Genomic DNA, 72089 nt, shown 5'->3' with positions numbered 1-72089 from the left:
TTAGAATAGTATGGTAGAATAGTAGATTAGTTAATAATAAGACTAATCCTTATCTTCCTAACCTATCAGATAAGGGGGTCTATATATATCTTTATTAATGATATATTATGTTTGCAGTAGTCTTTTGCAAGCATCTTAAGGTATAAAAATAGATAATTAAAAATAGTATGCTTAATATAGCTATCTATAAGCATAATATAAATTAAGGAAAAAGGATATAGAAGCTATACTTAATCTATTATAAATTATACCTCTTCTTACTATAATAACTATCTATAGTTATATATAGCTTCAAGATTTCTTAAAATAGTAATAACTATTAGTATAGTATATTAAGGGTATAGTAATAATATGGAATTACTATTAATATAATATTATTATATTAGTATAAAGCCTTTATTATAGTATGCTCTTTATTATATAGTTAATAATATTAATATAAATAATATAGTTATTATAAATAACTAAAGTATATTACTCTTTTATTTTATATAGTAGTCTAGTTCTTTATTTTCTTTCTTTACTCTTTTTCTTCTATACTTAGTACTTTATTTATCTTATATCTTTATTCTAGCCTTATTTCTTAAGATTTTTATCTTTATTTTATTAGATTTTATTACTCTTATAGTTATTTTATTAAGGCTACTTATTAATATTATACTACTATATATTCTAGTATATACTATATATATAATGTCTATAAAGCTACTATTTATATAGTGCCTAAAGTATTTATATACTATAGTAAATAATTTTAATATTAATAATAGAGAACTATTTAAGATTCCTTACACCCTTAATACTATTAAGTTAGTACTATATAARTAGTATTCTAAATATTATATAACTTACTTAATTATATATATCCCTTCCTTATATTTTATAAGTATACTAACTAGCTAGACTTTAGAGGGTATACTAGGAAATATATATAATCTTACTATAATCCTAGAGTAGTACTCTAGATTCTTTAATCCTAATAAGGATTAGATAGATATAATATAAAGTAATCTCTTCTATACTATTATTACTCTTATCTCTATATTTAACTATGTTAAGCTATACTATTACTATTATTATAGTTTAACTAGTAATAAGTAGATTATTATAGTAGGTTCTTTATTACCTTAGTATTAATATTATAGTATATTACTAATAATAACCTAGGGTAATATACCTACTTATTAGAGTAAGCTTAGTTCACTACAGGCCCCTAGTCTTAATACTAGTAAGATAGAGTAGAAATACTATTATAGTTAGTAGTTACTATATTTAATCCTAGGTAATAATAGTTATATAATCTAGATTACTATCTAATATTATTTTTTTAATATAGTTTACTATATTATTACTTACTATTATAGTAATAATAATCCTAATAGAATTTCTTATCTAGTAGATATTAAGAACACTTTTCCCCTTATCCTTAAAGAAATTTAAGAAGATTATTAGGTATTAGTAATATCCTTATACTTTAATAATAATCTTTTATTATACCTAGCTTTTCCTAATATAGCTATATTAGATAGAATAGATAATTTTACTTTATATCTTTTATACTTCTGAATAACTCCCTGGGTATTTATTATATTATTAGTATATATCTATTAGTTATACTTTAATAGCTAATCTTTCTACTTTACTAAATAATAGAGTTTATTATTAATAATTAATTATTTTTAACCTCTTTAACCTTCTACTTATTATTATCTTTAAGCTCTAGCATTAGTAGTATTTTATTATTCTTTAAATAATTCTATAGTTCTAAATATAATATATAAAAGATATTATAGATTTAGTTATATTAGGTAGGTAAAGTAATTTAATATACTTATATATCTATAGTATTAAGTACCTAGAATAATCTAATAAATATAGATATTAATTTCTAATTTAGTACTTTTAACTTTAAGTTCTTTATTAATAGAGCTACTAAATCTYYYTTTTTAAAGATTATTTCTTTATAATATTTATTATAGTACTTTACTTAAGCCTTACTAGCTTTTTATTATTATTTCCTTAATCTTTCTTAAAGATCTAAGAGCTTTTATACTTATATTACTATAGCTAGGATCTCTTCTTTCTTAGTACTGTCCTTAGTATATATATAGAAGTTAGGATTATAATTTAATAGTATTTTAAAGTAGCTTTTATTTAAAGTAGTATTAACTCTCTTATTAATAGTAAATTTAGCTTATTTTAAGAGAATTATCTAATTATTTTATTCTTTATTAATAAAATATTAGAGATATTATTTAAGGATTTAGTTTATTTATTCTATCTATCTATTAGTCTATRGGTGAAATACTATTAATAATTATTATTTAATTTTTATTAGATAATATAATTTACCCTAGAATTTACTTATAAAGATAGATCCTTAGTCTAAAATAATTCTATTTAGTAGTCTAAACTATAATTCTACTTCTTAATAAAATAGTTTAACTAGTTCTAGTACTATAATTATAGTAGAGATAGGAAAGAATAAAGACTACTTTAAAAATTAATTAATAATAACTAGTATACTATTAACTATAGTTATCTTATATAGTACTAGAGGTAGACCTATAATAAAGTCTATTAATAATTTATTAAATAAATAGGAGGGTAATAGTAGTAATTTAAGCTTTCTATATAGTCTATATCTTAGAATTATAGTTCCTTAATATATTATATATTTCTTAATATAAGATTTAACATCTTTTTATATATTAGTCTAATAAAATTTCTATTTTAATAGTGCTTTAGTTTTATTTTAACTAAAATATCCTATAAAGGGCTTATTATAGTATAAGCTAATTAAATACTATTTTAATTACTTAGTATTAGGTATAAATAGCTTATCTTTAAAGTATAATAAGTTTTCTTAGTTAATAGCTTAATACTTTTATCTAGAGAGACTTTTATATATAATAATAGTTTAGTTAAGTATCTTAGGGTCCTTACTCTAGACTTAGCTAATTAACTCTTTTAGATTTTCTATAATATTAATTAAATAGATATTCTTATTATAAGTAGCTACTTTAATAAGAGTATAAGAGGTTAATTAATTATTTATTAACCTCTTTAGATTATCCTAGTATATAATATCTTACTTAGATATATAATTTCTATAATTATAGAGCTCTAATAGTATATTACTTAACTCTAGTTTATAGTCTACTTAATATAATATCCTTAGGGACTATACACTAACTATTTACTAATAGATTAATATAATAATATTAGTATCCTTTAGCTATACTACTAGCTAACTATTATATTATCTTATAGATATATCTATAGGGTTAGCCTTTCCCTTTTAATACTTAATAATAAAATTATATAATATTAATAAGATAAGCTAACAGGCTTATCTACTATTTAATTTTAGTTATTTTATAAATATTTATAAATTTATATAATTTAAAAGTACTTCTACTTAGTGCACTACCCCTTTAATATACTAATACTAATATTTAAAGAAGTAAATAATAATAAAGAGTTTCTTATCTAGTATAGTCTAATTAAGCTTAGCTTCTATAGACTTTCTTAACTAAAAGATAACTAAATACTATCTTCTTTATTTATCTAGCTAGGAGAGTATACTAGCCATACCCTTCTTAGAGATATTAGTTTTAATTTAAATAGGTAAAGCTAGGTTAAAGTATTATAATAATAAAGCTATCTAAAATATATTAATAAGATATTAAAAAGCTAACTTCTTAATAAGTATAAATTTAACTAGGCCTAACTTCTTCTCTTCTTTTATACCCTTAAGTAAGCTAGTTAAGGGTAAGACTATTAGAGAGTAATTTCTAATAAATCTTTAATAGAAGTTATAAAATCCTAGAAAAACTTAAATATTATAGTAACTATAGGGTTCCTCCTAGTTAATAATAACTTTAATATAAGTTATATTTATTAAAGTACTATTAATAGATATAATATAACTAAGAAATTTAATATAATCTTAGTAAAAGATATATTTAGAAGCTTTAGTATATAGCTTTACTTTTTATAACTTTTATAGAATCTATTAAATATAGTAGGTATATTCCTTTCTAGTTACTAAGAAGATAAGGATATTATCTAGATATATAATATAGAAGATATTTAAGATATTATATAGAGCTATATTTATATAGTTTTAAAAGATAGTAGGAGTATTAGTAAGTCTAAAAGATATAATTATATACTTATAGTAACTATAATAGCTCTAAAATATAGTCTTCTATTTATTACCTTCCTTAATATAGATATAATAATAGGTATCTTAGATATTAATCTTACTAAAATATTTAGCTCTAGATAGCCTATTAAGAATTTCTAATATAAGGGGTAAGGGATACTAATTCTTATATATTATCTTATTAAGATCTTAGTAATTTATATATAGTCTAAGCCTACTATTTTTCTTTAGAATAAATAAGATAGGAGCTCTTACTAAACTTTTAGATAGCTAGATTCTTCTATAAATAAGGTTCTTATTAATATAACCTCTTAATTCTTATAACTCTAACTAAGAGAGTGGGTATATAGGGCTAAATAATAGTATTTTACTAGATTTAAGTTTAATAATATAATTCTAAGAGGAATAAGAGGGTATAATCTTAGAATTCTCTAGAGAAAAAATATTAAGATACTTATATAGTTTAGAAGGTAATTCTTTAATTTTTAAACTAGAAAATCTCTATTCTTCTTCTTTTAGGAGCTATACTTACTTAGATAACTTTATAAGAGTAAATACTATTATATAATTCTAGTATATCTTTATAAACTTATATAGGATTAGGATTAAGTAAGTAAGAGTCTTAAACTACTACTAATAATTTTATAGTAAAAGATAGATATAAAGATTATATAATATAGTTATAAAAAGGAGAATAGGGCTTCCTTCTAGTTATAGATTATAATTAATTATAATATATACTTATTTAAAGCTTCTTTTTATCTCTCTAAAATTATAGATAATAATAGGGACTTTCTAGACCCTATAAATAAGAGTAATAAAGTTATTAATAACTCTAATAATAGAAGCTATAAGTTTTATTTATTATAGTTTCTAAAATTTTATAAAAGTAATATTAATAATATTAATCTTAGTATAACTATCTAGATCTATATATATTTTAAGACTATTTATTAGACTTATTAAAATATAAAAATAGTAAGTTATCCCTACTTCTAGATAGAAGATTAAAGATATAGATTTTACTCTAATCTCTTATTATTTTCTACTATAAGTAGTTAAACTTTAGTAGTCTTTTTAATATATTAATTTACTAAGTATTCTTTATTCTTATACTTATAGCACTTTAAAGGTTTACTATCTTTATTAAGTTAATTTTATTAAGGTTTTAATCTATTATTATTATTAGGATAAAAATATTTAGATAGATTATCTTCTTAGGGCTTTTCTTCTTAGGGTTTCTCTAATTTTTTCTTCTTTTATTTCTATCCTAATTAGAGTAAGGTCTAGTATTTAGATACTTATAATACTATTTTATCTCTAGTATTAGGTAGTGTATCTAGGTGCTCTTATATATAGATATATAACTCTATTATAAGATAACTAAAGAAGTTTAGTGCCTGTTACTTTTTAGATTATTAAGAAAAATACTATTCTAATATATCTAAATAGATATAAAATTCTTATAGGTCTTTATTAGAGTATTAATTAGTATTATATAATTATATAATTATTTTTAACTTAATAGTTATAGAATCCTACATTAAGTTAATTATCTATTCTTAGAAGAACTACTAGGAATACTTAGTATTTTAGTAGTTCTTTATTAATAGTTCCCTAACTTTACTATACCATCTCTGCCTGTAGGTTAATTCTATTTATAAGATTATAGTAATAATTTTAAATTTATTAGGTTTATATTTCTTTAGAGCTCTCTAAAATATATATTCTATATTTTAGATCTATTCTTTCCTCTTTTAGAAGGAATACTTTAAGGTAAAAGTAAGGAGATTCTTAAACTTAACCTCTTATTTATCTTTAAAGGGGATATAGGTATTATTTTAGTAAATAATTAGTTTATATTTAGGTTTATTAGTAGACTTCCACATCTACTAGTTCTTTTTAAGTATAGTAATATATTAGAATAGTTATTAGATTTCCTTATTAGATATCTAGTAAGGCCTTATAGCTATAGAAGAGGATTTACTTCTCTTAGGAGGTATATTATCTATATTCTCCTATTATTTAGTTAGTATATTATTAAGGGGTTCCTATAGTTAAGGTAGAGATATAGGAATAACCTCCCCTAATATATTAATATTAGTAGGTATTATGACTAATGCTTAGGTAGTTAAAGAAGAAGGATTAGAAATTATAAGAATAATCTATTAGATAGGATAGATAAGCCTGTTAACTAGGTAAGCCTCTTAGAAATAATAAAGGATAGGGTACTTAGTTAGAATAGTATAGTAGAATAGTAGATTAGTTAATAATAAGACTAATCCTTATCTTCCTAACCTGTCAGATAAGGGGGTCTATATAGATCTTTATTAATAATATATTATGTTTATGGTAGTCTTTTGCAAGCATCTCAAGGCATAAAAATAGGTAATTAAAAATAGTATGCTTAATGCAGCCATCTGCAAGCATAATATAAATTAAGGGAAAAGGACATAGAAGCTATACTTAATCTGTTATATTGCTGGTCATGTTATTAGTATTAAGTAAAGAATTTGTTTGGTGGCTTGTGCCATGTAACATGCCATAGTACAGATATTTATTTGCTGGTGTAGTAGGCTTTTCCCAGACTATTATGCAAATGCATAATTTAATTAATACACTACCAATAACTAATTTTTGCTCCAGATTAATGCCACTTAAGGTGATACATGTGTTATAAGGGAGTCTAGTAGAGGGTATTTGCAACCAACATCACAGCTCAGGTTGCACCTTAGGTTTCAATAAGTAGCTGCTTATCTTATTAATACTATGCTATTTGATAGAGCTTAAAGAGACTAGTCTAATAAAGATACTACTAATAAAAAATACTATGGATTACTAGAGTTATTTGCTAAGAAAAAAAAATATAATAGAAATTTAAATGTAGTTAGAACTAAACTGCTGTAGTTTTCAAGTCTAAATTTTAGAAATTAGACCCAAACCTGATCTATTTGAATTTAGTGTGTGTTTACTATAATAAACTACTACTAGGTTTGGATAGGCCTTGCTAGGCCCCTACTAACTAACTGTGGTAAGATTAGGTTTTAGTTTAAATTCAGATTAGTTTTAGCCTTTGTCCTTCTGAATTCCGATGTTCCCTTGTGGCAAGAGTCTCTATTTAGTTGTTTAAGTGACAGTACTGTATGATTGGATATAAAGCTCAAGCTATTTAGTGGAGTTATACATTCCTGTATAGTTTACTCGCCCAGAAAGAAAGAACTAAATTAAATTGAAAGGATGTGCTTGTGGCCCGGAGGACACCTCATGTACATGTAGGTGTATGGCAGACTCTATATTTCCTGAGATATTTAATCCTATTTAAGATCCATGTTACTAGGAATTTTTCTGGTCACTTGTTGTGCAGATAAGTAAGTATATTAGCTGTCTGTACCTAGTTTCTTTAGCAATTGCACTGCATTCCATTGTGGCCTACTAGAATGGCTGGGGTAAAACTCCGGACTGGGATATTCTAGCCCTTGATAATATGCCCATATAGTTCTGCTGGTCACGTACGTCCAATGCCAAGTAGATCCTTTACAGAGTGGTCCCCTACATAAGGGACCACAGGCTGATCCTAAAACCAATCCCCTGCATTAGAGAGCCTTAATTAAATTAAACAAGATATCTCTAGACTTAAGAGATCCCGGGTGTTACGGGACGAACATATTATACTAAACCAAATATGCCTAATCAACAGGAAGGAATAACTGGAGAACAGGATTTTATCCTGTTTGTACAAAGCTATAACTTGTGTGCGCTGAGATAGTGCCTGTTGGGTTAGTGCGCAGCCTCAGGCAGAGGGATGGTGAGGCCTGATCAGGGATCTATATTCGATAACACTAATGAACATCATTTATTGGGTTTACGTTCTTGGCATAGCGAGAAACTTCCTGTATGGTTATTGTTCTGCACATTTATTGCCTAGTGAGCTTGTAGGAGATCTACTTGGCAGGGTAGATATGCCTGTTGACAGGTAAAATTTGGTAACGATTCGCAGGACAATAAGCGATATAGCTGATCACCATTTAATGAGACTAATCCTTGTGTTTATCAACTTGAACAAGAAGAACACGCCCTGAATGATACCCTTATAGACCTTGAGATAAGGCCCTAGCTATGACGAGGATATCATAAGAGTGATATTTACATTAAAATAATGCAAGATAATGATATAATCGTCCACCTCTGCTTTGTTACACCTCTATTGGTGGGAAGTACATGCTTAATTACAACTATTTCTCAAATAAAGAATTATTTTGCGATATGTTGCCCTAGCAGTTGAGCCAAATTAACTCTTTACATTAATTCAAAAGACTTTACAGAGTAGGGCGGATGCACAGTTGGCTACTGACTGTACTTTAGAGACCCATAAGCCATCCTGGTCTTCCCAGAGTATAAAACAAGGATGCAGATATACATGTATAAATCTTCTGATCAATTTTACTATCCTTTGTATCTCCTACCATGGCTACCACTAGTGGGCGAAGTGACCCCATGTAAGCTCAAGTATTGTGCACATTGTAATTCACTGCATGTTCTTCTGAAAACAGCCGACAACCAATTAGAATAGAGCCCTTTCGAAAACAGGTGTGAAATATATATTTCAAATGCTTTAATGGGACAGAACAAGTATTCCTATGATACCTATGGACCTAATTAACTTGGCTATTCAAAGAAACTTTGTAGGAAGCTCCGGAGCGGTTGCAGTCTCCTTGAAAGTAAATAACATGAGTTGCACTGAATGACAGTTTTGGAAAGCATGGCACCTCAAAAATAATTTCACTAAATAAACTTCTTTCTTTTTCTAGTAACCAAGAACACCACCCACTTTGAGTCTGACGGATGCAGTTTGGCCCCATGTTTGGGTGCCCTCCGTCGCAATAGTGGAGCCTGGCTTGTACTGGTACCATTAGCGGAACTCTTGAGGCTGGGCTCGCTCGACGCTTCTTAGGTCAGTAGACTTTTCCTTTGATTAAGCTTTATGGAGCTTGGTTTTTTACGTCAATGATTTTTTTTAGTAATATAGCTCCGCACTGCTTTCATCTTAAGACAGATCCGAGCCTGAACTTGGAACAGTCTAGACTTTGCTGTTGTCATCATAAAAGTATGATTGCTGGTAGATACAAAAACTGGGCTTTGTCAATTTTGCCTAGACCCATTCATCATCCCCCTACCCAGATATGACCAAAGTTTCCCCTCCGTTTTAGGTGTGACCTCTGAAAACACGGGCATGTGAAGTCAGATAATTTCAACTGGAGGTATCATGTTGACGTAGCCTGGGCTGCCACTCATGTGACAATTATTCAGTATATCAACTTCCTTCTGGCAAAGCTATAGCATGTTTTGTGAATTTCCATTTCTAATACACTTCCTTCTCCCAATTGTAAGCTGGAGATCATAAGTACACAATGTTTCTCTTTACTGTATTAGCTATGCTTCTTATCTCTGTCCTACTAGGGCACGCACAGCACAGCAACCAAGCTATCTTTGAAGTTACAGAGGCCAACCCGGTCGCCACCATCCCGTGCAAGGCTAGTCAGATTCAAAATATTAACGTGCCACCGCCGAACACTTGCACTTGCTGGCCTGGTTTATCAGTTGGTCCTAGCGCAGTCACCTATACATGCCCCCCTGGCCCTAGTGGTACACAAATGACAGCACATTTCTCTTTAAAGGGCAAAGACACCTGCTCCGACGACAACAATATCGGATATGGCGTCTGCTATCTCTGGTTTCACAGCCTGTGTTGGTGCATACAGATGCTGCTACACGACCCGCAAAACACCAATTGCAAGTACAGAGGTTCTCTATCCTCCAAGGTTTGGATGCTTCTTGAAGGGCAAGATAAGATTACAACAACAGAACCCTTGCAAGGTATTCTGGAATTACAGAATTCTTTCGATCCAGATGGCGGCTGGATACTGGGTCAAGAAAATAAGAATTCTTCACAGGCACTGGCCATGAACTCATTTAAGACAAGGTCCGAAGAACAGATCCACATCCATATCTGCAATGTTGTCACAGGTAACCTTAGCGGTGACCTCCGCTCCATTTTGACATGTCTGGACCGCTCTAAATACAAAGAACTGACTGACGTGCCCAACGTGCCTGATCATGCAAATGCAACGGTACTCTGCAAAGTGTCAACAAAATTTGGAAAGATTGGAATAGCAAAGGATATACAAAACTTTATTGCATCAAGTAGAGGCAAACAATGCAAAGAACATATTGGAGCGGGAATTATAACAGACAGTTGGGGTTTCACCTGGGGTTGTGTGAGTCATGGCAAGGGAGTTCCAGAATACATATTCTGTAATTAATGCAGAGGATGGGTTGGGTATAATAAGGGCCCAATGGAATAATATAGTGAAGAAGTTTGGATTGATTTGTCATTTAAAAGTCAGCCGGATGAAAATATGATTATGCAGCTTGGCTAAAGTATGTACCATGTAAATTAATGAGCATACATTCATTATTATTGTGAATCAAGGCTTGGATAAGTAGACATTAGAGCTTCGTATACATTCATTCTATATAGGGAGTCATGGGTTCGGTTATCACCACAACCACAGCTAATCTTAATGAAACCTACTGGCAGCGAGCAGGGTTCTAGGCAACTACTATCTACAATGCTAAAAAGGTCACAATGATGATTCCCCTTGGAATCATCAGCCTAGAACTTGCTTATATACTATTACCTCTCTGGGCTGGCTGAACTCCTACTGTCTAAGGTTGCCGCGGACTGGGCCCCATTCCTAGACCTAGGCAAAACCCAACCTGGAACACCCCCCTGTCACACCCTGGGATCCGTCTCTGCTGTTCTCTGCTAGTCAACTGCTTTGGAATGGGGTGATATAGTCCCTAGACTATATCCAATACTTGCCTAAGGCCTACTGACCAAGTAGCCTATAGATGCAATGATATAATAACCTATCTAAGGTTAAGGATAATCTAAAGTAATATAAGAATAATAATAGTAGAGATAGAAGCAAGGCCTATTAAGTATATATACTTAATAATAAGAGAGTAGCTAATAAATTAGACTAGTAACTTTATACTTAAGTAAGATATTTATAATTAATATTAAATATAAGGAACTAAACTAAGATCTCTAGATATAATAATAATAAGTATCCTTATATATCCATAGTCCCTCTTAATAGTAGTTATAGTAGGTGGTAGGGTGGTATATTAGTAGATATCTATAGTATTAATATACTAACTATATTATATATCCTTCTACTAAGTTATATATTAGGCATAATTCCCTTCCTAGTAAGTCTAGTGCCTTAGAGCACTATAGAGTAATTCTAGATAATAATAGAAAGGCTATAGTTATATATAGTTCCTGTATTAGAAACTATAGTCTTCCTATAGTTTAGTTTTTAGTTAGTTATTATTACTTTATAATTCTACCTATCACATCTACCTAGTATTAGTATAGCTATATTAGTATTATAACATCACCTCCCTCTCTCTTAGTATTTCATCCTTAAAACTTGATTTAAAAGACAGTGCTTCCCCAGGTGGGTAATTTCTTTTATTAACTATATTTATTTATTATACTAAAGTATTATACTAATACTATCCCTAAAGATGCTCCCACTCTAAAACTTCCCTATAACTATAATTAAGTCACTAGTTATATTTATTAAGCAGAGTATATTATTAAGAATAGCTTTATTACTTCTTTTCCTTATAATTACTATACTTTATCTAGTAAAGCTTATATAATAGATTAGTCCTGTAAATATTTAAAGTATGTGTTATATACTTACTAAGGTTATTTATATAAAAAGGACTTTTATACTATAAAAGAATAGGATATTCTAAAAGAGGCTAAGAAGAAGATTACTTCTAAGCTTTCCTTAACTAATAATAAGTTAGAACTCTTATATCCTAAGCTTTATTAACTACAGGATTATTTAGAGAAGATTTAAAAAGAATTAATAGAAAAATAATAAAAGATTACTAAGTTATTAGCTTACTACTTATAGCTTTAAAAATAATAAAAGTTTCTTAAGGAATATAGTTTTAAGATATCTGAATATAATACTAAGTTATTATAGATCTTAGATAAGAAGAAGTCTTCTAAGCAGTCTAATCCTATAGTTAAGATTAAATAGCTAGCTATAACTTCTGAGAATCCTAATTTTAGTTAGATAATAGTAGAGATTAATTAGATGCCTCCTACCTTCTAGGAGAACTTTAATTTCTCTTTAAATAGTACTATTAGATAAGTTAGTAACAGCCTATTAGGTTCTTAATAGGTTTCTATATATTTTCTAAGGTATTATATCCTTTCTACTTTATAAGATAGTATAGTTTTTTATTAACTTATCTATAGTTTAGAATTTCCTTAACTTTATATTCATTTAGTATTATTATTAATTTCTATATTTTTAGCAATTTTTGCATTTTTTAGTGCTGGTTCTAATAATAAAATATAAAATATTAGATAAATTTATAATATACTTTTTAGTAGTTATAACTTATAATTAACTAGCCCTTTTCTTTCCTTAATAATAAAGGGTCTAATTTTCTAATAATCTAATTTCTAACTTAGTTATTTTATTTTAATATTTCTATAGAGTAGGTAAACTTTCCCCTTCTTTTTAAGTTTTAAAGTACTAGGAGTACTTCTTATTATAATAAATCACTATTTTAAGGTTTATAAATTTAATGTCCCTTAAAAGCTAAGTCCTTAAATATTTAATAATATCTACTAGTTCTGCAGCTTCATCTACTATAGGTACTTTATTTTATAGTTCTCTAATTAATATAGGATTATACCTATAGTTAGTAAAGAATAGTATTTCTCCTATTATTAAGTAAATAGTATTATTATATATAAACTATGCTATTAGTAGGTAGACTACCTAATTATCTTATTAATAATTTATATAGTATTATAAATATTACTTAACTATCTAGTTTATTTATTCTATTTATTTATTAGCTTATAGATAATATATAGTTATAAGTCTTTGCTTAATTCCTATTAAATCTATTAATAATTACTAAAATTTTAATATGAATAGTTTATCTCTATCTAATATAATATATTATAGCATTCTATAATTAATAATTATATATCCCATAAGTAAGCTTGCAAGTTGTGATACTATTATTATTATTATAGTTAGGATAAAATAGATAAATTTTATAAGTCTATTAATTACTATTATTAGGTAATTATACCCCTTTAACTCTAGTAGTAGTCTAATAAAATTAATAGTAATCTATTCCTATAGTTTCTTTAGTATCTCTGGTAATTATATCTTTCTATATAGCTAGTGTCTAGCTAGCTTATCTCTAATATAAGTTTTATATTAGTGAATATAGCCTTATATCTATCTTTTTATATTTAGAAAATAGTAGTTCCTTAAGATAGCTTTAGCTATTTTCTTAGTTCCTATATAACTATATATTAGATTATTATAATACCTAGTAATAATCTTACTTCTTATATACTTAGGTATGTAGATAAGTCCTTATAGATATATTAATCTTTATTTATTAGTAGTTATATACTTATTATCTACTAAGTTTTTAAGTATTTCTTAAATAATTTTATCTCTTTTTATTACTTTAATAATCTTTTAAATAAGTGGGTCCCCTTGCAGTTTAATTATAGCTATAAGAGTATAGTAGTTATATATTAATAAACTATCTTTCTATTACTTTAATATTACTAGTATAACTATTTTCCCTTAAAGTTTATAATCTAGTTATTAACTAAGTATATTAGCTTATCTATTTTCTATTTCCTTATAGTGCATAATCTTAAAGTTATACTATAAGAGTATTTTAGCCTATCTAGCTTATCTTCTTATTAATTCTTTTATTATTATAAAGAATATAAGATTCTTATAATCTATTTTTATAATAATTATCTATCTTACTTCTTCTAGGTAGACTCTCTAAACTTTAAATACTATTACTATAGCTAGTAGTTTCTTATTATAGATATTATAGTTAAGTTCTGCTTAAATTAACTTTTATAAATAGAATATAACTAGTTATAGTTTTCTATTATTCCTTAATTAAGTTATCCTTATTTTAACTATATAATCTAATGTATTAGTCTTAATTATTATCTTTTTTTCTAGGTTATATTATACTAAAATTAGTGCTTCTAAAATTCTTTTCTTAACTTTATTAAATACTTTATTATAGTCTTTATTCTATTTAAACTCTTTTGCTTTTTTAAGTAATGCAAAGAGTGAATATATAATATTTATATATCTTATAATAAATTATTAATAATAGTTAATAAATCTAATAAACTATTAAACTTCTTTAATATTTCTTAGTTAAGGCTAATCCCTAATTACTTATACTTTATTCTAATCTATATATATTCTACTTATGGATATCCAGTGTCCTAAGAACTTAATCTCTTAGATATAGAATTTATATTTCTTTAACTTTAGCTTAATATCTACTTTTTATAATTTCTATAGCACTTTACTAATATATTCCACATATTACTTTTCTTTATTAGAGAAGATTAAAATATCATCTAAATAGACTATTATAAAGAGGTATAGATACTTATATAGTTCTTCTTTAATAAATCTCTTAAATAATACTAGTATATTAGTGAGTCTAAATAGCATTACTAAGTATTTATAGTATCTAAATTTTATTCTAAAAGCTATTTTCTATTTATTACCTTTAGCTATCTATAGATAGTTATAAGTATTAGTAATATCTAACTTTATAAACTATTTTACTCCTTAAATTTAATCTTAGATTTCATAGATTAATAGAAGTGGGTATCTATTTTTAATTATAATTATATTTAGTAGTCTATAATTAATATAAAGTTATAGATTTCTATCTTTCTTTAGTATAAAGAGTATATTATATCCTGCTAGTAAGTTTAATAATTATATCTTCCTAAGTTATAATTATTTATTAATATATTCTTTAAGTGTCTGCAGCTCTTTTTCTAATATCTAGTATATTTTCTTATATACTAGTAATTTTTCTTCCTATAAAGGAATTTAATAGTTATACTTATTATATTTTAGTAAGATATACTATTTTAGTTACTTAAATAAAGTTCTATATCTATAGTATTCCTAAGGTAATATATCTAAGTCTAAATTAGTCTTAGCTCCTAAATCCTATATCTAGGTAGCTACTAGGGCTATATAGGTCCTAGATCTATAGTCCTAAGATCTTCTTATCTCTAGGTCTATATATTTAAAAACTTCATCCTATAAGGTTTTACTTATCTTATTAAGTATTAGGATATTTATATAATTACTATCTTACTCTAGTACCTATCCTAGTAGCTCTATTATTACTATTCTCTATAATAGTTTTATTACTACTAATACTATTATTATTCCTTAGCTAGTTATTACTTCTTTCTTTAGTTTATCCTTTAACTACTTAGCATCATTATTCTTCTCTTTTAATCTAATATACTGTAAGGCCCCGATTTCCCCTTAACTCTAGTCCTATTATAGGTATCTATAGTTAAACTAGATTTAATTTATATTCTAGTTAATTACTAGGTTATAATTCTTAAGCTATAGAATCCCTAATACTATATTATACTATCCTATTAGTATAATATTAAAGTTTAGTTATTTAAAGTAGCCTAATATAACTATTAGAACTAGTCCTAATTTAATTATAATTATAAGAGTTCCTAAATTCTCTCTATTTAGATCTATAATTAGTTTAGATACTATCTTTATTTTTCTTAGAAGCCCTAGCTTCTTTATAAATTCTAGGTATATATAATTACCTATTACCCCTAAGTTAACTATTACTCCTATAAGCTAGCTAAATATATATATATCTAGCTTTAGATACTTACTATATTATACCTCTATTACTATAAGGTATTACATTTCCCATTGTGATGCCCTAGTATTTTATAGTAGTATAGGAAAATATCCTTTCTCTAGCTTTCTATTATAATGTATAATATATTACTCCTTAAAGCATGCTATCTAGTATATAATATTATATCCTAGATATTTCCTATATCCTTTATATAAGTATTTAAGCTTCTAATAAGGATAAGTATCATTCTGCTTTATAATTTCTAATATTTCTGGCCAAAACTTTGCTATATATATATTATCATGGTAGATACTATAATTATTACTATAGTAAGTAATCTATATTACCTTACTATATTCTAGGTAATTTTAGAAGTATTTATATAGGTACTAGTTATAGCTATATAAGCTATAAATTAGTCCTAATAGTTTCCTTTATAAAACTTTATAAAGTTCTTAATAAAGATTATTATTCTACTTCCTGCATCTCTAACAGTACACCTAGTATTAAGTATAATAAGTTATATATTATTTCTAAGATTTAACCTAAGTCTAATATTCTAGATTCTAATATATGCATTCTTTTACTCCTTATTTTATCTTTTTAAGGATTTATTTATTTAGTTAGTGTGCTTCTAATTTAACTAACTATTATCTATCTAGCTATTATAGCTATGCAGTATACTAGTCCACCTTATTATTATTTTATAGGGATTATTTATAGGATATCTTAGGAATCTTATAGAACTACTTCTTATTAGGATTAAGGCTTACCTACTAAGTTCTATACTCTTTATTAAGTAAATTAATAGGTTAGTTAATTATAGCCTAATCTATTATAGGAAAATCCTCTTAAACTAGCTCTTTATAGTTAGTCTTTTCTTTATTAAAACTAATATTCTAATTATTTCTTCTATTAAGTATTATCTATTAGTAAATAAGTCCTTCTAGTATAATATTCTCCTAATTAATAAGACTACCTTTATTACTATCTAATAATTTCTAATTAGTAGCTATAAGTATATTTAAGTCCTTAGTAGGCTAATTATTACTTATACTTTTATAGTTAGTAGAGTCTTCTTTTCTAAGCTCTATTTTAATTTCTTTATTACTTAAACTTATATATTCCTAGTATAGTTTCTTAAGTCATCTATTAACCTTTCTTAGTTTAATAATTCTAGTGGTATTATAAATATTTCTACTAATTATAGTACTAAGCTTTTTTATTACTTATAGCTATTTCTTTCTACTCTACTTACCCTTCTAGGGTTATTACTTATAGGTATTTAATATATATCCTAGTTTCCTATACTAGAAATATAGGTTCTCTTTTCTTTACTATTCTCTCTCCTTACTAGAGAGTACTATCTATTAAGTTATATCTAACTCTATTAGTTATAGCCTATAAGGATCTGTATATCCTTAGCTCTGTAGTTAAGCTAGCCTTCTATTATTTAGTTAATAGTTTATAGTATATCTATTACTAAAGCTATTCTAGTTACTTTAGTTCTTTCTATATATATAGAAGTCTTATAGTTTATTATTAATTTTAACTACTTATTTAATCATTCCACTAAGCTTATCTAGTTATTCTATCTAGATTAACTTTTCTTAGATATCTGGTTTTAAGCCTTCTTCAAAGCATGTAATATTCATATCTTTATCCTAATTTAAATAGGATATAATCTATTGGAATTATGATATATATTCCCCTATAGATCCTATCTATTTAAGTTACTATAGCTATCTCTTAGCATTACACTCTTTATTAATATTACTAAAAGTATTCTCTAATCATCTTTTAAATATATTATAACTAGTAAATATTTTATCTATTTTATTAGCTTAGTTATTATTAGCGTGCTCCTGATAATCCCTAATAAAAGGTTTAAACTAATTAAATACTAGTCCTATTAGATAAGTTATGGTGAATAAGACTTTATTAACTTTATTAATAAGTTTCTCTTAATTTATCTAAATATATATATCTAACTATATAAGAAACACCCATAACTTAGATTAACTCCTATTAAATAGTTCTAGTAGTCTGATCTTAATAGATTTAACTATTAGTCAGCCATTCAGAGTCTTATTCTATTATTCTAACTAAAGGATATACTCTTAGAGCTATTTAATTCTGTCTATTAGACCTTCTGCTATAATCTAAGGCTATACAGCTATGTGCTACTATAGAGTTCCTACCTAACTAATATTTAAGCTAGCTAGGGTACATGGCATGTTATTTACTATAATATTTAATATTAAGAGTTAATTAAACTTCTAAAGTAATTCATACTATATAGTATTTAATTTATTACACCCTGGGATCCATCTCTGCTGTTCTCTACTAATTAACTACTTTAGAATAGGGTGATATAGTCCCTAAACTATATCTAATACTTACCTAAGGCCTACCAACCAAGTAGCCTATAGATGTAATAATATAATAATCTATCTAAGGTTAAGGATAATCTAAAGTAATATAAGAATAATAATAGTAGAGATAGAAGTAAGGCCTATTAAGTATATATACTTAATAGTAAGAGAGTAGCTAATAAATTAGACTAGTAACTTTATACTTAAGTAAGGTATTTATAATTAATATTAAATATAAGGAACTAAACTAAGATCTCTAGATATAATAATAATAAGTATCCTTATATATTTATAGTCCCTCTTAATAATAGTTATAGTAGGTGGTAGGATGGTATATTAGTAGATATCTATAGTATTAATATACTAACTATATTACATACCCTTCTACTAAGTTATATATTAGATATAATTCCCTTCCTAGTAAGCCTAGTGCCTTAGAGCACTACAGAGTAATTCTAGGTAATAATAGAAAGACTATAATTATATATAGTTCCTATATCAGAAACTATGGTCTTCCTGTAGTTCAGTTTTTAGTTAGTTATTATTACTCTATAATTCTGCCTATCACATCCACCTAGCATTAGCGCGGCTGTGTTGGTGTCGTAACACCCCCTTGAGCCCAAAACCCAGCCCAGGTAAAACCCAGAACACCCCCCCCTGAACCTAAGCCCAGCCCAGAACCTAACTAGGCTACCCAGTTAGGCTATCTAGGTTGTTTTATTTTAGTATAATTTTCCTAATTAAGCTATACTAAGACGCATAATTCTACTAACTAACTTAAATAAAATACTGTTATTTATACCCGTTCTAGTTACCTCTATGGTTTTAATTAATATATAGTCCTTAAATATATAAAATCTAAAGTAATTTAGCTATCTCTTAATAAATTAATACTAGTAATTATCTATTATCTAAGTCTTAAGATAATATTATTATATTATAGTAGTTAATAAGCTATATATATAAAGGTACTCTTAATAACTATAGAAATATATTTAAACTATAGAGTATAGTTAGTGGTTATATAGCAAGAGTATATTATTATATTAATTAGTATATTAGCTATTTATACCTAGTTTCTTCCTTCTTTAGTAATCCTACTTCCTTCCTTCATGGCCTATTAGGATGGTTAGAGTATAGCCCTAGCTGGGATATTCTTATTATAGGTAAGAAAAGCTTAAACTTTAAAGAATATTAGAGGAAACTAGGTTTTCTGGATATTATAGGCCTATTCCAGAACATGCTCTGGGTGATCTATTAGGTAGCCTAGAAAACCTAGTATATCTAGATTAGACTTCCGCATAACCCAACTTGGGTCTGTAACGGATTCAGTATAGTTTCCACACTGCTGTTCCTTGATTTTACTATACTTACAGATGTCTGCGTTTAGTATACTGCTTTTAGTTATCTATTTTCATACCTTGTGATGCTTACAGAGTACTACCACAAGCATATTATATCATTAATAAAGATATATATAGACCCCCTTATCTGATAGGTTAGAAAGATAAGCATTAGTCTTATTATTAACTAATTTACTAGTTTTATTATACTATTTTTGTCACGGGCTAGAAGCCTTGTAAATCTATGAATCTATGACCTAGATTTAGACAGTAAGAAATTGCTAAGGAGTTCTAACTAGGGCCGCAGTGGCCAAACATAAAAAGGAGTATGTGAGTGGTATATAAGATCATATAACTACTATTATCCTGAGTAGATAGGAGTTTGCTGGTGCCTAAAGCAGATTGTGAGGGCTTAGTAAGTATAAGTATTTAGTAGGCCCTGCCTGCTATACTACCCCCCCCCTTTCTTAGATTAAGGCTAGCATGCCTCCTAAGCATTAAGTACTACTATATTAATAAAGTTAATAGCTAGCTCCTATATAGACTGTTTATAACCTATCTATTTAATAAAATACGCCTTCTAATAACCCTATCTAACCTATTTCTTATATTCCTATAATATCTCTTTGACTATATACTTAGCTTTGCTGTTAACTAGCTTAGCTAGCAGCTAGTAATTACTATTTAACTAACTTAGGAATGGGTTGCTTGTAGTAGGGTGTAAAAGGCTAATATAAAATATATTATATACCCCTAGGGGAGTATCTAACTAATATATATATAAACTAATAGCCTTAAGCACTATGAACTTTACATACTATATATCTAACTTATAGCTAGGATAGTCTATTTAGATGTTTTATAGATCTAGCTATACTTTTAATTTAACTATATAATATAGGCTTAATAGTTAGAAGTAGTTTAAGTACTCCTTCTAGTGCTGCTAAGTAGTAGCTAGCTCTAACTAGGCTATATTAGTAGCCTCTCTTATCTTTACTATAATTACCTCAGCCCTAGCTTTTAGTAAATAGGCTATATTAATAGTAGTAGCCTTATACTCTAGTTCTTCCACCTCTAATAGCTTAATATTATAGCTATAGTCTAAGAAGAATAGACTAACTCCTATACTTATAGTATCCTAACTATTATTATCCTCTACCTTCTTCTTAATTTAGGGAGTTCCCTGTAGTATATATATATAGTTATTAATATAATAGTAATATCTACCTATCTATCTTAGGTAAATAGTATGGGTCATAATAGCTAGGATTAATCTATATATAAAATAATAGATAATATAAATAGAGGAAGTATAAATATCTTATAATAATAATAGTTTATAAAAACCTTAGCCTCTATAACCTCTGTAATAAAATTAATTATAGTAGTCTTACTAAATAAATTATTAGATCTTACTCTATAGGAGTAAAAGTACTAGAGTAGGATTATTAGAAGTAGATAAAAAATAACTCTAAGAGAGGAGAAAGGGAGTAGATATAGACTCTAGAAAATAGAGTAGATATAGACTCTATTATTATTAGGAGTAGATATAGACTCTAACTATAGACTCTAGAAGTAGACTATAGACTCTAACTATAAACTCTAACTATAGTCTCTAGGAGTAGACTATAGACTCTAGGAGTAGACTATAGACTCTAGGAGTAGACTATAGACTCTAGGAGTAGACTATAGACTCTAATTATAGACTCTAACTATAGACTCTAGGAGTAGACTATAGACTCTAGAAGTAGACTATAGATTCTATACTCTGGAGACCTTATAGTTACCCCTAATTAATATAGTAACTATAAACTCTATATATAATACTATTACTAGGTATTTATATCCTTATTCTACTTAGGCTATCTTATACCTAGAGATGCCTACTACATCCTTCTAGTTATTATATATATAATCTATCTCTAAAGAGATATAGAGGACCCCCTAGATAGGGCTAAAAATAAGAATTAGCTAATTAGAGATAATATTTCCCTAATATATATTATAAGTATTAATCTACAGCATCTAGTATAGGTCTATTAATAATATAATAAGTATTTTATTTAGCTGCTTACAGAGATAAAGAAGCTAACTAGTAGAAATAATAAGAAGGTATATTAGGCTAGTACCCCTAGTAGTAATAACTAGGGGCATCTTAACTAATATATAATATATCTTCTCTACTATCTTTTATTTAGCCCCCTACTTATTAATTACTATAGTATAGTAGATAATAAGGCTAATATAATAGCTACTATAATTATAAAGAGTATAGAGTAAGGAGACTAAGATTTTAGTAATTTATAGTAGTAGATATTAGAGAGGTCCTATAATATAATACTACTAATATAGCTATAATAGGTATACTATTTAATAGCTAACTATATAAAACTATAGTACCTACTTTAAATTTTTATATAAGAGGGACTCTAGTAGTAATAGGCTAAGGCTAGTATATATTATCTATATTTTCTAATCTTTATCTATTAGCTAATAGTTATATAGGTAATAGAAATATTCCTCTAATCTATTAGTATATAGTATATAATAATTAGGGTAGGCATAGGTAAGTATACTTAGTAGGAGGCTATAGTAGAGTTTACTAATACTAAATTAAATATTAATATCCTTCTTACCTCCTATATATATAGGGCCCACAGGCTAAACCTCTATAATAAATATAGCTATATTATTCTTCTTAAGCTACTACTAAATATAAATACTCTCTTTTAAGTTATTAGGTATATCTACTAGCTAGGGTAGCAGAGCCTATAGAAGATATAGTTAATTTTTTAAGAATATATAATCTCTTATTAGATTAAATATAATAATATATTAAAGATACTCCTAGAATTAATAATATAGTTATATAATCTCCTTTAGCCTATAATAATAGAAGTATATTCTATATAACTTAATAATAGGACTAATAAAGATACTACTAATCTAGCAGAGGCTAAGATTATCTACTAAGTAGTAGAGTATTATCTCTACTATATACTTAGCTAGCTAGCTAGTTAGCTAGGGATATAGGCCCTAGATAACCTTAGCCTACTATAGTAGGATATAGACTAGATAAAAGTAAGGATAACCCCCTAGGGCTATAAGCAGGAGTAAGTCTACTAGGGTTTACTAACTAAGAGATATAAGAGATAAAAGTATACTATCTAGGCTATAGTTACTAGGAAGGTAAAGCATTATCTATCTAATCTTATCTTTCTATCTTTTAGCTAGGGCTGATATTAATTAGTGCTTTAGCTCTAGCTAAAAAGACTAGCTAATATTACTATTATAAGCTTAGCTAACTAATATAGTTAAAATAGTTTAAGTTAGCTAAGTATATTATATTAGAGGATAATAATATAGATAATAAGATAGATATTAATAATAATTACTATAGTAGTAATAGTTTCTCCTATAGCTCTAGCTCCTTAAGTAATAATAGATCTAGTAATAGAGATAGAGATAGTAATACTAATAGATATAGTAATAATAGTTCTAGTAGTAAAGATAGCTATAGTAATAGTAGTTATTAGACTAATATTAGGGCTAAGTTAGGTAGTAGTAGTTTATATACTACTAACTATAGTAGTAAGGGTTATTAGCCTAGCTTAAGTAATAGTAATAGTAGTAACTAGTATAATAATAATAATAATAATAATAATAATAATAATAATAATAATAATAATAATAATAATAATAATAATAATAATAATAATAATAGCTCTAATAGTAATAATTATTATCTAGTATAAGTAAACCTAAGTTTAAAAGAATAAGAAGTTATACTAAGGTGCTTAAAGAAGATCTAAGTTATTATCTAGGATAAAGAGATAGAGATATTATTATAGTTAGATCTAGTATACCCCCTTAAACCCTTCTACCTTTATATAGATATAATCTCTAATAGTAGATTTTTAGATTTAGATAATATAAATAAGATCTCTACTCTAGATAAGCTAGGGAGTTATTCTAAGTATATTATCTCTAAGTTAGTCTAATCTAAATCTACTAATATTATCTAGAGAGATATTACTACTAAGCTCTATATAGAGCTTCTCTATTAGCTATCTATTATTTTCTCTCTATTAGGGTATCTTCTAGTTCTTATAGCCTCTCTCTAATTTAATATCCCTATTACTAGTAGTAGTATAGGGACTATTACTATAGTATACTATATTATTAACTAATTCTTCTTTTAATAAGCCTAGCCCTATATTACCTTCCTAAGTTACTATACTATTATCTAGTAAGCAGAGTTAGCAGAGGACTTAATAGAAATATAAGATACTATTTAATAAGTTCTCTTCTCTCTTTCTCTTTACTTTTTATCTATATACTACTCTCCATAGCTAGGACCAATAATACTCTAGCACTAATAGTAGTAGCTAAGTGCCCTAGGTGCTAGTAAAAGCCTACTTAGTATAAGTTCTAATTAGAGATATAGCTCTTATTTTTTAGCCTAGGCTAAAAAGACTATAACTTATTCCTTATTATTATTAGTCCTTCTACTTATAGACTATATAGCCTTTTTATATAGCTTTTTTCTTACTATATTTAATCTTTACTTACTATATTTACTAGGGGTGCTATCCTAAGTATCTATAGCCTTTTATATAGCTCTTTTCTTACTATATTTAATATTTACCCATAATAATTATAATAGGTGCTATAAGAGGTATCTATAGCCTTTTATATAGCTATTTCCCTACTACCTTCCTCTTATTACTTATAGTAGTATTATATAACTATTATACTTAATAAACTACTCCTTCTTTAGTACTGTTTGGCCTCTGGGCTTTATAGAAAATAGATTTTAGAAAGTTAGGTAGAGGATGCCCCTATTAATTATTTAGTTTAGTTCTCTCTATAGATAGGTTCTTTAGTTTTATTAACCTAATGTATGCTTATCTATCTCTTATAAGTAAATATAATTACTAGTAGCTTAGGGATAGTGTATGCCCCTATACTCTACTTAGGTATTAGGGATAGAAGGATAGAGAGAATAGAGAGAATTTAATTATAATAATATTAAACTTTAGAAATATATTTCTAAGTCTACTTAATATATAGGTAGGGTGGACCTCTAACTATATACCTTATATAAGGGTTCTAGTAAGAGTACTTATATATTTAATCTTACCTTCTTCCCCTAGAAGACTCCTATAAGGGATTCCTATCCTTATTATAAAGCTTAATATATAATAAGTAATAGGATTTATAGATATAGACCTTATTAATAGATATATATATATATCTTTAATAGCTAGATGCAACCATAGGATAGTAGGGGGTGGGAGAGGAGGTACTAAGACTTAGTAAAAGATTTTTAAATAATATTATCCTCTACCCTCTTAATTCAGGGAGTTCCCTATAGCATATATATATAGTTATTAATATAATAGTAATATTACTCTATCTTTCTATTAACTATATATAGTATGGGTTGTGATGGCTAGGATTAATTAATATATAAGATAATAGGTAATATAAATTAAGAAAGTATAGATATCTTATAATAAGAATAATTTATAAAAATCTTAGCCCCTATAGCCTCTGTAGTAAACTTAAATTAGTTATAGTAGTCTTAGTCTTATTAAATTAATTATCTAATCTTACTCTACAGGAGTGAAAGTATAGGAGTAGTATTATTAGAAGTAGATAGAGAAAATAACTCTAGGAGAGAGGAAAGAAAGTAGGATGTATATATATTAACTCCTAGAAATAAAGTTAATATAGACTCTAGGAAGTGGATGTAGACTCTGATATACCTAACTATAGACTTCCAGGAGTAGATATAGACTTTAATATACCTAATCATAGACTCCTAGGAGTGGATGTGGACTCTAACTATAGACTCTAGGAATTATGGTCAGTAGACCTGATGGTCACCCCTAATTAGTATGGGAACCATGGACTCCGCGCACAACACTGTTACTAGTGCAGTACCCCAGGGTGCTAAGGGCAGATAGTAGCTAGTTAGCTGGCCTCCTAGAGGGACCCAGGCATGGAATAAGATAGTGCCAGGGGCCCTAAGGGAATAGGGGGTGTGGAGGGTAGTCTAGGATAGTAGCTATAGTAGTTAGGATATAGTAATATATATCTCTATAGTTTAGATATACCTCTGCAGTTAGCACTATAATAGCTGGTGGGAACTACCTTAGGAATAATAAAGTTAGGTAGGTTATAGCCTAGTCTGGGGCCCTGCTGGGATGCTTATGCACTAAAGGCATTAATCCTAGGAGTATAGGGGCTAGTGTAGCAGGCAGGTTACCTAGCCTCTATAATAGTGTGGGCTGGATCCTTACAGGTACAGGGGGATTTGAGTATCACTAGGGTGGTGCAACCAGTGCTGGCTGTGATCTGGGGATGGTGGGCCCAGTAACTGACCCAGGGACGCAAGGATTAGGGCCCCATAAGGGCAGGAGGGGGTGGTCTAGGGCTGATGTGGCTACCAGGTGAGGGGGGTGCTGGAACGTGGCTAAAGGCACCTGGTGGGAGTGGTGGGACCCTATACATAGGAACAGGCTCTCAGTTCCCTCTAGCAGAAACCATGCGGATGATGGACCTTGCCCGGCTACAAGCTCTGGAAAAGATTGACCCCAAGCCCCTGGCACAGTGGTGGACTCCAGCTTTTACCAAAATTAACATCAAACTAAACAGAGAGAAGGCAAAGGAAAAGGCCTCTGCTAGGCAGAAGGCAGCTAGTGTTGCAGTGTTCTCTGACACATCAGGCCAACAGAACCATCTGGGGCCCGCAGCAGTAGCCCTTTACTCTGGAGGAGATATTATTCAGTCCTAGCAGATCAGCATTGATTTAATAGAATATTAGTCAGTGTATGCTGCAGAGCTCATGGTAATATACTATGCTATTAGTTTGGTCTATCAGATCTCACAGAGGAAGCAAGGGGCCCTAGGCACTAGCCACAAGACAGAAACTATCCCTACAGACAGCATGTCCATGCTATAAGTAATAGTAAATTCATAGAATAAGTTAGGGCTGCGCTCATCCAGGCCATCCTCTAATCAGCCAGGGAGTTAAACACGTGGGGGTTCCCCTCCGTCTCTAATAGGTCCCAGACCACTATGATGATCTGGGAAATAACATAGTAGACCACCTAGCTAAAAGAAGCAGTTGGCCCTAACAAGATGCATCCTTTCTAGCACCTTCTCTCATAGGAGAAAGGATACATCCACCACAAAATCCAGGAAGAGTGGGAATAAGAATGGAAAGCATCTAAGAAGGGAGAGCACCTCCACCACATCAATACAGCTCTACCATCAATCCGCACGCGGTGGATGTATGGATCACTAGCACAAAGTTAAGCCTAGTTACACAACTCCGAACTGGCCACTCGTGGCTGGCAATACATGACAAGCGACAATCACCTCCAGGAGAACAATAGTGTGGGTGTGGAGCTAAAGAAACAGTAGTCCACATGCTAGTAGATTGCCTGAGACTGAAAGGCCTGCGGAACATAGTACAGAGGAAAATCAGAAGTGTGTTTAACAATATCTCAGATATGCTGGGAGGGGGAATGCAAGATAAAGAAGGTAGGTTTAAACAAGGCCACATAGAACAGTAGCATCTTAGGTGCTATATTAGACTTTGCAGAGGCATCAGAGAGGTTTCAAAGCCACAAGCCAAAGAGGCTGCAGAACAGATCATCAGGCACTTAGGCCACCGTAGGCCAAGACGAGGCTCTAAATTCGTCGGATGTAATGGTTCACAGCAAATAAACATAGCTAGAGATAGCCTTCATGGATATCCTTCATATCGCCAAAGGCGAGGGGTCAGGATATGAATACCACCACCACCACCACTGTACTTGCGTGCGGGCAACATAAGGTTACCTAAACCTACAGACAATTCTGGAGCTCGTGGCAGACTCGTCCTGACGTACTAAAGAGCATGACGTTAAGATTCCCGATGCAAAATGATTTCATACTAGCTAGAAGTAGAACCGGCCAGCCTTCCTGGTTTTCTGGTCTGGTATCTGACAATGCAGAGTAGTAGCTATCTGCGGCCAAAGTTAGCGGTAGTGATGCAAACAGAATAGGTAGCACAGAAACAGAGATTTTAACTCAGTGAACTTTCAAAGATATAAGTGGTGTACGAACCATTRAGGAGCAATGGAGTGGATATRTAAGACCTAYAAAYATTTTTYRTCATGGATCTTCTTGGCCTTCTGGTATGATGTCTCCTGGCAATGCAGAGTAGTAGCTATCTGCAGCTAAAGTTAGTGGTAGTGATGCAAACAGAATAGGTAGCACAGAAACAGAGATTTTAACTCAGTGAACTTTCAAAGATATAAGTGGTGTACGAACCATTGAGGAGCAATGGAGTGGATATGTAAGACCTACAAACATTTTTCATCATGGATCTTCTTGGCCTTCTGGTATGATGTCTCCTGGCAATGCAGAGTAGTAGCTATCTGCAGCTAAAGTTAGTGGTAGTGATGCAAACAGAATAGGTAGCACAGAAACAGAGATTTTAACTCAGTGAACTTTCAAAGATATAAGTGGTGTACGAACCATTGAGGAGCAATGTTAAGCAGATACGTAAGAGTTACGAGCATGCTTCGTCATGGATTTTTCAGCTTCAAAGGTCTGCGTGTCATGCGAATCCATCTTGCCTCAAGCATCGCTCAAACCTCACATATAAAACAAGGACAAATTCACAAACCCATGAATGAAAATCTTCTTGTCCTGACCGAGTAACACGTCCGACAGACGATTTCTTCAGACTTTTGGTTTACTTTTATATCAAATAACCAATATGGGTTTTACGGGCAATGTACCCCAGGGGGATATTATCCCTAATAGTTATATTGTGGTCTTGAAGCCAACTATCAGTGAGGAGGAAGCTGCCTCTCACGTTGAATCTATTCAGTCCCAGTCAAACGACGAAGTTGGCATACCATCTCAGCCAGCTGTTGAATCTTTTTCTATCCAACACTTGGAGAGCACTACATCAGGAGAGACTCCCCCTGCATTTAGGGGGTACACAGGGACTTTCTCCTCGACGGTCGTACAGTCGATCAAAGAATCACCACTGGTAATTAAGGCGGCCCTCATTCATTCTAATTTGTTATCCGCCACAAGGCCATCTTTATACACGATAAAAAGCATGGATTTTACACCATATACTAACAAAAAACAGGTCGATTATATCCAACCCAATCAGTACATCCAGATCCAAAATGTTCAACCTAACCCACCCTCATGGGGCTTGCCCCGTATCTCACACCGAGGTCCATTTAACCCTGGAGATAATAATTATGTCTACGACAACAACGAGTCTGGTCAGGGGGTGACTGCCTACATTGTTGACACAGGCATTAGAATTGACCATCAGGTAAGTGCCGCCTTTAAAATACTACCGTTTCTGACCTGTCCTCAAATAGGATTTTGGTGGTCGTGCAAGATGGGGCAGAACAATTCCTACCGGTGCCAGCAACACAGATACGGTGGGCCATGGTACGCATGTCGCAGGCACATTGGCTGGCACTAAATATGGGGTCGCAAAAAACGCAAAAATTGTTGCCGTCAAAGTCTTCCCGGATAATGCCTCAAGCACATCAACATCAAACATTATTCAGGGAATTGAATGGGCAGTGAAAGACGCGCGGAACGGAAATATCAACAGAACAGTTATGAACTTGAGCCTTGGAGGACGGGCACCGCCTAATTTCAAAGCCATGGATGACGCGGTCGAAGCTGCAGTTCGGGCAGGAATGATTGTTGCAGTGGCAGCCGGTAATAACGGTGTAAGTTATATTTTCCGTGACATCTCTTCATCTCTCTCAGGATGGATTCCACGTAACATTTCCGTTTTGCTGACACGTTACTAGATAGATGTCAAGGATTTCACTCCGGCCCGGGCTCCCAATGCGCTTACAGTCGGAGCGATAGACCGAGGTGACTCAATGCCGCAGTGGTCTAACTGGGGTCAACGTGAGCATTTACTCAGGCTTAACACTTTACATGACCTAACCGAGTACAGTTCTTGACTTCAATGGCCCTGGAGTAGAAATTGTCTCCTGTGGCATCGCAAGTCCAAGTGCCACGGCAACAATGAGCGGAACTTCTATGGGTTAGTCGAATGCTTACAGCGTATTTTCTGACTATATTCTAAGACAAAAGTGCTAGCAACACCACATATTGCCGGTCTTGCTTGCGGCTTGCGCCAACAGTCCACGAATGCTACACTTCCTTCGCTTACATATCAGCTACGGCTCCGTGCCGAAGGTCGATGCAGGGTCTACGCTGGACATGAAGCTGGGACCCCAAACCTTGCTGCTGTAAACGTGAAGGTTCCATAGGATGCAGACGCTATGTAGGAGAGGTAAAGAGGAGTTTCAACAACTCCAGGTAACAAAAGTTCTCTGCTTACGTGAATATCGTTATCTCTATCACTGCTTGTACTGAACCCATGAACCTTTGGCTTGAGTAATGTTACGTCTTACTTGCTAAAATCAGAATGAGATCGGAGTTCGCTTTTTGGTTGTTAGATATACGAGTGCAGACAATACACTGTTCGAAATATAGGCCTGGGGGGTACCGCTACTGGGCTTGGTGCAGTGAATGCAAAAAGAAAGCCCCCTGGCCTTAGATTACCTACTGCTACTAATGTTATTTGGCATTGTCTGGAGGCTGCCAAGTTGTCCAAGAAGCTCTTTACAGGCGACGCAGAGTGTGGCCATACCCACTACTAAAAAGCATGGGCCACTACGATGCAGTTACTCATCGACCCCCCTGATGTTGGCACAAATACCCCCAGAGAAAGTAAGTAATTCGGAAATGTTGGTTTACTTTGGCTGGTAGCAAGATATCTGCTGCCTTTGACCTCGCTCAAATTTATGTCCAGCTGTGTCGCTGAATGTTGGATTATGTTGCGGAATAATGGATACTAAATGCGTGCTTGTCATATCACGTTCTATACAGATTTGTTTCACCTAGGGTTATTGTCCCTCCAGCAGTGACATTAGGATGCTTATCATGGTTATAACGGTATGCTTTGTATTCCAGGCTGCCAAGAGTTTGACCTATGATATAGGGCTTCCATAAACGTTAGATGTTACCAGTAGACTTTATCCGCATTGACGGGTAGGAGTAACCGGGGAATCCGGAGTACACGCCCAGAGCAATTACTGCAAACGGATAGCTGTGATACGTTCAACATACTGTGCATGATCACCATCATCTTGCTCGGTCGGATAGACTGCCGTGAAGAAGAGAAGAGCCACGCCACCCATATATACAGTTGCGAGACAACTCATGATAACATTCGACATTCATCACCTTCAGCACGCTTGCCAGATGGTCCTGACTGCCGGAGGGGATATGTTGAATGAATGTGGGAAAAATGACGTTTCCAAATAAGGCGGTTGAACCATTATTCTCTTAGCAGGGCCTTAACTGGGTTAAGGTGTTTGTGATCGGACAGTAACCATTGCAGACCGAAGAAATCTCTCGGGTTGAGCCACAGCATCCTCGTGAAAGGATTCGTCAAATCAGGGTTTCTAGAAAGTTCCGTATATCCTTTACCTGACGAGGTAGGTCTAGGTGGGCGAGCTGGTCGGTTGGTCGGCTCGGTTAGAATTATGTATGCATCTTAAGCTTGTTCTTGGTATGTATTTCAACCCTAATGAGTTCTAGAACAAGACAGAGCTGAGCTACGTCTATGTCATACGTCCAAAGGAAAAAAGAAAGCACATTGTGGCGGCTTTTACCACAGCTACGAGGAGACTGACTGTATTCTGTACGGGGAATTGGTCTTCAAAGTGTTGTTTAATCATGCCATTACTACAACAGTCATCCGACACAACACCATCGAGCGCAGAGTTCAATAAGTGGTTACTATGGATTTGCATCATATCATAAACGCAATGGCCTATCTGGTTGAAGGACCCATCGCAGCTGCTCATACTGGCATTTTCGGGCCAGGAAATAGCCATGCCACCCAGCCCAAATGATTTATTACATCATGCTATAGTATCTATGTATATCCCAGAGTTTATCAGCCACTAGCAATAATACCCAAGCAGCTTTCCTGCTCCACTGCGTTTGTCGGCGAACACTGACAGATTGTCGTGTTGAAAACGTCACCTGAGGTAAGTCCTGTTGGTCTTACATTGTAGCATAAAACTGGATTAGCTATGCAGAAGTGGCGGTTCTTTAAACCTACCTTAGGAACGGAGCCGCCTGGGCTGAAGGCATTCCTTGGCTCAAACTGGCCGCATGAGCATAATACGGTTCATTGCTGCAAACGGCCACCTTAAGAGACTGAGACCAGGATGTTTGGTTGCTGAAGAAATATCCTAAAATGGCTAAAGAGAACTAAATCAGTTTTAAATATCGACAGGGCATTGTGCCAGCTACCTGATTTACGAAAGGCATACCACTATCAGGTGCTGAATACAATTGAATGCGACATCTGAACTCTACACCAAATCAGATCCCTCAACCGGGAGAGACACACACCATTGCGGAATGACAGCAGAAGTAGTAATTCACAGTACTTAGGAGATCTTTTCCATGCATCACATCCATGAAAGCCAAGGAAAATAAGGTCCAGAACATGGTCTGTCAGGCCAGAGATGAAGAAACAATGACTCGCCTGGTTGCGTCCATGAATATAGGCTGTGGAGAGCAATACATATGACGCAGGCTGAGGTATATTTTCACTTTGCCACAGGACTTTTGCACATCAGCTGAGCAGTCATGACGACATAGGGGATAAAGAAGATTAAATATTTTTATTATAGTATGCCTCAAAAATCCTATAAATAGGAGGCAGTGTGCTTTAGCAGGCAAAACTTCTTGATCCTCAATTCCAACATTGCCACTTCTGTATTGCCAGTGTATATATGCCACTAAACCAGTATGGCTCTAATTTGTTGCATTGTACCAGAACATATACACCAGAAGATTGTTGAAATGGGACAGGCACTGTAACATGTCATTAATGCCTGTCAGTCTACCATTGATAAAACAAGGGAACTATAAAATATCTGTATCTAGCACAGCAAGAGTCTCCTATCAGCTCAGAGCCAGTAGCAGCCTTCTAAAGGTATCATTCCACCTTATATCCATGAAACTATTGCCTGGCATGCTATAACAGAAGAGTAATGTGATTCATCCATCTATATACTTGCGCATGATGCTGAACATCCTGTAGTCATAGGAATTATATGCCATTTAATTTGTATGATCTATAATGCACATCACTCAACTGACTCAACTGATCCACCCTGTGATGATATCATGATCCAGGAAGGCGGCCCTCTCATCACTGAGGAGTAAGACCCAAGTCTTGACGCAAATGAATGCTACATCAGATTTAAGAAGACTGATGACTTCTACTTTGAATTATTTAAACAGGACTTAGTCAATGATTAAGGCCTTAAGCTTAACGGCTTTATGCACTTTGGTAATCACTATCTGAATGCCTTCTGGGATGGCAGAGAAATGGTTTTTAGTAATGGAGATAGTACTATCTTTAAAGGCTTTATAGATGATTTGGACATCATTACCTATAAACTTACTTATGGGGTAGTACAGTACTCAAGCCTACTTAAGTATAGGTTTCAGAGTGGTGCCCTGAATGAGTCACTTGCTAATATCTTTGGAATTATGACTAAGTAATAGGGGAATGATCCTGTAAAGGCTTGACTACAGCCCAGCCACTTAATTATGCGGCCACCCCTTGCGTCCTAATTGTTTTCAACCTCCTGTTTTCATACCTTGAGCCGCTTTCGAATCATCGCTGAATGCATCTAGGATAGACAGCGAAGATAAATAGTATTCCCCTTGTCTGATATTTGAGAAGACAAGGATTAGTTTTGTTATGAACTGATCTACTACTCTCTATCATTCTTTTCTATTGATTATCGTCACCAATTCTTACCTAGTCAACAGGTTATCTACCCTGCGACGTAGATCCTTACAGATCCAGACCATCTACAGACTGCAGATCAATCCAACTGGCTGATTGGGGAAGGTATTTGGGCAGATGGCATTAATGGCAGAGCTCTATGTGATATGAAGGCACCTGGGACAGCTTACAATGATAGTAGGGTTAGATCTGACCCCTAACTGGTGCATTGGAAGGACTTCAAAAAGCTTCTAATTATGAATGATTGTGGTGGCGTCTATATCAACTCTGGTATCCTAAACCATGCCTTCTACCAGGCTTGCAAGATGATTGGAGGGTTTGCCTGGGAAACTGCTGGTCCTGTTTGGTACAAGGCTCTAGTAAGCAGTAAACTCAGTGAAGATGCTACATTCAAGGAATTTACAGACCTTACTATTCAAAATGCTGGCAAGTATGAAAAGGAGATCAAGGAAGCTTGGAGCCTGGTTGGGTATCTATTTATTGAGAATGGGGATGAGTTGTAAGCGCCCTTCGGAATAGGCTAGGATATATGTCTTGAGTCAGTCAGTTAACTGCTGAATATTCATAAAAGTGTATTATTTTGCGCGCTCCACTACACATCTATGAATATTCCATTGTCACTCTTAGCGTTGCGCTTCTTGCTCACATCAGGATCAACTTGTAGACTAGGTCGGTTGAACTCCCGAAAATGGAAATGCAGAATACAGTGGCCAAGATCCAGTTGGCAAACCTTAATGAACCTTGAATGGTCCTGAAAGATCCCGACTTGAAGGATCAGGAACGCGCCCGTATTCTCTATTCTTCCCCAGTATCAGTCAGACTGGTCCATCACGACAGTCTTTGAAATACAGATCAACTGAATGGACCAAGTCCTATTAATAAATGCTTTTTTGGCTCAAATAGGCGGACCATTGCGTCCAACAGGAAATTTCGCCTTCCTGGGAAACAATTGGTTCCGCCTAAAGTCAGGTTCGAGACTCGTCGGACAGTGTTGCAAACAGAGATCCTTGAACCAACGGAAGAAAGCTGAAATGTCTCAAAACCAAACTAATAATGCTATGATTTTCACATGATCACAATCAGATGTCCATATATTGTAAGATTCCGCATGACAGACTTCACATACCAGTACGTCGCAGATGAAGGCTTCATTCCATTTACAGCAAGCCATTAGGAGAAAACCAGAAAAACATGGAGTCAATTTAAATACGATGATTTTACAACTTTGTTCCAGCAATAAGTATGGCAGACTATTTTGATAAAAGATACACAGTATGCTTTTATAATGATTACATCTCGCCAGTCCCACCCTCCCTATGGTCGCACGCAGTGCACTAATATTGAATATTATAATAATGATATTAATACTGTACTATGTCCTAAGGATACGGAATCATTAATACTACTTGACCATCCCGATCGCTCCTGTTGGACCTCCCATGACCTGCCCCGGCATCCCCATGTCGGACGACGGCCTCATGCCCAGGAGGCAGCCTCAAATGTGCTACTGGGATGGTCTGGTCTCATCTGGTATACCTTGTTGCTGTATATCCTGGTGTTCTGGTCACAGGCAGCTAATCTAGCTATGTAACCACAAACCCCAGCCGCCCGTTGGGATTGGCTATGCAAAATATGTCTTAGGGGGCCACCTATACCTAACCCCTCCTTCATAGCTTTAGCCATGATGCTATCTAGAGATCTAGGGCACCATAGTCACACATGCTAGGCCTGTTCCAAGTCAGGTCACCCATATAGGACTTAGTCCTTGCTAGCGTGTTAAGTCCTGCACAGGAGGCGGACCCTAATGATAGAGATATATACGGCAAGCCATTGGGACAAAAGCGAAATAACATCTACAGGTCTGTGGAAAGTCCGACTCAGTATTTCTGGCGGCAGTAAAATTTGATTTCATACACGACGAAATTAGTCATTTAATCTACAAATCTCCCAACTCATGTTGATAACAATATAAGCATTAATCTTAATTCCCTTGTCCACTAGGTTGTCAATGACAATACGGACTATAATTCAAGGCTAATTAAGGGCACTGGTCTTGTGGCATAGAAGGTAAATATATGGCATGAACTAGATCTAACCTTATCTCACACCTAGGTAAACTTAAACAATACCCTGAAGACATATATTAGGTCCTCTGGTATAACGAGCCTAGAGCTAGGAGAGTTACTAGGATTTGTAGTAGATCATCCATGAAACTAATAGATTTTCAAGTTAATCTTCTAATATATTGCCTAGCGACCTCTCAAGACACAGACTATAGAGAATCACTACTGGACAGAGACTGACCTACCTAGCCCGGATGGATCAAAGCTCAACTTGAAGCACCGAACACGTTTGCCTTCCGGCTCAGGAGTTGCCCAATGTTCGTATTGATGCCACACGAGCACTATACTACGCCGCATAATTCGGACTACCCACTTGGTTGTTGCGTGCTAGCGCCACAATTACGAGGTTGTTGAGCTGATTTTGGAGGCCAGGGCCGACCCAGGCCTCATGGACCCAAGCACAGAGCGGCTACGATGGGATCGACATAATTGCGGTCTATCATGGAGGTTATTTTGGGGCTTCTTACGGATGTATATAATCCTAAGTTGCTTTGCGAGCGGTATTAGTACAGCGCTCCGCAAGCCTACGTGGGAGTGAGCAAAACTGGCATGGGCTCTGAGGGGATCAATCCACCTTACCTTGCACTATTGAAATATGGTACCGGGTCTGGAAGATCGTAATGATGAGTCACGTAGATACATAGCTGCTTCTTAAGTTGCGGTACTTGCTCGGAATATAGGATTAGTTGTATGACAAGCCATGCAAACAAAAATGAGATCATAATTTGACAGGTATGAAGGTGGTAACCCTGTGACACCTGAAATATACCTTGTTCTTCCTCCATAGCGAATATGACCTGAAGCAGCCGATCCTCTGAGACGTTCTTGGGCCGGATCATGTGGTTGGCGTGTGGTAAGTCAGGGATCGAACAGGCTCACGAGACTGAATTTGGGGTGGGTTCTCAAGAATCAATTCGATTCATATAACAGAGTACATGCTTAAAATCCTATAGTAGACTCTAAACTACTACCTAGAATGACCTGAACGAGATATCTGGATAAACAAAGACAATCCCTTCTAAGCCCAGCTTCAGCTCCCTGGCCAGCAACAACGGCTCGCCGATCCACTGAACACAGCTATTAAGCAGGGAGTAATGAACATAGGAATGCCTATGTGAAAAGGAATTAAACATACACGGTAATTAAGATAAAGAGTATATTCAATCGAAAACTAAGAAGTATTAAAGATAAAAGGAACGTTGTCCCTGGAGCCCTGCCTCCTTTGGCCACTATTGATTAGGCCTCCTCTCCTCTTGGAGCAGTGCTTGGTAGCAGCTCAAACTTTCCCTAAAGATTCCCATCCTTTCCACCCACTTCCATCCCACCTTCCATGATAGTAAGCATTATCAGTCCCCACGCCAGACATCCAGCCCGTTCAAGCTCACGCCTGTGGGGCGGCTACCTAGCAAAGCGCCACCTAGCAACTCCCACCCAAACCACCGATCCTGTGCACCATCCCACCACTTGTGAAGACAGACATTGTCCTATCCGCGGCCAAACAAGTCCAGCCGATTTGGCCCCCAACTGACGGCACGGATAGGACTTGTGAACACTCCACCTAGCTTCTGCCACTCTGTCTCAGATGGACCCCAAGGTCTCTCCCACCATTTGTGGTAGCAAGCATTTGTCGACACCAATGCCAAAAAGGTCGATCCGACCGCGTCCCCAACTCACTGCTGTGACAGAACTAAGGGACTTGCCACCAAGAGTCTCCCAATTGTCCCATCGAACTCCATCCCATGCCCCTCCACCAACAAGCATTGTCAGCCCCAACAACAAAAACTGAAAGATGATTTTTGCCCCAAGAAATAGCGGCTGGGTTGTTTTCCATTATACTGTTTGTAGGGATCCTAAATGGACGTCTCAAAAAATATATAGGAGGTAAATACTTGGTGGCTACTGTGTAAACTGGAGTCTACAATACACCGTTATGAGTATTAAGTCACTAGATTACAGCCTCGTCCATGCTTTTTTATGAGAGACGGACGTTTCTACACATGCATTTATGATTGCCTTCCTCAATTCGGTCCAAAGGATACACTGCGTTGTCGTTGTAATGAAAAATAATGGCTAGTGTCGATGACGAATCGGCGTCACCATGACACACTCAACTTCATCATAAGGTTTGACTATGACCATGATCACGCATTTACGCCATTGCTCACCAACAGCTTCATAGATCCTTCTGGGAAGTGAAGCCTTGATCAAACTCTGTCCTCTGAGTAGCCAGCAGGGAAGCTGCACCATCGTAAGAATAATTTATGGTATCGTCGCGTTGTTATTCGACACGTATTTACACTTTAGCCTGAAGTTCAGCTGATTGGCTACCAGAGATCTGGCCCACCGTAGGTGTGGGGAATTTCACTGAGAATGTCATTAGCAGTCGTATGAGTTTGAGCTAAACCTTCAGAGGAAAATTCAAAATATGCTGTCTCTAATGTAGCTTGATGTCACATCGAACGTGTGCTCTATAATACAAGTGGCTGGAAGCCACTAGCGACAGTGTAATATACTAGGACTGAAACCTGGAATTCTACAAGTGATGTAATAACACACATTCCCGCAATAGATAAAGCAGCAAATATGGGCAGAGAGTGATAAGACTAACTGATCATCGCCACAGAAAAGCGTAAAATGATGGATGAGATGCTTAATGCTAAATGCGGATAAGGGCTATATACGCCCTTGGAGTCAAACAGTAACCTAACCCATGGTTATTTTAAAAGCCTCAGCCATGGGGTTGTCGCCGATAAGCTTTGGGTTTGGAGCTCCCGCTTCAGATAATCCAGGTGGCGTGACTGCCAAGAGATGTCTGCGCAGGGCTAGATCTAACCCTGGGTTTTTAAATTACGATTTAGCATGTCTGTGTGTTTGCTTGCGTAATTACTATATTAATCAGTCACGTATCCCAGAAAGACATTTAATATCAAAGTATGAAACATAAAGCTGAGGAGCATCTTAACAAGCGACATGTTTACCTATAGTAAAACACGCCGTCTATGGATTTGGGAGTACTTTGTAAGGAATTACAATAACTACTAAACCCAGTTGCATTGCTCCATACCGATCTATCCAGCCTACTATGAGTAGGCGTACGCCTAGTCGGATACCGAGTGATCGAGGTTTCCCACAAGGACACATACTTTTGGTCATTGTCATTACCATCTCAGATTTCAACAATTCAATTAATATCTAGATACAGCTGAAATCAAAGCTATTATAGTCCAGTATGAGCCGTTAACGCCTCAGATTTTTGCAGCCAAGCGCAATCCACCAGTGGTTTACACACTTCATCCCACAACCCTTAAATATGCTGGTTTCGGGTGACCACGATGGGTAACCCGCGCCTTATAAATATGATAATATCATCTAAAACCGCAACAATGCTTTCCACGTAGCCATGGCGGTATGTTGATAGTTGTGGGTTGGGATGTAACCTTGCCGAATGCGTCTTTGCTCAAGTCATGTCATAGATCATGAGACCCAATATAGAAAAGATGATGAAACTAAACACTAGATGTATACTATTGGAAAGGACTGAGACGTCTGGGCACCAAATTTGCTCTCGCTGGGGAGAGAAAGGACAGGGGATAAACATAAGTGGGAATCCTGTCTCTTTTGAAACCCTTCTTACACTTTCTTGAATTAATAAACATGAATCTCTATTTTGATATTTATCCAGAAAGCCATTATTCTATATCATGGTTAAGATGGGCCCTACAGTTGGTGGTAATGGTGGGGGACTTTCGCCCTCCGGCGTGAGAATAAGCCTGTGGAACAACTGGATGTATGGTACGACGGAGGCAGTGGTGATTTCAAGAAAGATATCGTCCTAAAGGGGATCAAAATCAGATGGGCCAAGGATGAACAGGTCCACGTTGAACTGGGCCAGGCTGGATCTTGCCCGCCAAAAGAAGAGCAGAGCATACTGCACACCAATTTTCAATTCAGTTCTGGTAATGAACCAATTTACTGGATGTATATATACGGATCAACCGTGCGTGCTCATTCACTCAGAATCGGGACTCATGATTCAGTGACTCATGAAAATAGGGGCTACTCGAGGCTGGAGGAATCAGCGGTGATGAATGCATCCAGCCTGCTTATGGCAGAGAGCTATATGGTTCCTATGGAAGGGCAGTAGTAGATATTGATCAGCTAGGGACAATCCAATGATTAAAGCTGTGAGTTCAATGTTGCACAGATACAATCGATTCATATGAATTTATAACCACAGAGACAGATATCTGCTTAATCAAATTCATCACATATAATTCAAGGGCAACCCTCGGGACTCCTATGACTTGCGCTTTGGTTCCACCACAGGCGAGAATATCAGAAATGCAAAAGAACCCGCTTCAGATAAAATATTGAGAATAGTTTTGAACTTTGCTGCTGCGGAGCTAAGCAAGATCCCCTCTACTGTTAGACCAGTATACTGGAAGTACGCCTACAAGCAGGCTCCAGCAGTTATCATTATGATTCCTGCTAGGTGTACTGCAACACCCACCTCCCCAAAACAACAACCTTTCCAGTAACTGCATCGCGCCAGGACATTAGCCCCAGCCATCCACTGCTGATGATTAAGGTATCATAGAGTTGCATAACCGAACCGCTAAAATCGAATTCAACCCTCAGCGAGCTCGGAGCGGTTCGGTTCGGTTCCCAGGTTGCGAACCCGCAATGGATTAGGGGCGGGTCAGGGTCAAATCCAGAGGTCCAGCGGTAAAACCGCTCGAAACCGTTTTGCTTAGTAATCGCTAATTTCTAGGATTTCCCTAGAAATATTACTATCACTAGATAGCCTGGCATCTAGTCTATCTAATTACAAAATATCAATTCAAATTAGTGGTGGTTGGTGAGGTATAAAGGAATAATCATTTCTGTCATGGGTTAGCATTAGGGTGGTTATTTTCACGGGTTGCAGCGGGTTGGTGTAAGGATCTACTTGCAGGGTAGATAGCCTGTTGACTAAATAAGAATTGGTGACGATTTACTAAGGTACCAGTATAATAAAGTATTATATAAGGTAGATCATATTAGAACAAGACTAATCCTTATCTTCTATAATAATGTTAGACAAAGGGGCATCCTTATATAGCTATATAAGGTCTTTAATGATATTCTAGGTATGATGTATGGGTAATCTATTAATGATGTTATATATATAAATAATTATACTATATATGTAAAAGGCTAGGCCTAGATATACTCTATTATAATTTATGCCCTCTCCTATTAAGGAACTATCCTTAGTTATAATTAGAATAGCTTCTATAATACTGAAAATAGTAATAAAGAGTCTGGATAATAAATAATATAGGAAATAAAGTACTTTATAGATAAAATAGTACTAGAGATAAGCTATAATAGCTTTATTATAATATTCCCTTTATTATTATATGCATAGTGGTCTTTATTTATTATATATATAGTAGTGATATTATAAATAATATTATTATAGATAATTAAGATAGTATCTACTTTATATTATATCTTTATTATTTTTATTTTACTTATAACTTAATATCTTATTTATAATCTTATCTCTTTCTCCCTTCTATTATATTTTACTTACTTTTCTCTAATTTTATATAAGTTAGTATCTACTTTTATTTAGCTCCTTAAGAGTAATATTCTATTATAGTTTTAATCTCTTTTCTATACTATTTTAGTCTTATTATAGTTTAGTATTATTAATATTTTTTATCTTTATTTATCTATTAAACTAAAGTCCTATTTATCTATTAAACTAAAGTTAAAATAACTATAATAACCCCTATTATTACTTTTATTACCCTTATAGCAACCTAATATTAGTGTATATACTATTTAAGAACTTTAGTTAAGAACTAGAATCCTCTAGATCTATATTTATTTAAGATTAATTACTATATTAAGGCTAATAATTTAATTCTATATTACTAGTATTCTAGGCAGAATAACCTTTATAAAAGTATAAGTATTTTATCCTAGTTTATTTATATATACTAATATTAGGACTAGCTAGCCTATAGTAGGAATAGCTAGAAATGCTATTAATTTAGCTAATATTATCTAGTGATTAGCTAGTTTTTATAATCCTTAGTATAGATAGGCTGCAGGTATATTACTAGATATTAGTTAGGTATTAATAGACCTTATTAATACCTTTAATAATATTAAGAAGTAGTATTATACTAAGTATAGGCTTATAGATAGTAAGAAAGCTTAAGATATATATTCTATTATTATTTTATTAATATTTTACTTATGCATTACTAATATTCTAATAGAGTAAGTTATATACTAATTTTTTATAATATAGATACTCTAAGCTTACCTTAATTTAGTACCTAGGTAGTAATACTATAGTTACTAACTAGAAGGCTTTCTACTCTGCTTATGCTTTATATTTAATACTAGGTGATATAGGGTATATAGTATAGGTAGGTATTCTATAGTTCTATATCTAGATTATTAAGGCTATAAGTACTAGGTATTATAGTGATAAGACTATCCCCTAGGGTATAGCTTATCTATAGGATATTAATTAGATATTTTCTTTATTCTTAGAGAATCTTTAGATCTAGCTATACTATACTATAGTAGTACCTTTTTAGTAGTATAGTTAAGATTTCCTAGGCCCCTTATACTAGTTAAAAAAATTTAATTTAGCTTTAAATTTTTAAATTACTTCTTATGCATTAGCTATATTATTAATATAAATTCACTAATTATATTCTGAAGGCTAGTCTTTCTATTTAATTAAGTAATAATATTTACTATTAATAAGATAAGTATCTTTAACCTCTTTAACCTTCTATTTATTATTATCTTTAAGGTCTAGTGTAAAGGCTTGACTACAGCCTAGCCACTTAATTATGCAGCCACCCCTTGCATCCTAATTATTTTTAACCTCCTGTTTTCATACCTTAAGCTGCTTTTAAATCATTGCTGAATGTATCTAGGATAGACAGTGAAGATAAATAGTATTCCCCTTATCTAATATTTAAGAAGATAAGGATTAGTTTTATTATAAACTAATCTACTACTCTCTATTATTCTTTTCTATTAATTATTATTATTAATTCTTACCTAGTTAACAGATTATCTACCCTGTAATATAGATCCTTATAATTTCTAATCCTTTTTTTCTTTAACTACCTAAGTATTAGTTATAATATCTACTAAATTTTACTATAAAGCTATTACTTCTACCCCTTTACTAGTAGAATAATATAGTCCTATTAAAGAAATATCTTCTAATCTAAGTAACTCCTCTACTCCTACTAATTAACCTTAAGGGTTGAAGGGGGCTRAATTATAATAAATTCTATAATAAATTACTAAACTTAAATATCTTTAATAGATTTAAAGAGTTAATAAGTCTAAATAACTCTTCTACTAAAATAATACCTTCTCTTTAATAGAAGATAAGTAGGAAATTAAATTTAAGAATCTTTCCATCTTTATTATTAAATATTTACTCTAGAAAAGAGAAGAATAGCTCTAAGATATAGAATATATATTCTAAGAAGCTCTGAAGAAATATAGCCCTAATAAATTTAAAATTATTACTACTATTATATAAATGGATTCTACCTGCAGGCAGTAATAGTATATTAAAATCTATAAAATACTAATAGAGAGATAATAAAATACTAAAAACTTATAGTAATTCTTTAAGGACTAGACCTTAAGTCTAATCTAAGATACTAAAACTATTAAGGCTAATATTATTATTAAATTATATTAGGCTTATTAATGCCTAGATAAGGATCCTAGAGAATTTTATTATTATCTAGATTCCCTAGAATAATATTTTCCTTAATAAGATAAGAAGTAATAAGCTCTAGCTTTCTTTAGCAGCCTTATACCAGAGTTATATACTTATATTTAAGAATACTTAGAGAAGCTACTAGATACTTAAGATAAAATAATATCTATAGCTTTAAAATATTACACCTTTCTATAGAAATAATAAAAATAGAAGAGGAAGGATATTAGAAAACCTTAAGATAGTAATTTATTAAAATACTTCTAAAGTAATTTTAAAAGATTTAAAAAACCTAAATAAAACTAACTTAATAAGGATAGGAACCCCTTAAAATATTATAAATATAATAATAAAGAATATCTTACTAATTAATATATTATAAAGGATGCTAAAGTCTAATTAATTATAGAAAATAATAAGAGATTAGAATAAAACCTATACCTCTGACCTCCTACCCAGAAGTAGGGATTACTAGTTATTTTTATATTCTAATATAGCTACCTAATAGCCTTAAAATATATACTAATCTTAATAGCTGCACTAAGATTAATATTATTAGTATTATCTTTATAAAATTATAAAAGCTATAGTAAGCCAAACTTACTACCCCTATTATTAGGATAGTTAATAACTTTATTATCCCTACTTATAGGGTTTAGAAGGTCCCTATTATTACCTATAATTCTAGGGGTAATAAATAAAGTTTTAAATAAGCTTATATAGCTATTAATTAAGATCTATAACCTAAAGAAAGTCCTATTCTTTTTTTAATAACTATATTATAGGACCTCCATATCTACTTATTACTATAAAAGTATTAATAGTAGTTTAAGATATTAACCTTCTCCCTAACCACCCCTTAAAAGTTTAGGAAACTATATTATAATTATATAATAGTATTTATATTAGTTAAGCTACCTAAAGAGGTATAGCTTTCTAAGGAAGAGAAGAATTAGAAATATTATTCTCTTAAAAATATACCTCTAGAATTAGCTAGATTTTATAATATATTCTTAATAGAGAAATTAAAGATTATACCCTCTTATTCCTCTTAGGATTATACTATTAAAATAAAACCTAATAAATTATTACTATTTAGTCCACTATATCCCTTATCCTAAGTAGAACTTTATAAATTAAAGGAGTATCTTAATAAGAATATAGTATATAGAAGAATTTAACCTTTTAAAAGCCCTACTAGAGCCCCTATTCTCTTTATCCTAAAAAAGGATAGGGGGTTAAGACTATATATTAATTACTATAGACTTAATAAGATAATAGTAAAGAATTAGTACCTATTACCCCTTATATTAGAGATTCTTAACTAAATCTCAGGGGCAAAATACTTTAGTAAGATTAATATCTAAGATATATATTATTAAATCTATATTAAGGAAGGAGATAAATAGAAGATAGCCTTTTATACCTAATATAGCTACTATAAGTATATAGTTATATCTTTTAGTCTTATAAATATGCTAGCTATCTTCTAGAATTATATTAATACTATCTTATATAATATTCTTAATATCTTTTATATTACCTATCTTAATACTATCTTAATTTTCTCTTAAATAAGAGAGGAATATACTAAATATATCTCTTAAGTCTTAGAAAGACTATAGAAGGTAAAGCTTTATGCTAAACCCTTTAAATATATTTTCTACTAAAATTATATTAAATTCCTAGGATATATCATTTCAGCTGATGGTGTATCTATGGATATAAACTAGGTAGAAACTATTATTATATAGAAGGAATCCTATAGTTACTATAATATCTAAGTCTTCTTAGGTTTCTATAACTTCTACTAATAATTTATTAAGAACTATTCCTTAATTACTTTACCTTTAACTAATGTCCTAAGAGGAATGAAAGAAGGAAAGAAACTAGGATTAATAAAGTTTAATCTTATTAAAAAGCTTATATTTTAAAGACTTATTATAGCCTTTTAAGTAGCACTGCTATTATATTACTTTAATCTAGCTCTACTAATTTAGATAGAGATAGATATCTTAAAGAATAATATAGCTAGTATTCTCTCCTAACTAGATAAATAAGAGAGATGGCATCTAGTAGCCTTCTAGTTAAGAAAGTTTATAGGAGCTAAACTTAATTAGGTAATACTAGATAAGGAATTATTTATTATTATTTATTTCTTTAAATATTAGTATTAGTATACTAAAGGAGCTATATATTAGATTAAGGTCCTTTCTAATTATACTAACCTATAAGGTTTTATAAAATAACTAAAGTTAAATAGCAGATAGGCCTATTAGTTAATTTTATTAATACTATTTAATTTTATTATTAAATATTAAAAGGGAAAGGCTAACCCTGCTAATATACCTATAAGATAATATAGTAACTAGACTATACTATAGTCTGATAATAATAATATTATTATACTAATTTATAAGTGAATGGTTGCTGTGCAGTTACTAAGGACTAAGGATTAAGATAACTATAAACTAGAGCTAGGTAATATATTATTAGAGCTCTACTATTATAAAGACTACCTATAGTAAGAGGTGATTTACTAAGATAATCTATAGTAGTTAACTAATAATTATTTAATACTATAAGCCTTAGTTAAGTGTGCTACTTAAAAGGAAAATATTTATAAATATAAAACTACTAAAGATCTTAAGGGTTTAATTAAATAATTATAAACTAAAGATATTAAGGCTTAACACTGAATTGCTACTATTAGGTAGGATACTATAGGGTAAAAATATTAGAATATTAATTCTAAAGATCTTTTATAATTTAAAGGTAAGTTATTTATGCCTAATACTAAATAATTAAGGAACTAATTAATTAGTATTTACTATAATAAATTACTAGCTAGTTACTTTAGTAGAAACTATACTAAAGCCTTACTAAGATAAAAGTTTCACTAGATAAATCTATAAAATAATGTTAAAGCATATATTAAAGAATATCTAATATACTAAGGTACTATAGCACTAAGGTATAGGCCTTATAGTAAGCTTAATTTATTACTATAACTATCCTATCTATTTAGTAAACTATTAATAGATTTTATAACTAGACTTCTAATAATACTATATAGGATTAATCTAGTTAATAGTATTTTAGTTATAGTTAATAGGTTCTTAAAATGATTACTCCTCTTCCCTATCTTAATAATAATAACCACAGCAGAACTAGCAGAACTATTTTATTAAGAAGTTAAATTAAAATTTAGACCACCTAATAGTATTATTTCAGACTAAGGACTAGTCTTTACTAGTAAATTCTAGGTAAAATTATGCTATATTATAAAGATTAAATAAAGACTATTAACTGTGTTTTATGCCTAAACTAATAGCTAAATAGAATAGATAAACTAAGTCCTTAAAAGATATCTCTATTATTTTATTAATAAAGAATAAAATAACTAGGTAACTCTGCTAAGAGAAGCTAAGTTTACTATAAATAGAGTAATTAATATATTATTAAGTAAATCCCTATTTAAAATCTTACTAGAGTATAATCTAGACTTTTATATATATACTAAGGACAGTACTATAGGGGGAGAGATCCTAGCTATAATAGTATAAGTATAAAAACTTTTAGATCTTTAAGAAAGATTAAAGAAATAATAGCATAAAACTAGTAAAATATAAGTAAAGCACTATAATAAATATTATAAGGAGTTAGTATTAGAAAAAGGATAATTAGTAGGGCTATTAATAAAGAATCTTAAGTTAAAGATTCTAAGTAAGAAGCTAGCTCCTACTTTTATTAGACCTTTTTATATACTAGGTATTATTAGATTATAAGTATATTATCTTACTTTACCTATAAAATATAATTAAATTTATAATATCTTTTATATATTATACTTAGAACTATAGAATTAGGTAAAGCATAATTAATTACTACTAATACTAGAGCTTAAAGATAATAATAAATAGAAAGTTAAAGAGGTTAAGGACAGCTATATTATTAGAAATAAATAGTACTATTTAGTTAAATAGAAAGACTAGCCTTTAGAATATAACTAATAGGTTTATACTAATGATATAACTAATACATGAGAAGTAATATAGAAATATAAGAAAAGAATTACTACTATTAACTAATATAAAGGCACTGGGAAGGCTTAGCTAAGGCTAAGTATAATAAATAAAGATAGAATATAATACTAACTTAAATATCCTTAAGTACTAAAGAAAAAGACTAATTAATATTAGCTAAGTAAGTCTAGCTAGTAACTACTATTTTATTACTATAGAAATAGATGCTAATTACCTTAATCTCCTCTATAAAAAAGAGAAGAGAGGCAGCCTAAGCTATATATCTAGTATTATTAGATATAAGTTAAAGAGCTTTAGCTAAATAATATATAGCCTAATTATTAGTAGTAGCCCTAGTATTTAGGTACTAAATATAAGCTATTTTAGTATAATAATCTTTAAGGAACTTATTATACTTATTACTCTATAAGAATATTAGTATTAAGATAGTACTATAGTAATAAATTAATCTAGAAACTTATATACTATTCCTTTTTCTTTCCTATAATACTATATAACTAATAGTAGTTCTGCTCTATATTTTTAAAGGCATTAATAAGCTTAAGAAGGGTAACTAAAAAGTTCTTAAAAAGACTTAGATCCTAGGTATACTAGGGATTAAAGAACCTAGTATACTATTTAATAATAGTAGATAGATTAAGGATATTTCTAGCTATACTAGGTACAGCCTAGAAATAGCTATTAATACTAAAATAATATATAAATCTAATATAATATATAGGTTTATAGAGTAAATAGTAGATATTATACTAGATATACTTTATAGAAGTGCTATCTATAAGCTTATAATTAACTTTAAAAAGAAGGCCCCCTTAGGGGTTAAAGTTCTTTAATATAATATAGAGGTAGTATATATACTAGTACTTTCTATAGATAATAATATTAGCTATAATAAAACTTAATAGTAAGGAATATAAAGAAGAAGTAAAATATAGTAGAAATAAAAGAAAGATTATAAGGTTTAAAAAAACTTAAATCTTAAGTATTAATAAATAAAGAAGAACTATAATACTAAAGAAAATACTATAATATAAAAGAGAAGTATTAATATATAAAGTTAAAAAAAGAGAAAATATAAATAAAGATATAATTAAAGATAAATATACTATAGTTATTATCTATAATAATATTATTTACTACTACACCACAGTACATAATAACAAAGAATATAATAAATTTTAAAATATATAATACTAATATAATAGAAGCATTATATCTGCCCTATAATTAGTTATCTCTATTAATAATATTATATTATATTAACTATTATAATATTATTTACTCTTTAGGAAAATTTAAGGTTATATAACTCTAACTAAGAATAGTTATTATAACTAGAGGGGGTGTAATTATAAAGGCTTAACTATAGCCTAGCTACTTAATTATATAGCTACCCCTTATATCCTAATTATTTTTAACCTTCTATTTTTATACCTTAAGCCACTTTTAAATTATTACTAAATATATCTAGGATAGATAGTAAAGATAAATAGTATTCCCCTTATCTAATATTTAAGAAGATAAGGATTAGTTTTATTATAAACTAATCTACTACTCTCTATCATTCTTTTCTATTAATTATCATCACTAATTCTTACCTAGTCAACAGGTTATCTACCCTGCGACGTAGATCCTTACATCTAGTATTAGTAATAATTAGTTATGCTTTAAATAATTCTAGGGTTTAAGATAGGATATATAAAATATATTATAAATCTAATTATATTAGTTAGGTAATATAATTTAATATACTTACTTACTAATAATATTAAATACTTAAAATAGTCTAATAAATATATATACTAATTTTTAGCTTAGTAATTTTAGCTTTAAATTTTTTATTAATAATCTAACTAAAGCTCCTTACTTAAGTATTAGTTTTTTATAATATTTATTATAATATTTTACTTATATTTTAGTAGCTTTTTACTATTATTCTCTTATTTTTTCTATTCTTATTATTACTACTAGGATCTCTCCTCTTTTTATACCATCCTTAGTATATATATAGAAGTCTAGTTTATATCTATATAAGATCTTAAAAGGAGAATAATTTAATATAGAATTTAGTACTCTATTAATTATAAATTCTACTTCTCTTAGTAAAGTAGCCTAATTTAATTATTCTTTATTAATAAAATAATAGAGATATCTTTTAAGGACTTAATTCATCTATTCTATTTCGCTATTAGTTTAAGCATAAAATATAGTTAAAAGTCTTAGCTTAATCTTACTAAGGTAGTATAACTTTACCTAAAACTTACTAGTAAAGATTAGTCCTTAGTCTAATACTATACCATTAGGTAGTCTATAATATAATTTAATTTCTTAGTAGAATAGCTCAGCAAGGTCTCCAGCTATTATTATTATTAAGATAGGGAAGAAAAGGGACTATTTTATAAACCTATTAATAATAACTAATATACTATTAATAAGTTATAGCTTATACATGATAGGTGGTAAGCTAGTCATAAAATCTATAGTTAATTTACTAAATAGATAGATAGGTAATAGTAGGGATTTAAGTTTACTATATAGTTTATACCTTAGTATAGCAGTCCCTTAGTAGATTAAGCATTCCTTAATATACTACTTAATATTATTATATATATTAGTCTAATAAAACTTCTACTTTAGTAATACTTTAGTTCTGTTACATCTAAAATAACCTACTAATAATTTATCATAGTATAAACTAATTAATTAGTTCCTTAATTATTTAGTATTAGGAATAAATAGTTTACCCTTAAAGTATAAAAGCTTTTTATTATTAATAGTCTAGTATTTTTAACTAATATAATCTTAGTTAACAACCTTAATATAGTCCTAGATCTTAGGGTCTTTATATTAAATTTATTTAATTATCTCTTTTAATTTACTAGTAGAGTTAGGTAAATATATATTCTTATTAAGGGTGGTAGCCTAGATAATTATATTAGATAGTAAATAGTTAGTTACTAACTAATTTATATTATCCCTGCAGAGCTTATATTATTCTAATTCCTTCTCTAAAGGTCTATTAGTATAATATATATATATATAGAGCTCTAATAATATAAGGCTTAAAGTTTAATTCCTTACCTTTAGAGATTATATAGTAATTATTTATTTATGAATTAGTCCCATAAGCTTATTATTATTAGTTTATATCTTAGATAATTTATTATATTATCTAGTAGGTGCATTAGCTAGATTTATCTTTCCTTATTAATATTTAATAATAAAATTAAATAGTATTAAAGAGATAAGCTAATGGGCTTATTATCTATTTATTTTTAGTTATTTTATAAAGTTTTATAAGTTAGTATAATCTAAAAGAATCTTAACCTAGTATATAGCTTCTTTAATATATTATTACTAGTATTTAAAAGAGTAAATAATAATAAATAATTCTTTATTTAGGATTACCTAATTAATTTTAGCACCTATAAATTTCTTTAACTAGAAGGTAATAGGATACTATTTCTTCTATTAATCTAATTAGGATAATATACCTACTATACTATCTTTAGATGCATTAGTTTTAATTTAAATAGGTAATATAGGATTAAAGTATTATAATAGAGGAGCTATCTAGAATGCTATAATAAGATACTAAAATACTAACTTTTCCTTAAGGTTAAATTAAATTTTTCCTAGTTTTATACTATTTTTTATGCCTTTAAAAAGATTTGTAAGTGGTAGTGCTATTAATAAATAATTTTTAATAAATTATTAATAGAAATTATAAAATCCTAGGAAAATCTAAATATTATAGTAACTTTTAGGTTCCTCCTAGGAAGTAATGATCTCCATGCATTTTAGGTCTATAGATATACTATTAGGATATTTGTAGTTGTTAAGGATGTGGAGTCTTTAAAGAGTATGAGGGTAGGGGGTAGGCTAGTGGCTACCCTATATATATCTTATTAACTTTAAGGGATTCTAGTCTTCTTTTATATTTAACCTAGGCTAAGAATAAGTATAAAGGTCTAACTAACTATATAATTAGTAATAATAATTACTAGATATTATTACACATCTAATAGACTTCCTCAAAGTCATATCCATCCTGGTCGATATCACACTATCTATAGATATAATATACCTAAGGAACTTAATATAATTTTAGTAGAAGGAGTATTTTAATAATTTAGTATATAATTTTATATTTCTTAATTATATTAGGACCTACTAAATGTAGTTAGTATGCTGCTGTTTTATAGCTAAAAAGATTAAGATATTATTAAGATAAGCTATATAGAAAATATTAAGAATATTATATAGTGCTATATTTATATAATTTTAGAATATAGCTAGAGTATTTATTAATCTAAATAGCATAATAGTATACTTATAATAGCTATATTATATATAGAAAGCTATCCTCTATTTATCTCCTTCCTTAATATAGATATAATAATATATATCCTAGATACTAATCTTACTAAAATATTTAGTACCTAAGATATAGTTAAGAATCTCTAATATAAGGGGTAAAGGGTATTAATTCTTAACTATTAACTTATTAAGTTCCTAGTAGTTAATATAGAGTCTAAGATCTATTATATAATCCTAAGAGGAGTATAATAGTAATAATTTTAAACTTTTAGAAGAGAAGATATTAAATTTAGTAAGTTTAGGAGGTAGGTTTTCTAATAGGAGTTAGACTATATTATTCTCCTTATTAGGAAGTTATATTTCTTCTAGAAGCTTTATAACTATAAATACTATAATATAATTTTAATATATTTTTATGAACTTTTAGAGTAATAGAAATTTATAGATAGGAATCTTAAACCACTACCTCTAGTTCTAAGCGGATTTCTGCTCGCCAAAGAGAGGTGGCCTACATCCAGGTTAATCTTGGGGACGTCACGGCAACAAATAGTGCTCTCTGGTTCAATACACTAAACCGTGCCATACAAGGCCCTCCTAATTCAGCCGCTGAGGCAGTCAACGATGTCAAAACCGGCGCGGTTCGGAGGATCAATAATTTCATTCTAATTACGGTAATGGCCGTCTGGCCTAGTATTGAATGGTCCTCGGCACAGTGAGCCTTCCTCTTAACCAACCTGAGAGGTCCACTTCTGGGCACTAGTTTTCACTTTACGACTGATCCTCACCATTTCTGGCCTATTGCTTATGGTACTGCGGCATTGATACAGGCCAGTCTCCAAAATGCATATGCAAAAGCGTTTCTCGCTGAAGCAAGACCTTTCCAAGTTAATTGGTTTAGGCGACTTCCTGGGCATATTTACCGTGAGGAATATGTACCTTATAAATGGAGACTTGGTTAGTCTACATATCTGCACACACATTGAATTGCTGTCGTATGAACTTTAATGTTCGTGATCTGGTAATGACAGTATCTCGCTAAGCCTATTCAGAATATTATCATATGAGTGTTCCACATTTGGCGACAATCTGATTCAACCTGCTACGGCCAATTTAATGAAGCTCACACAGGTAGCCCAAGGCTCTATTGCCATTTCGTTCTTAGGTTAAAGCTCAGGCCGTAGGGCGATCAATTATCGATCGAAATGAGGGAAAAAGCAAGGTCCTAGGAGCTCTTTAGATAGTTAACGTAATTCCCAACCGAGCCGCCACTTTCCCATTCGATTCCAACGCGTTCAAATTCGAAGCTATCCAAATAGCTACCATGCCACCAAGGCCGCGTCAAACCCCTAGAAATTTGGTGGAACAAGAGGAAAGGAGCAATATCTGCTTCGACAAAGAAGGAAATCTCAAGTGCACAACGCGCTGCAGAGATATTCGACGAGCCTAGATCTACCCTCCGTGACCGACTCGATTGATGCCAGTATCGAATCGGAAAACGCGCCAATAATCATAGGCTAGTCCCTAGTCCGTGAACCGCTGTACCTGCATCAAAAAGACCAGTGCTAAAGAGCAAACAAATCCCCCGGAATAACTTTCACGATGTCTAGTTTTCTCCATTCCCGCAAGTATGCAAGGCGAAAAGCAACGCTACGTCCAAGCTTGCGGGTGGGATTGTTATCTCTCTTATGATCATTCTTCTAATCTTCGTTGCACTTTGGTTTTTGGGCCGTAATCGTACAAAGCACCGAGCCCAATAAGTCATGGAAACTCGAGATGAGAGACAGGACGTCGACGGTCCCTGAGGATATGTTACGTAGATTCAGCATTGACCAGCAAAGTGTGCATGACTATGCACTGCGTCAGACATAATTCGCGTTGTTTTAAGGGATTTTGGTGCCAGGTTACTTGCTAGTCCTACACTGATCTAACGTTCAGCCCATGCACTTTTGCCTTCCTCTTCTTCGCATAGAGTTTATCTCTTAATAGAAGTCTAGTTAAGGACTACGGTTGCGCAGAAGATAAGTCATTCTTTTGCTGTAATTACTGTGATGGGCTGGCCCAAGCCGCTAACCTGCGGAAGTCCCCATAGAACAAGGTTTCACAATGTATGTTAGCAGATGACGAAGATAAGTAGCGCGACCAACTCCACTCTTCTAAATAAATTGCTCCTCAGATCAAACATCAACACAATAATATGACATGACATCCGCAGCATATTGTCGTCCCCCTAGGGTTCACTTCAAACTGCCAACCTGCAAAGCATTGGCGGTGGTAATGAAGGCTCTCGCCTCTCTAAAGGTGCCAAGTAATTCGGCGGCAATGAAATAAGTTCTCGATCCTTCATACGTTCTTGTTTGAGACCAGTCCCTATCCCACGTAGCTTTGCTGTAAGTGTAAGTAACAGATAACAATGAAATTTATGTTTCTAGAAATACTTACATCATACAATAGGCTCCATCCGACTCCTTGCTTGACGCAGTAATTGGGGCAGTGAGCCATCATTGACTCTCAGCTATATGGAGTCCCGGTCCTAGGGATTAGATAGTTCTGGTAAGAAATCACACATGTCTGGATCATAATGTATGCACTTAATCAGGAGATCCTCCAAAGATGACAGCTCCTTATTAACAGATGGTGAAAGAAATCTATTAAATACTATAATACCAGGCTCCGGAGCTTCAGGAGTTTGATCCTGTGCTAGGGGCTAGGGCATAATAGATTTAAAAAATTTGCCTCAATCTCCTAATATTTTAGCCCAGCTTTTAAAGGTCCAGAAGATCAAAGTCTGACCAGCTTATAGTAATATATCTTAAGGCCAGTGCCTCTCCTGAGATGAGCAGGCTCTGTGAGTATAAGTCTATATTCTCTAACCTGAATATTAATAGCTGAGTGTTAACAATTCTAATTCAACATAGCTATAATTATAGTAAGAATCACTATAGCTAATTATCAGCTTCTGAAGCGCTGGCAACTCTGGGATAACTATTGTGTTTATAGAGGCTTGGAAAACCCCAAGATCTTCCAGAGACTGAAATAGGTAAAACAAGCTATGCCAGGGAAGAAGCTGAGGCTCCCAGGAAGCATGCTATTAGGATCATAGTGTCCATCTGATTTTAATATCTCATCACCCTTAATAGGTTGAGTTTCGCTCGCACTCAATTCTGAGGAAAGTTAAATAAATGCAACAGTAGGCGGCAACATAGCAGTGATAATAGAGTGGGAGGTGATCTCTCATACAGATACTGTTTAAAACTCATGTGGCCCATGCCGCAGACAGCGAAGTATATGCACGCTTCTGATGTGTATTATGAATTGTCCCAGGATTTCAAATATTCGTCCTACCCGCAGATGTTTATGATTCAAGACTGTGGGTAGAATGGGATGAAAAGTTATCTCTGTGTGCTTAAAGAGTGGTCCCAGCTCATGAGCCTGAAGTGTGATTGATGTGATGTAGAGTGTCTGCAGATCCTCAAATGAGAGCTATACTATTTGGTTCTAATGCAGCGGAATTTGGAGGTTTGAAGGATCTCCATACTCAAGGGGAATACATGTAGTAGAAATCCTACTTCCATTTTGATGTGGTTCGCTCTTTGTTTTTCTTTGGAGGTGCCAACGAGGAGCAGATCAAACAATCAATCACATTTGATTAAGCGCCGCCTCGCGAAAAAGAATTGAGTTCATACTGAGTATAGGAATAAGAAATAACGGCGTATACTCTGGTAGAACCGAGTGGAAAAGGAGACTGGTGAGCTCTTAGGATAGGAATTTTCGGACCCGGTGGTCCTCGTTTTTGTCCATGACCGTCAGTTCAACAGTATCCGGTGGATAATGCAGGACAAAGGAACTACCGTGATGCTGCCCGGTGTTTTGCGTGCACAATACTTTCCAACCTAACCCGACCTGATTAGCTCGGCGATTTGGGTGGGTAGCGGTAGTTTGTTATAGTCAAATTGCGTGAGCTACTGTACATAGTAGAACAGTTAATCATATGCTGTGGACACAAGCTGTTAGATGATTGAGAAATAAGCTCTTTCCCCATAGTGTATAATGTTTCTGTATATCTGGTTGGAATGGTTTCTTTTTTGGTCAGTAAAGGCAGTTTAACAATGTGCCACCAGTCAGGCCACGCTCAGATGCCTAAACTCGGTTCCGTCGATGGCAGATACTGTGTTGACAAATATCACACAGAACTTTAGCGGCGACATGTGCCAGAAATATCCAATGACAGGGATAATTATTGCTCGTAGTTCATTTTGATATTTGCGATAGCCTAGGCCGGCTTCAACTTTACCGTGCCGACCGTTCGAGGCCTTCAAATTTGCCTTGCCCAAAATAAGGAGCCTGGCCTGTAGCCACACCCTGGCGCAAGCTCAATGTAGCTTATCATACGGCACGATAGACAATAAGGTAGACTAGCTCTAATGATGTAAGGTCTAGAATGCGATAGGCTGTAGACCTCATAGAATTGCTGGTGTGACTGCCTCACGAGACCGCTTGCTAGTTTACCATGTTTGAAGAGGTTCTGGTCCGCCACTCAGCGAAACGAAATACTAGAAACGAGGTAGTGCAAATCCCCTCCATTAGACGAAAGTCTGACTTTTAAGGCTGTAATTAGCATGCTGGGTCATACTGTTATAAAGTTTAACTTATTCACATACATCCGAAAATCAAACTTCTATAATAATCAGGATACAGGTCAGCTAACCCTTCAGAAAAGTTTGCATAAATTAAAAGTAGGTTAGATAAACTAAAAGTGGGTTAGCTAACCCTATACTAGATAATAGAGGGAAAAGGCCTAGAATTACTACTTAATCTATTAAGTATAGTAATTATTTACTAGAATATCCTTAGTCTAATAAAAATAGCTATACTTATATTATAAAAAGTTATAGCTAGAACTAGGAAACCTTTAAGAAAGTATTATATAATATATATATTAGTTATTAACTAGTTACTAACTAGTTACTAATTAGTATAGATATAATATACTTATTAAAGGGTTAGCACTACTTAAATAATCTTTTTACTACTCCTAGTATATAATATTAAAAAAATATATTTATTATTATACTAGGGTTAGGGTATATAAATATTTATTACTAGATCTAAATATTTAATATATCTTTATTTCACTATTACTTCTAGAGAAAATATCAGAGATATACTCTAGAATTAGACATTCTAAATTATTATTAGGGGAGTAAGCTATATAAGGGTAAGGATTAGTTACTAACTAGTTAATAGGATATTCTATAGTATTAAATAATATTTTAATACTAATATAGCCTGCTCTTAGTAAATATTAATATATAGGCTAGTCTTAAGGCTAAGTAATACTTAGGTAAGTTTATAGTATTATTCTAACTAGTTATTAACTAGTTACTAACTAGTTAAGTTCTTATACTTCTATAAGTATTTATTAATTAGGAAATAGCCTAAAGCTATGGACTTCTATTTAGATAAGTCTTTAGCTTAATAGCTAATATAACCTAGAAGCTAGTAAACTTTCACTATCTTTATAATACTAGGTTTAAGGCTATTATAGTTAATATATATAATAAGTAGATATTAGGTAGGTATAACTAGTTACTAACTATTATAGATCTTAGTTATTATCTCTCTACCCTTAACCCTACTTACTAGCCATAGATATAGTAATTAAGAAATATTATAATTCTTTATTATATTTACTTTCTATAAACTATTTTAAAACTACTTAGAATAGTAGTAAATAGTAATAATCTAGAGAATTCTTCTTATTCTATCTTAGTAAGAATGAGAAGCCTTCTTAATTATAAAATAGAAGATAAATATTATTAACTTATTTAACTTCTTTAAGGTAAGAACTAGTTAGTAACTAGTTAGGGACTAGTTAGGAACTAGTAAATATAAAATACTTACCTTATTATCTTTTCTAAGAGGGAGAGGAGGGAGCTTTAAGGCATCCTATTTAAGAGTAGTAATATAGTTCTTATAGATAGTATTATAGAAAGCTATAACTAGTTAGTAACTAATTAGGAACTAGTTAGATGGATACTTACTAATTACTACTACCTACTTATTCTATATTAGGGCCCTCCCTTAGTTATATAGATGTTATATTTACCCTTATAGATAGATAGAATATATTTTTTTAGATTATTAAGACTAAGAAATCTACTTTAAATAGAACTAGTTAGTAATAAGTTAACTTAAAAGGTAGATTTCTTTATATATACCTCCTTAATATAGCCTAGGTAATAATAGAAGATCTTACTAATAAAGATTTTAAGATAGCCTATTTCCTATTAACTAGTTAGTAACTAGTTACTAACTAGTATATATAAACTAGTTAATTAACTTATATTTAACTAGAAGAGAGGAAGGTTTAGCTTATTAAGACCTAACTTAAGATAGCTCTTATAGGATTCCTATAATTAGGTTAGTATCTAAACTAGATAAGGACTAGTTTAGAACTAGTTAAAGAAATTACTTATAGCTTTCTTTATAAGTACTATTCTAGATAATTAGACTAGTTAAGAACTAGTTAGCTAGAAGATATAATATATAGATTTCCTAACTAGTTAAGAACTAGTTAGCTAGCTAGAATTAAGAGATAAAGGTAAGAGTATTCTAAGATAAAGATAAGAATATTTAGAAAGTAGAAGACCTACCTATAAGGTGTTTAGAGGAGAGGTAGAAGTAAATAATAAGAGAAGTTAGAGTAGATATTAACTAGTTAATAACTAGTTCAAAGAAAAAAAAAATTAAGAAAGGGGGGGGGGAAGAAAAAAGAGAGGGGGAATAAGATAAGAGAGATATAAGAAGGTAAGTTATAGTATTAAGTTTAGCTAACCTTTATAGTAGGGAGTGTTATCTAACTATATATATCTTAGTAAATATTTCTAACCTTAAGCAGGGTCACCCAACCTTAGTTATGAATGTCTGAACTTTTCCTAAAGGTCAGCTAACCTGTAGTCACCATAATAATCCAGGTGGGGCTCAGAGGTCAGGTTGCAGTTTCTGGCTCTGTGGGCTACTTTACAGCATCTCACCGTCTTCCAGTATTGTTGGAACCTGAATGGCCATCCTCATCCTTTCAGCTCTGCGCTGAAGAAGCATCAAACCAACCTTCCAGTACCCACATCTGCTGGTTGACTATTGGGATTAACGGTATGAGCATACGTTTTCCAGAAGCCCTACGTTAGGCTGGATGAAGTTTTAAGGCAAATTGCTGCATCCTCTGCCCAGGTCTGGAATACATCCACTGTTTATTATCCTTAATTGATATGCTCGGTGGGCGCTTTATTGGTCGCGTAGGCTATGAAGGAAAAGATTCTCTGGCTTTACCGCGGACAGCGCCATGCTCAAGTGGCAAGCAAGGGCTGTAGCATAGTTAAACCCTGGCCTAACTCTGGAACGCGTGGCATGATCGAATTGCACAGCACTCCGGTAACATACCGACTAGGATGGAAAGAAGCGGGTCGGTGTCGACGGGCTGAATTGACGAGAGTTACCTACCAGTTAATATAAATAAACCTGGTCTATCCTTGGTCTAGGTGTTGGTAGTGGCATTGACGTTGAGCCGTCCACAGTGCTTTTATAAGTCAGATAAACGGCAAGCCAGAAGCTGAAAAAAGGCTAAGCTTAAGCACATGACTGTCCTGTCACACCTGCATTTTTGTTAGCCACCTAAAATCTGCAAAATCAGAACCGGAATCAGATCACTCAAGCAAAATACCGGACATCGTCAAGTCTTGAGATATGCGTGTTTAGAACTCTATTATGGCTTCCGATCGTATAGCCAATCTTATCGAGGACGAGGCGTTAGTCCAGGCACTTGATGATCGCGCCCCAGAGTATGCGGTGCTCGTGCAGTCAAGTACTGCCACTGCACTCCGCAATTCAGAAACCGCGGACCTTCTGGAGGTCACAGTTTGGGATACATCTGTTGAGGAGCGAAAGAGAGTTTATTCTGAACGACCGCCTTTCAATACCGATTGGGCAGCGTTGTTCTACAAATATCTACGAGAAAGGAGTGTGGGCCAAAACCGGGAACTAGAGACAGGCATTGATACTGTGATAAAGAACGCTGTTCTCGATGCGTCTAAAGCATTTTATACTTCCGAGGAGACAATTGCTATACTATCAGGAGAGTTAGTGAAGCAGGTTGATATGAACGAGAAGGTCCGGAAAGCCATATACGATGAGTTGCAGTCCACGCGGAAATTAGCCATAAGGGAGTCGAGGGATGCAGTCGCTGCACATACGCATGTTATCCTTGCTGACAGGATGCACGACGTCATGGCTCAGTCACTCAATCACGCCGTACTAAATACCACAGTTGGCAGTGTCGTTGGACACATGGTGCTCTCTGCAATGGCGCTTCCCGCAGTCAAGGTCGCCGTCACCCATTCGATTATCGTTGCTGTTCATAGCGCGGCTGTGCAGCACATGCTGGTATTGGTAGGGAAGAAAATAGGTGTCACAGTTCTCCTTGCACTCATTTTCGGCCATGCGGCAGCGTCTTTGGCCGGCTGGTTTGTGCTTCCAGTCATTGCGGCTTTCGTCACGTACCAATATCAAAGATTACCAGACACTTTAGCAAAGAAGATACCGCCCGAACTAGCGGAGCAGATTAAGCAAAACGCACCTACAATCAATAGGCCTATCGCCGAAGCTGTAAAGACAGCTGCAATGGAGGCGTTCTTTTCACTTTCGGATGAGTCAATTTCCATGCTCCATGATGCTGCTATGAGACCACAGGCATGCAACTATTAAATTCTTCTTCGAGTTTCTTTGTAATATTCTCAGAATGGACGCGTTATTTTAGGCACTGTTAATACGCAATGGTATATCGCAATGCTCCTGTTTCGATAGTTCAAGGCACTGCTAAGCAAGGCATTGCTTCCTGAGGCAGGACAACAAATATCCTGTACGAAAAGCCGCTCAGTTGGACGGATCAAACGCAGAAAAACGACTTAACCGGCATCTGATTCGCAATAGGCATAAGATTCTGTATGTGTGTCTCACCAGCTCGCGAGAACTACTCCATCTGCGCCCTAAATCACACATCGAGTAACAACCCACCAATTGGCCATTGCATTCTCCTATTTAAAGGTACATCTACGCTAAGTTGGCGATGTTCAGTGACGGAGTATTGCCCGTCTTGCCCGAAAATTTCCAGATTACAGCCAAGTTGTCTTTTAAAAGATTTGAACTTTGTCCTTTTCCACTTATAATCCTACACGCCTTTCAATCCCATGGACTTCCTTGAACTTATGGGAGGCTATCAGGTGCTGGGAAAGGATTGCGACTTTTTACCCCGTTTCCTTCTCTTCTTCGAGATTTGGTATCCTGCTTACATTATTTTGGCCATCATCATTTTTAGGATTTCGTATTATCTTTGATAAAGCATAGTCGCTGGTGGTTACAATGAGTGGAAAGTTTTCTAACGCCGTCGTGGGAACAATGCCTGGCAACCATATAATTTACGTGCTCAGTGTTCTGCTGGACGACGGCCTGCGGTATACCATCCCCACCATTACAGCCAATCGCAGGCCACCCATTATCTGCACGTTTATGGGACACTCATGTCCGCGGCTCCACTGTGGAAGTGGCATGACAACACATCGGTGTTTTACTGAATTGCTTATCGCCATAAGTTTCTGCAAAACTTCCCTGCTTGGTCCTGTGATTGCAATCAACTACCGGCTTGCTTCAGCTCTTAATAAACTACTCGGATTAAAAGCAGATTACCTAGTAAAAGCAAGCCCAACGCCTTATACCGTGTTAACCGCCAGCTCCGCATGTTCAGCTCCTACCAGGATTTTATTTCGGAATGCTTTTTAAAAGCTTCCGAAACCACCACTGATAGTGGACGCTTTTAACTGGCGACAGGCAGAATATGGACAGGCTATAACCAGGGTACAGCCTGATTCAGTGAAGCTGTGTGCAATAATATCCAGGACACGGGAGCCCTTTCCACCGACTATGTGCTTAGCATGAACTATGTGTTTGGTACGGACAAGTATGTGGTAGAAAAAGCTCGCCATCATGACTGGAGCTATTCGTAGTTAGGATCCCCAAAGACGAGGGCCATAATATCAGCATGAGGTAACATTGTCGTCATTTTTGGTACCATGTGAAATTGTGTTAGGTTCTAAAATATCGTCACCTTTTCCAACATTCATAATTTACTTCCCAAAGCTCACGCTTCCCTGTAGAGGGCTAGGTCTGATTTCCACAGCACTTGGGTTCAGCAATATGAAATACTCAGTATTTGCGGATTCATGGACCGAATATGCTCCCATAGCCACTATCATCTGTTCATCAGCTGCAACTTCTTTATTACTAGGGACAAAGGGACCTAGTGGCTTAGCATGGTCAGCTATCAGCGTATTCGGATCTCTACCTATCATCAGGGCCGGGCTTGCAGCATCATTCCCAGATTGGCTCCGTTACTGCCTTAGATTGAGAGATGATTTCAGCGACTCGGCCATCGGATTCCAGCTGAGACTTAATACGAGTATCTTCAATAATTTGGCCAGACAGAGTCTCGGACCAACCGCTGTGGGGATGGTCCATAAAGAGAGCAAAGTATGGTACCAATACCCACCCATTCCCTAATGGAAGCTGAAATTATGGACTGATATTTGTCAGGATCTGGATGTCTACGCATTGGACAGCTTTACGGAACATTTTCTTCATGACGCACCAGAATGCACTCAAGGCCAGCCACTAACCGTGTACATCTTTCGCGCCTATAATGATGCACCACCGGTTGCTAGAGAGTGGCTTTATCTGATTTCGTCCCTGGTCAAGTTTATTGAGTTTAGTATATTGTGGCACCTAGGCTCACTCCAGCTTGGTTTAGTGAGTATGCTTGGTTATGCGGTCTTCTTCTCACTTGCATTTGTGCTACAGCTCAAAGGCCTCCTACGGAGATACCGCAAGGCTTCTGGAGACCATGGTGATGTTCTGGATATTGCTGCTGGGAGTTTACCATCTGCCAGAAGGCCTAAAGCAGGCGATCGCCAAGTCTACCTAGGTATTCCTCAAAACTTTCGGCGCAATATCTGGTGGACAATCACATGGGCTTTCGGTACACTTGTCTACGCTCTTTCGGTTCCTTGCTGCTATGTGCTTCTGAGGATGCAGAGAAAGGAGGTCAAATGGGTTTGGATTGGGTTTCAGAGCATTTGGATGCTGTTGCGACTCGTATTCTTTCAAATAGCCAAGGACGCTGATACCCTGAAAAGTCACCCACCCGAACGGAAACTCTTAGCGGAATTGGAGAACGGTGAACGAGAGAAGTTGTGGAATTTGCTACTTGGACTGGCGAGATATCAGATTAGCTTTCACCCCCGGGGTAGCTACTCATACAATGGAGCACTTGAGACGATTGAAACGGTCTTCAAGGCGCGCTTTCAAGATAAGCTGCCTTCTCTTATTGGGGAAAAGCCGGATATCAGAATTACGGGCATTGTCGATGATACAATATTATCAGCTGCTGCATGGTTGAAAGGCTCGGAGCATGATACTTTGAGCTTCTACGACTGTTGTGTGATTTCAGTTAACCACGACGGGCAAACTATAGCAATTCCTGCATGTCGTGTCCTTTATACGCTTGACAAGAAACAAAATGATGAAGAGAAGGGAAATAAACCGGAATTTGTACCGAAGGGAGGTCCAAATCGCGGAAGGCAGTACGTTGGATGGTGTTCTTGGATGCCACTTCCAGGTCGCCAGTGGCTTCAGGTCAAAAGCCGTGACCTGACTGTGACTGGAAAGGATAATGAGATCAAAGTCATGACCGATTCTGAACTTGACGAAAGGCTAGAGAAGAGAGATATGTATATTAGTCTTGGAAAGGCGGACCAGGTGAGGTCAATTGTTGAGAAGTCGTCGGAAATTTGGGACGATTTGATTGATATTAAGCGTGGCAGATAAAAAGCTCTCATGCAACTTCATTTGCATCAATAGCTTGCCACGTCTGTACACCTACCCCGGACCCCTTACCACAAAAAACAATCCATGTTTTTAATCCTGTGGAAATTGTCGCGAAACTTCACGAACATCTCATCTTTGCTCAGAATAACCATGCACTTAAGATCAATCGTTTCTTTTTGGTTAATAACCAATCAGGAATTAATCAATCAATCAATCATCATAGTTACATATACAGACCGCTCTAACACCCACCTCAGTAAGACCTATTTCGCAAACCATAAGAACCTATGCCTCCTCGTTGCACTGATCCAAATTCAGGAAGGACAGCTTATAAAATCTTCCTCAGAACGTACAATGGGTGCCGTCAACTCAATCACGCAGTGCCTGCCTTCACGGCCTACCTACCAGCAAACATCACCCACCCGCAAGACACAGAACATCGCATCTAGCATCATCACAATCATTCCAACCAGCGTATCAACGTAAGCCATCGAGAAAGGTCTCGATGACGCTGTCGGCATAACAAGCTGGACAGGATCGCTAGCTCAAGCCATCCTCCATGGCGTTGAGAATGCCATCAATACCAGCGCGCAGCCGACTGAGGCAGCATCCATACACTTGCTCGAGCTACAAGCGAGGCCTTTGAGTTTTCCCATGAACATTCTATCTTCATCACTACTCCTGCTTTAGATGTTTTGGTCATTTTCACACCGTGGATTATTGAGGTCCTTGGATTTGGAGAACTGGGTCCGATTGAAGGGGTCATTTGCGGCATCCTGGCAGAGGATGTATGCTTGGTATGTGGATGGATAAGTGATTGCATGTCCTCGAGTCGAAAACACCTTAAGGGGCCTTGTAATAGAACATGTGAATATAGCAGTACTGCATCAGTTTCGTCAAAAGCACATGAGATCCCTTGGGATATTCGATACCCTAGGACATTGCCGACGCCGCAGGTCTCAGTATGGAGCCGCCTTTAAATTTTCTGTACACAATCGACAGAGTATCAGGCTATCTGACAGGGTCTGAGAATTGAAATTCATAACCACCCACCGTTTCCATGCATCATGGATACATCACGGGTGAGGAGTGTGTTCCTAATCTTGAAGACTTAAACTATGGGTGACGGAACCAGGCCAGTTTTGTTTTCCTTACTTGACAGGGAATCGGTGATAAACCGTTGAAAATTGATTAGAAATGCAAAATTTTGTTCGACTCCAATCCCCAGTATCACATTTCCACTATAATAAATAATCCTTATCCATAATGTATTCGCCTCTCCCTATCGCAAGGCGGTGGGGAAATTGGAAAATCACAGGTATGCAAGGCGACGCTCTGGAATTCACCCCTAATGTAATGGAACAAATCAACTCAACACAGCCGTCACTACATAACATTACCGTAAATGTAAATATGATTAAATGCTGAAGGAGCGTCTGGAGATAGGTGGCCTGATCTAGCAAAAATCTCCATTGCAGGGATGCAAATATGATGCGGTCCGTCTTGAACTTCAAAGATTCGACTGTAATAACGATCAAGATTTTCTGGTTGTTGAGTGATGTTGGTTTCGCTCATTCCTATGAGTAGAACGCCCCATCGAAAATGGTGCACACAAATCAGTGTTCAACTGGACCAAGTGCGATCAACCGTTCGGTCCACTTATCTTAAGGTGCTAAGCAAGCCTCCTCCATTCTGTTCCGATGCAGCTATATTTTAGCCAACTGAGAGTAGAACTAGTGTGAACTGTGGTCAGCTGGTGATCCACTATGATCAACTCTCGGGCCCACTTAGGTTGAGGCTCTATGCAAGCCGCCTATCCCACAGGGGGCGGAGCTTTGAGGGCTCACTGGATTTAGGGTATTACCACTATCCCACAGGGGGCGGAGCTTTGAGGGCTTACTAGATTTAGGGTATTACTACTGATTAGCTAGCAGTGTGTGGGTCTAATTGTTGGAAAAGGAGTTATACTATGGTTCATCCCTAGTCATATCCATGGGTCAACTTACTATGGTAGATCCCTACCATGGTTAACCATTACCTATAACCATGGATAACCTTTGACTATAACCATGGATCATTATAGGCCTATGATCTAACTATGAATCACTAGTTAGATCACTATGAGATCAGTGGCAAATATAAGGCCAGTGGCAAGATTATTTAAAAAATAGAATAGTCTAGGCCTAGGAGGGATTACCTATAAATATACCCTTAATATCCTCTCTATAGTCTATATGACAATCCTTAATCAACTCATTATAATTTATCTTATACTATTCTCTCTAATATTCTACTAAGCTATCTATTCCCCTTTATACTAGTGAATTTCCTTTATTATCTTCATATATATAACTCACTAGTATTCTTATTCTTTTTCACAGGTTATGAGCCCGGCCTTGCTCCAAGGCTATACTTTATACTAGGTTTAACCTAGTAACTTATACTATTGATTATATACTAATCAATATTCCTCTATACCTATATACTAGGTAGAAATATATTATATCCTGAGCCTATAGAAGCTATATTTAATATGGCATCTATTGATAAGATTAGCTTGCAAAAGCTAAAAGGCTCTGATAACTATATAACCTAGTCTATTAGGACTAAGGCTACCCTTATAAAGGAAGATCTATCTTCTACTATAGAGGAAGATTCCTCTGGTAAGAAGAATGATAAGGCATTAGCTATTATAAAATTATTATGTGAAGATAGACCCCTTCTTCATATAAAAGATATAGCTAAGGCTAATGAGGCCTGGCTAAGGCTTTAGGATCTCTATAATCCTAAAGGATTTACTACTGAATTGTTACGACACCAACACAGCCGCACTAGTGCAGGGTGGATGTGACAGACAGAAAGAGAAGGGAATAATACTCACTAATTAATCTAGAAAGGAGTATTAAGCATGCTAAAAAGAGGCCTAGCCTCTTATATAATTACTACCCCAGAGGGCAAGCAGTACTAAGATAAGGAGTATTAAATCTACTCTATAATCTACTCTAGAGATACCCTAGGAGTAGTAAAGAGGGTTATAAAGAAAGTTATAATTAAAGGACTATATAAGAATGCTTATTACTACTATATCTAGAGATCTTAGTTTAGTTCTTTATATTTAATAAAGATAACTTACTTAAGTATAAGTTTACTAGTCTAATTTATTAATTACTCTCTTATTATTAAGGATATATCCTTAATAGGCCTTACTTCTATCTCTACTATTATTATTCTTATTATCCTTAATCTTAGATAAGATTATTATACCTTTAGATTATATTAGATCCTAGTTAGATTATTACATCACATGTTACTATATACCTAGGTTAGTATATAGTAGGCTACCACAGAGGGTAGGCCTTAGGTAAGTATTAGATATAGTCTAGGGACTATATTACTATATTCCTAAAGTTATTAATTAGTAGAGAACAGCAGAGATAGATCCTAAGGTGTAATAAATTAAATACTATATAGTATAAATTACTTTAGGAAGTTTAACTAACTCTTAATATTAAATATTATAGCAGGAAACACGCCACAGACCCTAACTAGCTTAAATATTAGAAGGGTAGGAACCCAACAACCTTAGGTTATAATAGAAGACCTAATAGGTATAGTTAGATAACTCTAGAAATATATTTATTAATTAGAAGATTAACTTACAGCTAAGTCTATTAAAATTAGACCACTAGAACTATTTAATAGTAGCAGATCCAAGCTATGAGCATTTATTATATAGTTAGATATATATATTTAGATAAACTAAGAAAAGCTTATTAATAAAGTAGATAAGGTCTTATTCACTATAACTTATCTAATTAGATTAGTATTTAATTAGTTTAAACCTTTTATTAGGGATTATCAGGAACACACTAATAATAACCAGGCTAATAAAATAGATAAAATATTTGCTAGTTATAATATATTTAAGAAATAGTTAGAGAATACTTTTAGTAATATTAATAAAGAGCATAATACTAAGAGATAGCTATAGTAGCTTAAATAGATAGGATCTATAGGGGAATATACATCATGATTCTAATAGATCATATCCTATTTAAATTAGGATGAAGATATAAAGATTATATAGTTTAAAGAAGGCTTAAAACCAGATATCTAAGAAAAGTTAATTTAGATAGAATAACTAGACAAGCTTAGCAGAATGATTAAATAAGTAGTTAAGATTAATAATAAATTATAAGATTTTCACATACATAGGAAGGAATAAAATAATTAGAATACCTTTAATAGCAGGCACACCATAAGTTATTAACTAAATAATAGAAGGCTAGCTTAGCCATAGAGCTAAGGATATATAGATCCTTATGGGCTATATCTAATAGAATTAGATGTAACATAGTTAGCACTTTCTAGAAAGGAAAGAGAATAGTAATAATAAGATAAGTTATATTTCTAGTATAGGAAACCTAGATATATATTAAAAGACTGCAGATAATAACCTAGGCAGGGTCAGCAGGATAAAGTAAAATAGCTTAGGGTAATAGTAGAGTTCTATACTAGTAGAGAAGCCTATAATATAACTAGTACTATTATAATTAAGAAGAAGAGTAATAAGTAGCTAAGAAAATTATATAAAGAATATATAATACTTAATAATAATAAAATTAAGTAGGAGCTTTAAGAGGAAGACTCTACTAAGTATAGAAATATATAAAGTAATTAGCCTGCTAAAGATTCTAGTATACTTATAGCTACTAATTAAGATTTACTAACTAGTAATAAATATAGTCCTATTAAGTAGGAAAATATTATACCTAAAGAAGCTATTTATAGATTAATAGTGCTTACTAAAGAAGATTAAAATATTAGTTTTAATAAAGAAAAGACTAACTATAAAGAGCTAGATTAAGTAGATTTTCCTATAATAGATTAGACTATAATTAATTAACCTATTAATCTACTTAATAAAGAGTATAGAACTTAGTAGGTAAGCCTTAATCCTAATAAGGAGTAGTCCTATAAGATTCCTAAGATACYTTAAGATAATTCCCTAAAAGATAATTATAAAGTAGATTAATATGCTGTATAGCTATAATAGCTAGATAAGAAGTAGTTAGCAGAACTATAAGTATATTAATTAAATATATAGATCCTTAAAAAAGTAAAATAAGGAGTAAGAGGATACATCTACTAGAATCTAGAATACTAGACCTAAGTAGAGTTATAGGATAAGTATATATCTAGATATAATAGATATCTATCTTAGTGTTAAAAATACAGACACTAGTTAAATAAATATTTCTATAAACTTAGAAAAGTATTAGAAAAGAGACTATTAGGACTATTCTATAGTAAATATAACTATACCTAGTATTTATATAAATATTTCTAAGGATATCTAAAATATTATAAAGTACTCTAAATTACTTATTATAGTAATAACTATAGTATTTACTATAATAATAAGTATATAGTAAAGTTTTAGCTAGAGATACTAATAGTTATAAAAGAAAATATTACTTATCTATATTAGAGACTTAAATACTTTTACAGGGGATATAAATAACATCTAGATTATAATATAATATATTAGATAGTATGTTTTAAAGACTAATATATAATATATTACTAAAGAAAGTTAGAGAGAGGATATTTCCTAGTACTAGTAAAAGATATTAGGCTACTAAAATAGGAAGATAAATACCCTTACCTTATAGCTATAGAAGTATAATATAGAAAGTACTTAAAACTCTAAGCTTATATCCTAAATTAGCTAACCTAAGTAATAGTTAACTTAGGAGTAATAGGGAATTATATAAATCTAGGATTTATAGAGAAGCTAGGACTTTTAGGAATTATAAAAGTACTACCTAAACTAATTATAGATCTAAATAAAGAGAATTTAGGAACTCTCTTAATTATAATTAAGTTAGGGACTATACTAATAGTTATATTAGATTACTTTAAATAACTAAACTTTAATATTATACTAATAGGATAGTATAATATAGTATTAGGGATTTTATAGCTTAGGAATTATAATCTAGTAATTAACTAGAAGATAGGAAGTCTTTAATTTAACTATAAATATCTATAATAGGACTAGGTTAAAGGGGAAACTAGGGCCTCATAGTATATTAGATTAAAAGGAAATAATAATAGTACTAAGTAGTTAAGAGGTAAACTAAGAAAAGTAATACTTAGCTAGAATATAATAATAGTATTAGTAGTAATTAAACTATTATAATATATAGTAATAATAGAGTTACTAGGATAGGCACCTAAGGATAGTAAAGAATATACTAATATTATAATACTAGAGAGTAATACCTAGGAAAGTAAAAATAAAGAAATAAGATTTAGTTTAGGGACCTAGCAGATTTTAGTAGTAGCTAATTAGAGTATAGATAAGACTTATAATAATAACCCTAGAAGATACTAGGAGAAAGCTATTAAGATAGCTCTGCCTAAGGTATATTATAAGTTTAAGGACTTATTTAAATAACCTAAATAGTATAAACTACTAAAGTATAGAAAGCATAACCATAAGATTCTATTAATAAAAGGAAAATTACTAGTATATAAGAAGATATATTAGATATTAAAGAAAGAATTAGTAATACTAAAGGAATATATTAATAAATAATTATAACTTAGGAAGATATAGCTATTAAACTTACTAGYAGGATATAGTATACTCTTTATACCTAAAAAAGATAAAAGTCTATAACTCTATATAGACTATAGACTACTAAATATAATAATAATTAAGGATTATTACCTACTTCTATTAATCTATAAAATCTAAGATTAAATTTAAGGAGCTAAGTAGTTTATAAAGCTAGATATTATAGATATATATAACTATATTTAGATTATAGAAGGTAATAAATGGAAAACAGTATTTAGAATAAAATATAGTTATTTTAAATACTTAGTAATACTATTTAGGCTTACTAATGCACTAGTATTATTTTAGAGATTTATTAATAAGGTGCTATATAAGTACTATAATCTCTTTATAATAGTCTATTTAGATAATATCTTAGTCTTTAACTAAGAAGAAACAGAACATGTAAAGTATATTAGAATAATATTAAAGAAGCTCTAGGGAGCTAATATTAAGTTAAAACTAAAAAAATATAAGTTCTATATCTAAGAGACTAAGTTCCTAGGATATTAGATATCTATAGAAGGGATCTATATAGATTAGAATAAGGTAAAGGTAATTATTAATTAGCCTTAACTAAGGAATATTAAGAAAGTCTAATAGTTTATTAGACTTATTAACTATTATTAATAATTTATTATAGAATATATAAATATTATATATGCACTCTTTGCGTTGCTTAAGAAAGTAAAAGAGTTTAAATAAAATAAAGATTATAATAGAGTATTTAATAAAGTTAAGAATAGAATTATAAAGGCACTAATCTTAGTATAATATAACCTAGAAAAAGAGATAATAATTAAAATTAATACATCAGACTATATAGTTAGAATAAGAATAACTTAGCTAGGAGAAGATAAGAAACTATAACTAGTGGTATTCTACTTATAAAAGTTAATTTAAGCAGAACTTAACTATAATATTTATAATAAAGAACTACTAGCTATAGTAGTAGTATTTAAAGTATAGAGAGTCTATCTAGAAGGAGTAAAGTATACTATTACTATAAAGATAGATTATAAGAATCTCACATTCTTTATAATAATAAAAGAATTAATATAATATTAAGCTAGATAGGTAGAGATACTTTCATAGTATAATTTCAGAATTATATACTATAAAGGAATAGAAAATAGATAAGTAGATATACTTAGTTAATAGCTAGATTATAAGCTTTAAGGAAAAATAATTAAACTAGTAATATTAAAGTAGCAGGAAGATAGATTATTAATATATAATTATTATACTCTTACAGTAACTATTAAGTTAAAGGAAGATCTATTAATTTAGAAAATTATTAAAGAAATAAAAAAAGATAGGATTATTTAAGAGATACTTAAAAATTCTGTAGAAAATAAATATCTTATAATAGATAAATAAGGATTAATCTACTTATAAGGATTCATCTATATACCTGAGTATATAAGAAGTAAGATTATTATAAAGTATTATAATAATCTAATATATAGGTATATAGGAACTAAGAAGATAGCTAAAGCTATCTTAAGGAACTACTACTTTCTAAATATAAGGAGGAAAGTATAGGGCTATATTTAATAATATAAGATTTATATTAGAGATAAGCTAGCTAGATATTAACCTTATAGTAAGATATAATTACCAGAGATACTAAAGAAGCTATAGAAATAGATTATAATTAACTTTATTAGATCTTTACTARAGTT

At 32.5% G+C, this 72089-nt stretch overlaps 4 protein-coding genes across 4 annotated transcripts; all 4 read left to right on the top strand.

Annotated features, from left to right (window-relative positions):
* Nucleotides 1–28827: 28827 nt before the first annotated feature.
* Aspvir_003167 (S8 family peptidase) lies at nt 28828–30022 on the top strand (the record flags this gene model as incomplete). Its single annotated transcript, XM_043274752.1, has 5 exons — nt 28828–29055; nt 29105–29467; nt 29552–29654; nt 29704–29793; nt 29850–30022. 5 exons carry the CDS (start codon nt 28828–28830, stop codon nt 30020–30022), a joined length of 957 nt encoding a protein of 318 aa, XP_043130687.1.
* A 3811-nt stretch (nt 30023–33833) lies between these two features.
* Aspvir_003166 (uncharacterized protein) lies at nt 33834–34100 on the top strand (the record flags this gene model as incomplete). Its single annotated transcript, XM_043274751.1, has 1 exon — nt 33834–34100. One exon carries the CDS (start codon nt 33834–33836, stop codon nt 34098–34100), a length of 267 nt encoding a protein of 88 aa, XP_043130686.1.
* A 25509-nt stretch (nt 34101–59609) lies between these two features.
* Nucleotides 59610–60605, top strand: Aspvir_003165 (uncharacterized protein; the record flags this gene model as incomplete). The annotated part of the gene is made up of 1 exon (XM_043274750.1): nt 59610–60605. One exon carries the CDS (start codon nt 59610–59612, stop codon nt 60603–60605), a length of 996 nt encoding a protein of 331 aa, XP_043130685.1.
* A 2100-nt stretch (nt 60606–62705) lies between these two features.
* On the top strand, nt 62706–63776 carry Aspvir_003164 (uncharacterized protein; the record flags this gene model as incomplete). The annotated part of the gene is made up of 1 exon (XM_043274749.1): nt 62706–63776. The coding sequence occupies one exon, from the start codon at nt 62706–62708 to the stop codon at nt 63774–63776; it is 1071 nt and encodes a 356-aa protein (XP_043130684.1).
* Nucleotides 63777–72089: the final 8313 nt, after the last annotated feature.

This window comes from Aspergillus viridinutans (genome assembly GCF_018404265.1).
Source record: "Aspergillus viridinutans IFM 47045 DNA, scaffold_14, whole genome shotgun sequence".
Classification (NCBI taxonomy): domain Eukaryota; kingdom Fungi; phylum Ascomycota; class Eurotiomycetes; order Eurotiales; family Aspergillaceae; genus Aspergillus; species Aspergillus viridinutans.
This window is presented reverse-complemented; position numbering and strand designations above follow the sequence as displayed.